This window comes from Mollisia scopiformis (genome assembly GCF_001500285.1).
Source record: "Mollisia scopiformis unplaced genomic scaffold LY89scaffold_40, whole genome shotgun sequence".
Lineage (NCBI taxonomy): Eukaryota > Fungi > Ascomycota > Leotiomycetes > Helotiales > Mollisiaceae > Mollisia > Mollisia scopiformis.
This window is the reverse complement of record NW_017263620.1, coordinates 50-62,353: the sequence shown is the minus strand read 5'-3', so window position 1 is coordinate 62,353 and position 62,304 is coordinate 50. Positions and strand designations below refer to the sequence as shown.

At 47.7% G+C, this 62,304-nt stretch overlaps 28 protein-coding genes across 28 annotated transcripts in view; 15 read left to right on the top strand and 13 right to left on the bottom strand.

Moving 5' to 3' along the window:
* The window catches only part of LY89DRAFT_702701 (putative plasma membrane ATPase), a gene marked incomplete at both ends in the record, with an annotated part of 3,704 nt that extends 3,158 nt beyond the window's left edge, over positions 1-546 (top strand). Inside the window, one exon of the mRNA XM_018217268.1 lies at positions 1-546. This exon is cut by the window's left edge and continues 1,179 nt beyond it. Within this exon, the coding sequence (XP_018061137.1) occupies positions 1-546 (546 nt within the window).
* A 2,637-nt stretch (positions 547-3,183) lies between these two features.
* Positions 3,184-5,586, top strand: LY89DRAFT_396785 (uncharacterized protein). The gene is made up of 3 exons (XM_018207239.1): positions 3,184-3,955; positions 4,005-4,237; positions 4,293-5,586. The coding sequence occupies exons 1-3, from the start codon at positions 3,627-3,629 to the stop codon at positions 5,414-5,416; spliced, it is 1,686 nt and encodes a 561-aa protein (XP_018061136.1). The 5' UTR covers positions 3,184-3,626; the 3' UTR covers positions 5,417-5,586.
* Positions 5,587-7,331: 1,745 nt separating this feature from the next.
* On the top strand, positions 7,332-9,067 carry LY89DRAFT_768665 (uncharacterized protein; the record flags this gene model as incomplete). Its single annotated transcript, XM_018221796.1, has 3 exons — positions 7,332-7,795; positions 7,849-8,786; positions 9,025-9,067. The coding sequence occupies exons 1-3, from the start codon at positions 7,382-7,384 to the stop codon at positions 9,065-9,067; spliced, it is 1,395 nt and encodes a 464-aa protein (XP_018061135.1). The 5' UTR covers positions 7,332-7,381.
* Positions 9,068-9,538: 471 nt separating this feature from the next.
* Positions 9,539-11,030, bottom strand: LY89DRAFT_712355 (uncharacterized protein). Its single transcript, XM_018217973.1, has 4 exons — positions 10,492-11,030; positions 10,331-10,438; positions 9,801-10,145; positions 9,539-9,743 (listed from the first exon to the last, which is right to left on the bottom strand). The coding sequence occupies exons 1-4, from the start codon at positions 10,883-10,885 to the stop codon at positions 9,574-9,576; spliced, it is 1,017 nt and encodes a 338-aa protein (XP_018061134.1). The 5' UTR covers positions 10,886-11,030; the 3' UTR covers positions 9,539-9,573.
* Positions 11,031-12,455: 1,425 nt separating this feature from the next.
* On the top strand, positions 12,456-13,581 carry LY89DRAFT_396681 (uncharacterized protein). The gene is made up of 2 exons (XM_018207237.1): positions 12,456-12,566; positions 12,629-13,581. Exon 2 carries the CDS (start codon positions 12,655-12,657, stop codon positions 13,279-13,281), a length of 627 nt encoding a protein of 208 aa, XP_018061133.1. The 5' UTR covers positions 12,456-12,566; positions 12,629-12,654; the 3' UTR covers positions 13,282-13,581.
* Positions 13,582-15,278: 1,697 nt separating this feature from the next.
* On the top strand, positions 15,279-16,558 carry LY89DRAFT_396698 (uncharacterized protein). The gene is made up of 3 exons (XM_018207238.1): positions 15,279-15,663; positions 16,053-16,270; positions 16,369-16,558. Exons 1-3 carry the CDS (start codon positions 15,523-15,525, stop codon positions 16,469-16,471), a joined length of 462 nt encoding a protein of 153 aa, XP_018061132.1. The 5' UTR covers positions 15,279-15,522; the 3' UTR covers positions 16,472-16,558.
* A 48-nt stretch (positions 16,559-16,606) lies between these two features.
* Positions 16,607-18,446, bottom strand: LY89DRAFT_726194 (cytochrome P450; the record flags this gene model as incomplete). The annotated part of the gene is made up of 5 exons (XM_018219037.1): positions 16,607-17,136; positions 17,208-17,309; positions 17,379-18,027; positions 18,076-18,276; positions 18,327-18,446. 5 exons carry the CDS (start codon positions 18,444-18,446, stop codon positions 16,622-16,624), a joined length of 1,587 nt encoding a protein of 528 aa, XP_018061131.1. The 3' UTR covers positions 16,607-16,621.
* Positions 18,447-19,323: 877 nt separating this feature from the next.
* Positions 19,324-19,758, bottom strand: LY89DRAFT_558624 (uncharacterized protein; the record flags this gene model as incomplete). The annotated part of the gene is made up of 1 exon (XM_018208421.1): positions 19,324-19,758. A coding segment is annotated over one exon (435 nt), but the record flags the coding sequence as incomplete, so codon positions are not given.
* On the bottom strand, positions 19,465-20,546 carry LY89DRAFT_396661 (uncharacterized protein). Its single transcript, XM_018207236.1, has one exon. The coding sequence runs from the start codon at positions 20,434-20,436 to the stop codon at positions 19,759-19,761; it is 678 nt and encodes a 225-aa protein (XP_018061129.1). The 5' UTR covers positions 20,437-20,546; the 3' UTR covers positions 19,465-19,758.
* A 136-nt stretch (positions 20,547-20,682) lies between these two features.
* Positions 20,683-22,495, top strand: LY89DRAFT_726192 (uncharacterized protein; the record flags this gene model as incomplete). The annotated part of the gene is made up of 3 exons (XM_018219036.1): positions 20,683-20,746; positions 20,798-20,801; positions 20,883-22,495. The coding sequence occupies 3 exons, from the start codon at positions 20,683-20,685 to the stop codon at positions 22,492-22,494; spliced, it is 1,680 nt and encodes a 559-aa protein (XP_018061128.1).
* A 460-nt stretch (positions 22,496-22,955) lies between these two features.
* Positions 22,956-25,152, bottom strand: LY89DRAFT_661327 (uncharacterized protein; the record flags this gene model as incomplete). Its single annotated transcript, XM_018212598.1, has 5 exons — positions 22,956-23,594; positions 23,657-23,933; positions 23,986-24,188; positions 24,237-24,528; positions 24,574-25,152. The coding sequence occupies 5 exons, from the start codon at positions 25,150-25,152 to the stop codon at positions 23,257-23,259; spliced, it is 1,689 nt and encodes a 562-aa protein (XP_018061127.1). The 3' UTR covers positions 22,956-23,256.
* Positions 25,153-29,020: 3,868 nt separating this feature from the next.
* On the bottom strand, positions 29,021-29,584 carry LY89DRAFT_743412 (uncharacterized protein; the record flags this gene model as incomplete). Its single annotated transcript, XM_018220951.1, has 1 exon — positions 29,021-29,584. One exon carries the CDS (start codon positions 29,582-29,584, stop codon positions 29,021-29,023), a length of 564 nt encoding a protein of 187 aa, XP_018061126.1.
* A 90-nt stretch (positions 29,585-29,674) lies between these two features.
* Positions 29,675-30,393, bottom strand: LY89DRAFT_396585 (uncharacterized protein). Its single transcript, XM_018207235.1, has 2 exons — positions 30,121-30,393; positions 29,675-29,919 (listed from the first exon to the last, which is right to left on the bottom strand). The coding sequence occupies exons 1-2, from the start codon at positions 30,242-30,244 to the stop codon at positions 29,765-29,767; spliced, it is 279 nt and encodes a 92-aa protein (XP_018061125.1). The 5' UTR covers positions 30,245-30,393; the 3' UTR covers positions 29,675-29,764.
* A 149-nt stretch (positions 30,394-30,542) lies between these two features.
* On the bottom strand, positions 30,543-31,007 carry LY89DRAFT_743411 (uncharacterized protein; the record flags this gene model as incomplete). The annotated part of the gene is made up of 1 exon (XM_018220950.1): positions 30,543-31,007. The coding sequence occupies one exon, from the start codon at positions 31,005-31,007 to the stop codon at positions 30,543-30,545; it is 465 nt and encodes a 154-aa protein (XP_018061124.1).
* A 291-nt stretch (positions 31,008-31,298) lies between these two features.
* On the bottom strand, positions 31,299-32,448 carry LY89DRAFT_602492 (mitochondrial carrier protein LEU5; the record flags this gene model as incomplete). Its single annotated transcript, XM_018210246.1, has 2 exons — positions 31,299-32,246; positions 32,299-32,448. 2 exons carry the CDS (start codon positions 32,446-32,448, stop codon positions 31,299-31,301), a joined length of 1,098 nt encoding a protein of 365 aa, XP_018061123.1.
* Positions 32,449-32,933: 485 nt separating this feature from the next.
* On the top strand, positions 32,934-34,067 carry LY89DRAFT_661321 (MT-A70-domain-containing protein; the record flags this gene model as incomplete). The annotated part of the gene is made up of 2 exons (XM_018212597.1): positions 32,934-33,308; positions 33,381-34,067. The coding sequence occupies 2 exons, from the start codon at positions 32,934-32,936 to the stop codon at positions 34,065-34,067; spliced, it is 1,062 nt and encodes a 353-aa protein (XP_018061122.1).
* LY89DRAFT_790162 (uncharacterized protein) lies at positions 34,055-34,965 on the bottom strand. The gene is made up of 3 exons (XM_018223340.1): positions 34,861-34,965; positions 34,503-34,796; positions 34,055-34,390 (listed from the first exon to the last, which is right to left on the bottom strand). Exons 1-3 carry the CDS (start codon positions 34,917-34,919, stop codon positions 34,153-34,155), a joined length of 591 nt encoding a protein of 196 aa, XP_018061121.1. The 5' UTR covers positions 34,920-34,965; the 3' UTR covers positions 34,055-34,152.
* Positions 34,966-35,203: 238 nt separating this feature from the next.
* Positions 35,204-36,492, top strand: LY89DRAFT_661315 (alpha/beta-hydrolase). Its single transcript, XM_018212596.1, has 5 exons — positions 35,204-35,319; positions 35,404-35,453; positions 35,528-35,850; positions 35,902-35,972; positions 36,023-36,492. Exons 1-5 carry the CDS (start codon positions 35,270-35,272, stop codon positions 36,285-36,287), a joined length of 759 nt encoding a protein of 252 aa, XP_018061120.1. The 5' UTR covers positions 35,204-35,269; the 3' UTR covers positions 36,288-36,492.
* A 114-nt stretch (positions 36,493-36,606) lies between these two features.
* On the bottom strand, positions 36,607-37,458 carry LY89DRAFT_712348 (NAD(P)-binding protein; the record flags this gene model as incomplete). The annotated part of the gene is made up of 2 exons (XM_018217972.1): positions 36,607-37,287; positions 37,342-37,458. The coding sequence occupies 2 exons, from the start codon at positions 37,456-37,458 to the stop codon at positions 36,607-36,609; spliced, it is 798 nt and encodes a 265-aa protein (XP_018061119.1).
* A 286-nt stretch (positions 37,459-37,744) lies between these two features.
* On the top strand, positions 37,745-41,584 carry LY89DRAFT_632124 (uncharacterized protein). Its single transcript, XM_018211297.1, has 4 exons — positions 37,745-37,971; positions 38,027-38,573; positions 38,622-41,205; positions 41,260-41,584. Exons 1-4 carry the CDS (start codon positions 37,961-37,963, stop codon positions 41,406-41,408), a joined length of 3,291 nt encoding a protein of 1,096 aa, XP_018061118.1. The 5' UTR covers positions 37,745-37,960; the 3' UTR covers positions 41,409-41,584.
* Positions 41,585-41,946: 362 nt separating this feature from the next.
* On the top strand, positions 41,947-44,397 carry LY89DRAFT_602519 (copper amine oxidase; the record flags this gene model as incomplete). Its single annotated transcript, XM_018210247.1, has 6 exons — positions 41,947-42,119; positions 42,170-42,323; positions 42,375-42,557; positions 42,603-42,756; positions 42,804-44,100; positions 44,151-44,397. The coding sequence occupies 6 exons, from the start codon at positions 41,947-41,949 to the stop codon at positions 44,395-44,397; spliced, it is 2,208 nt and encodes a 735-aa protein (XP_018061117.1).
* Positions 44,398-45,548: 1,151 nt separating this feature from the next.
* Positions 45,549-47,099, top strand: LY89DRAFT_790157 (uncharacterized protein; the record flags this gene model as incomplete). The annotated part of the gene is made up of 5 exons (XM_018223339.1): positions 45,549-45,835; positions 45,940-46,131; positions 46,181-46,408; positions 46,471-46,507; positions 46,557-47,099. The coding sequence occupies exons 1-5, from the start codon at positions 45,588-45,590 to the stop codon at positions 47,097-47,099; spliced, it is 1,248 nt and encodes a 415-aa protein (XP_018061116.1). The 5' UTR covers positions 45,549-45,587.
* A 562-nt stretch (positions 47,100-47,661) lies between these two features.
* On the top strand, positions 47,662-48,761 carry LY89DRAFT_768632 (uncharacterized protein; the record flags this gene model as incomplete). Its single annotated transcript, XM_018221795.1, has 4 exons — positions 47,662-48,059; positions 48,113-48,226; positions 48,286-48,616; positions 48,690-48,761. 4 exons carry the CDS (start codon positions 47,662-47,664, stop codon positions 48,759-48,761), a joined length of 915 nt encoding a protein of 304 aa, XP_018061115.1.
* Positions 48,762-49,197: 436 nt separating this feature from the next.
* LY89DRAFT_678348 (uncharacterized protein) lies at positions 49,198-51,887 on the top strand (the record flags this gene model as incomplete). Its single annotated transcript, XM_018213737.1, has 4 exons — positions 49,198-49,319; positions 49,384-49,911; positions 49,966-50,989; positions 51,021-51,887. The coding sequence occupies 4 exons, from the start codon at positions 49,198-49,200 to the stop codon at positions 51,885-51,887; spliced, it is 2,541 nt and encodes an 846-aa protein (XP_018061114.1).
* A 175-nt stretch (positions 51,888-52,062) lies between these two features.
* LY89DRAFT_678347 (uncharacterized protein) lies at positions 52,063-54,460 on the bottom strand (the record flags this gene model as incomplete). The annotated part of the gene is made up of 3 exons (XM_018213736.1): positions 52,063-53,626; positions 53,759-54,224; positions 54,280-54,460. 3 exons carry the CDS (start codon positions 54,458-54,460, stop codon positions 52,063-52,065), a joined length of 2,211 nt encoding a protein of 736 aa, XP_018061113.1.
* Positions 54,461-55,170: 710 nt separating this feature from the next.
* Positions 55,171-57,215, bottom strand: LY89DRAFT_790154 (acid protease). Its single transcript, XM_018223338.1, has 3 exons — positions 56,599-57,215; positions 56,137-56,549; positions 55,171-56,070 (listed from the first exon to the last, which is right to left on the bottom strand). Exons 1-3 carry the CDS (start codon positions 56,802-56,804, stop codon positions 55,535-55,537), a joined length of 1,155 nt encoding a protein of 384 aa, XP_018061112.1. The 5' UTR covers positions 56,805-57,215; the 3' UTR covers positions 55,171-55,534.
* A 135-nt stretch (positions 57,216-57,350) lies between these two features.
* LY89DRAFT_661309 (uncharacterized protein) lies at positions 57,351-58,287 on the top strand. The gene is made up of 2 exons (XM_018212595.1): positions 57,351-57,808; positions 57,856-58,287. The coding sequence occupies exons 1-2, from the start codon at positions 57,598-57,600 to the stop codon at positions 58,185-58,187; spliced, it is 543 nt and encodes a 180-aa protein (XP_018061111.1). The 5' UTR covers positions 57,351-57,597; the 3' UTR covers positions 58,188-58,287.
* A 1,529-nt stretch (positions 58,288-59,816) lies between these two features.
* On the top strand, positions 59,817-61,534 carry LY89DRAFT_743396 (uncharacterized protein; the record flags this gene model as incomplete). The annotated part of the gene is made up of 2 exons (XM_018220949.1): positions 59,817-60,633; positions 60,684-61,534. The coding sequence occupies 2 exons, from the start codon at positions 59,817-59,819 to the stop codon at positions 61,532-61,534; spliced, it is 1,668 nt and encodes a 555-aa protein (XP_018061110.1).
* Positions 61,535-62,304: the final 770 nt, after the last annotated feature.

The window sequence follows — 62,304 nt, the reverse complement described above, 5'->3', positions numbered from 1 at the left end:
GGTACCTGGGTTCTCCGTGGTGCTCTCTTCATCCCCAACGGTGGTATCGTCGAGAACTTCGGTAACATCCAAGGTATACTCTTCTTGGAAGTCTCCCTCACTGAGAACTGGCTCATCTTCGTCACTCGTGGTGGAAACACCTGGCCATCTTGGCAACTCGTCGGCGCCATTCTCGGTGTCGATGTGATCTCAACCCTGTTCTGTGTCTTTGGCTGGTTGACCATGAAGGAGAATGACCCATCCGACCCAGCTACCAAGAACGTTCTTCTCAACACCCACGGTGGAGATACCTCCATCGTTACCGTTGTTATCGTCTGGGGCTACTCGATTGGTGTTACCATCCTCATCGCCATGGTCTACTTCCTCCTCAACCAAATCTCATGGCTCGACAACCTCGGACGTGCCAAGCGCTCTCGTGCTGACACTCAAATGGAGAACATCCTCGCCCATCTTTCCAAGGTCGCCATTGCTCACGAGCAAGACGAGCACGGAGGCAACAGATGGCACCTCACCACCAAGGCCACCGAGGCCGAGGAGGATGATTAGATGTTTTGCTTCATCCGCGTTGTTCTTATACCCCGCACCCTATGTGATATTGAGGAGTACAAACTCGTAATGATGGACATCATCATCATCACACACTATCTGCATGCATTTGCGACATGAAATGCGACTTCTTTTTTCATTCACTTCGAAAAAATTGTCTTGCTAGTAGTGGTTGCTGGATGGTGGTGATGTTCGATCGTTGGGGGTTTGCACTTCTTGAAAGTGGAAGAGGATGTGTTTAGTGTAATTAATTAGATTATTTGTTTGTGTGGGGAAAAGGTGTCTGGGTTTAGATGATACCAACATCAAATACATTTCGTATGTTAATGAACTTAAAGTCTTTGATGAATGTGATTGTGAAGTGCTCGAGTTAATCCTTTTGTTCTTCAAGATTGCCCTTTCATACACCCTCATCTCTGGCTTTCATTACTTCTCCGTAATAATGGCCTGTCTCGTCGTTCTCCTCACTTCTAATCGAGTATTCTCTCTCATCTCGTGCATTCGTCCCTGAATCTCAATCTCAAATCCATCTCGATCTCAATTCAAATTTCTCTCGCAGACCGCCCCAATCCAGCCCCCAACTCCAAAATCCTTAATCCTCAGCCTTACCCCACGCCCTCCACCCACAGCCACGACTCACCACTCACGAGTTACGATGTCGGATGCAGTCACTGTCACACAAACCAGCTACGCCTTTTTTTTTTTATCCTTTTTTTTTTCTGATTCGGAGGGTTTCTGAGTTTTCACGACGATCTCACTCCTCAATTGGGAACCGTCTGGAAAACAATTATTTCATGATTTAAAGTCTTAGAAGATAGGTAGTACTTGGAAATCACATGTCAGGATATAAATATCAATATCAAACATTAAAGTTTAAATTCGAAAGTTTGATTTGATGAGAAGGAGAAGAAGAAAAGTGAATCAGCACAGACCTCAAAACCAGAGCTATACTACCCTATCCTATGCACACCGTTGGAACAAACGAAAACCTCACTCACTCACTCGTCGGAAGAACGCTACTGACAGCACGCTGCAAAGCTTGTTTCCCCCTCCCGGTCCCTTTCCTCTTCCATCGCGTCGCTGCTGACCTTTCTTTCCCTTCTAACCCTGTCGTCGGGGAGCGAAGCGCTTACTGTACACTGCGCCTTGAGAGATTGTGAGGCGGCGTATTTGTGTGATGGGAAAATTTAGAGGGTAGGGAAAAAGCCTTCCACGTCATACGGATGTTGGGATGATGACGAGGAGGATGAAGCGAGGCCATGTCCCCGATACGGTTTGTTGCATTACGGGAGGGCAGATGCGCGTGCGTGTGTCAATATTCGCTTTTGCAGAACAGGTAGAACGAAGCAATTCTTGTGTACGTAAGATTGGTGAGTGGGTTAAAGTGCCGAGAGGATGGATAGATAGATAAATGAATGAATGCATGGGAGCCGAAGATGCCGGTCGGTATAGGACAGTACGGTTGAGGATTGAAATGGACTGTACTGTATTGTATGGAGGTGTGGTGCAAGCTAAAGCTGAAAGCAAGCTGTCATGGTAAGGAGCGGGAGGAGAGGAGAGGTTAAAATCTTATGGCGTGGAGCTTGTTTAAGGAAAGCTTGTTTGGGAGCTTGGGTAGGAAAGTCAATTCGGAAGCTTGGTAAGGTGGTGAAGAATTGTTAGATTGGGTATTGCTGATAGGTGAGTCGGCCGATGATAGCGATTGCGGGCGTGGTCGGGAAAGGCGGATGGTACGGGAGAGGCGGAAGAATTGAGGGTAGAGAGAAGGAGGGAGACGTCATGAGGCTCAAACGTATTTTGAGTTGGAGGATAATGTGTTGAGGATTAGGGAGGAAGGGAGTTTTTGCTTACGGCAAAGAATCGAAGGGTTGACCGCTTTGGGCAGAATAGAGAGCTCGGTTGTGGTTTCCCCCTTTTTGGAGGCTTTCATTCTTTCCTGCGTTCTTTCGGTCTTACTTGGTTCTATGTGTATGCGAGACGTCGAGACGAGGCAGGTAGTGTGGAGAGGGGAATGGAAGGTAGGTACGATCTGAATGTGATGGGTGGTTTCGTTTCGTGTAGCGGGAGGGTTGCTTCCCCTTTCGATCGACGGTGGATGAAAGGGGGGATTCTGTTTTGCGATTTCTTTTCTTGTTATTATTATTGTTTCAAGTAATTCGATCAAGTAGCAATAGCAACGTTGTGTGCGGTTCATGTTTTGAGATTCATCTAAGGTGCTGCTGCTCTTTTTGGGGGAGAGGAATGGGGTAGTCCAGACTTGCTTGACTGTCCTTGTGAAGCGCTGGCCAAGTGGTCGGAAATGCGTTTGGGGCCATTCTGCGTTTTCAGTTCATCGTACTTGTCCCTTGAGGGATTGAATCTCGAACCGGGGGTCTTCTGCATCACGTGGATCGAATGTGAAATGCTGTTAGATGACCGAGGGGAAGACAAACGATAATTAACCTTGCTCTGTTTATGATTCCAGCATCTTTCTGGATTTCTCGGTGAAATATTCAATATTGGCTTCACTCTTTTTGCCCGTGTCCAAATAGGAACAATACTTTGACAATTTCAGATTGGCTCATGGAGGGTGTCGTTTTGGCAGAAATGAATGAAAATTCTACCTGCCCTTTTGGATAGCTTATTCATGGCATCTCCTTTGAACCCAAGGCTGTTTAGGTTGTGCTTTGATCATCAAGTACCTAGGTAGGTTTCCTTTAGGCTTGTCTGTCACGTGCTTCGTACTGTTGTGTCTTTTTTGTTTGTGGAAGTAGAGTGCAGAGATTGTCCAGATGTGGCATCTAAGTCGATCTTTTTGGCATATTTTTTCTTAATCTAATCTTTGAGTGTCCTTTGTTCATCGCATGTTTTACTCGAGGAACATTTTGTAGCGTCTTGAAAGCCTAGAATCATGCGGCAACAATTCGCCTTGCATGTTTGTGGCATATCTGCATGGGACTTTCGTCAATCCAATTACGCACTTGGGTGGCTGAGATCATTACTGCATGGCACTTTTGCTCGTCCAGTGAAATCCTGCTTGGGATGGCTGCACTGCACTTTTGTCGATCCAATCAAACGCCGACCAGACAACGAGATCTGTGATGGTTGTCAACCTCAGCTTTCAGCATATATCGAACCCACTGCCTCACCGAAAAGTCGCAACCATTTCTTCCTGGAAGCTTCAGCAAGTATCGAAGTACTCTCCATTGGTGAACTCATCCAACATGGAAACTGGGCAGTCCCAAAACAATGTCACCGCAGCCTTCTCTTTTATCCCCGTTACGCAGCCTCACCACCCACAACCTCAAGGGTTCTCCAAGAAAGACTGGGAAGACTTGAAACCTGTCATTCAAACTCAATATCTTGAACATCGCCAGACAATAGGACAACTTTCTCAGTACTTGAAAGAGAACCACGGATACAAGCCAACGTGAGTAACACTAGGGTTTAACCTGTTAAGCTGTACTAACACCAAACAGAAAAAGGCAGCTCCTATCTCGAATCTCGGCGTGGGGGTTTGAAAAGAACGTGAAGAAGACTGAACGAAGACAGCTTATTCAAAAACACCGCGATGAGCTCGAAAACTCAGAGTTTGCACCAAGAAATCTGAGAGGCCGGACAATCAAGAAGGAAAAGTTGATTCGTTGGGTGAGACAAGAAGAGGGAGAAGTTGGAGGATCAATGATCGATGATAGCGACGAAGTCATTCTAGGCAAGCCCATTTCGCTTGTTGCTTCTTATCCATTTTGCTGACGTATTCTTTGAAGCAACGATGGAGGCTCCAAAAGAACCAACAACAGAGAATACTTCAGTTGCCGACAACCAGAGTGCCCCTGACAATCTGATTGATGATCTCGAAGTTGTGTCAAGTGCCCACAGTGAGCACTATCCATTCGGCCAAGGGTGTATCGACGTCATTGGATCACCGAGACTTACCGGATTGTTTGGGCTGTTGACGATTGAAGAATTTGGCGGCATTCCCGACCTGGACTTGAGTTCCAATAATTTTGAAGGTGTCAACATGTCGGATGTGGACTTGATGGACCTTTGTAATGGATCCGATAGCGATGTTGGCGAAGTTCTACCTGAAAACGACTCCCGTCTAGTCAACTTTACATCTCCCGCGAAGACATCGAGACTCGACAAACTTCTAGAAACTTGGACGCAATCGGGTCTGCAGTTCGAATTATACCCGTTTCCCGAGTCCTCAAATCGATCCTTCGATACTCGATACTTCACTTCAAACACCTCTGCCCTCCCAAAGATGTCCGAGTCGGAGTGTCTGACTAAATTCCGAAAATTGAGGCATCTGGCTGTTGTCGAAGTCAGCAATCTTGCTGGTCGAATGATGACCATCGCTAAGGGACTGTACATGTCAAGAGATTTTGCCTCTGCGGAACGCTGGTACCGGCGCATAGTCACAGCAAAACAAAAGATAAGATGGCACAAGCCAGAGGAAACTTTGCAAGCTTGCCTAGCAGTTCTAAGCTGTCTACGTCACCAAGGCCGATACAGCGAAAGTCAACAGCTTCATAATGACTTGCATGCAAAAATCGAGGTAATCTTGGGTAATGATCATCGTATATCCATTCGGTCGCAGGAATTAAAAGCGGAAATCCTATATTACTTGGGACATTCGGCAGAATCAGAAGCTATTGATCGGCAGATTCTCCAGATTCAACTGAGCAGCTTTGGGGTTAGACACGCTGAGACACTCACCAGTCTAGGAAACTTAGGATCGGACTTGGTAAGGCACAAGAGATGCCCGGAAGCTCAACGTCTACTTGAGGCTGTCATATCTTTCCGATATCAAGCAATGAAAGCTCCAGGGGCCATTGCAAACAATGAACTAGGCTTCCTTTATTCCATGACTTGTCTTGCTTCAATTTGAAACTCTGACAAAAATTATGATGAAGGTTTGAAGGTTCTCGACTGTGTACAAAAACTTCTGGGGAAAGTAACAAGGGTTAAATGCTACGAGGTATACAAGTATCACTATCAACGAGCTCGCACCTATGAATACCAAGAACGCTTCGATGAAAGCGAAAGTATCTTCAAAGGCCTATTGAGATATCATGAAAACTTGCTGAGGTCAACCCTGAGAAGGAGTGTGATTCGGAGGCTTGCAAAAATTTCGTTCCGAAAATATCGCATTCAAGAGGAAAGTTTTTGGCTCGAGAAACTATATGATTCTGAAAAGAAGTATTTTGGATTACTGCATAGATATACCATGCATACTTGTCAGGATCTTGGATATTGCTATGTGGAGCTGGGACGATGTCGTAAAGCGAAACACTTCTTTGAAAGCGTCACCCAAGAAATATCTTTGATTACGAAAGACCTCGACGCTCGGAACAAATGTGTTCAAGACGTCAAATCATGGATGTTGGATCTGGAAGAACGGAGGGAGGAAGACTATGAGTTGGCGAGTCCTGAAGACGAGGACTTTGACGATGAGACGGATTCGGCTGCAGATATCGACTGGACGGAATGCGACAATATTCCTGATCCACTTGCTGAACCTTGAGGAACCAAAAGGAACTTTGAGCTACTGGTCATTCGAAGTATGATGAGAGATTCGAGAGTCTTTAGGGACTTCCAAGATATGGTGATGAGGTTGTGTGTCTGAGGTTGTGTTTCTGCTGTATGGATATGATCTAGAGATCATTGTCTTCCATGGAACTTGGAATTCGCGACGCGCTGTCGCAGCATATGTTAGAGCTCGCGTTTTCTTCATTGTCTTCAGTCCAACATCACGTATTTCTGATTCGAGGTATGTAATCGCAGTTGCGGCGTCTGTATCCGGTCGGAGATGTTTATGCAAGTACTCGTGCTTTTAGATCGAGCTACATGCTGCGAGGTAGACCCTCTTGAGCCAATCTCGAAACCTTTGCTGTTTCCCCTTGGAATGGTCTCGATTTCGCTACTAGACTTACCTTCTTTCAGACCTCATCAACAAGCAGTTGTTCGTGCTTATCGTTGCCCTTCTCTCCATTGAAACCGTGATCTCGCTTGCTTAATGATAAACACGATATACAATTATTTTGTTGTTTGTTGACATGCCTGTGTCTGTCACATGTATTTTGCAACGCAGATGACTAATGAGATGCCACTCCGCTTGAGATTCATAGACTGATTGAAGGCTGTGAAGTTCCACCTTTCACTTGTTGAGAATTGCTTTCCGCGTTGCAGCTTTTGGTGTGGGTCTATTTGACTTCTGGTCACGTGAAGCATGTCCTCTCCCGAAACATCTGCAGGTCTCGGGCTGTAGTAGCAGAGAAGGACTGTAGCGGTGAGACTTATAGGTTGTACAATTGTGTTGTTTGCTACCTGCGATCAATTTGGGTTCATCGTGTCTCAGGATTCTTGATCATTGAAACTTTATGTTGGCGTCCAGAAAACAACAAACGGCACCACTTCAAGCTGTTTCCAAGTTCCTTAGAATGGGGAGAAGCATGGGGAAGCTCAAAAGCACTGATCAAGATACAACATCCATTCTCGAACTCCTAACAGGTCGATTACTGAGACCGCAAGCCTTGAACGGCTCTCGTTTGACTCTGCGCTTAACCGACTGCTAGCTGGACCATGCACTTCTACGTGCTGTGCATACATACCCTTCTCGTCAGACGTTCACCTTGATAAGATTCAAAGCTATACAGAGTTGCCATCTATAACCATCTTGGTCTCCCTGGTTTATGATCGCAAGTTCTGGTGATGTGCTTGAAACAAACAAAGACACCACCACCTATCCAGGATTATCATTTCCCCAGTCGCCTGTATATATAGGCCTTCAGTCAACATAGACAACCATTTCTTTCATCGTCAGTCAGATCAACTTCTATTACACCGAAATACGATGGCGGCACTCTGGAACCCAGAAGAAGTCCTTGACGTCCACCCTCGCGGCGAGCGCATGACCTGCTCCGGGCTCAGTAAAGGCACCAAGAAAAACCAATTCAAACCTTGTCAAAATACCATATCAAAATCGGACAGAGCCTTAGCGACACAAATCGAGGACACACTCTCGATGCTCGATGTTGTGGCTCTTGGTGTCGAGGAGAATATTGTTAGTCGCCAACTGGATCTCTTGGTGCGTTGTACGTTGTGTGCAGGTGTGCACCGAAGACAAGAAGCGCAAATCGTCGCTACTACAGACAAGTTCAAGGAGTCTGTTCTGGACTTCGTGGCCGTGAACCATCGACAGGGAGTTTTTGCGCTACAAGAAGAACGACCTCGAGTTGTTGTTGCGCAACGGCAACGAGTCAACCAGGTGAGGTGCCTATATCAGACTGAAGACAGGCTTGATCACTGACAAAGTACTAGCAAGGAGCTCCTCGTGCTCAACCAGTCCCACTTCATGCCCTAGCCCGTCCTTTGCGGCCCGTCAATCAACGTGCCGAAGCTCGACCTCCTCCGCGGCAGCGCGAAGTACATGTTGTACCACCCTCACCCGCTCCTGTAAACAGACATCAGCTCGAACGCGAACGGCAAGCCCGTCTAGTAGACCAAGAAAGGCAACGTCGTCTAGCTGAGCAGCAGAGACAAGCTCAAGCTCAAACCCGTCTGGATGAACAAGCAAGACAAGTTCGCGAGCAGGCTCGATTTCGACGGATCGACGCAGAGCGGGTTGCTGAAGAGGCCAGAGTAGCCCAGGCAAGACGGGTCCGCGACGAAACTGAACGCAGACGCGTTGAGGCAGAGCGAGTTGCTCAAGAAGAGCGGGCTGCACGAGGACGCTTCGCAGAACAAGCAAGACGAGTCCGCGATGAAACTGAACGCAGACGCATAGAGGCAGAACGAGTTGCCGAAGAGGCTCGAGCAGCCCAGATCCGTGTCGACGAGCAAACAAGACGAGTCCGCGAGCAAGCTAATCGCATGCGCATCGCACAAGAGAGAGCTGCCGAAGAAGCCCGAGCAGCCCAAACTCATATTGTAGAGCAGGCAAGGCGGAACCGCGACGAACTTGTACGCAGACGCCAGGAGCAACTTGCCGAAGAAGCAAGAGTAAACAGAGCCCCCGAAATGAGAGAGCCTGACCGATTCCCTGCCGTTGCCAGATTATCCCACGCACCTCAACCAGCACGAGAAGTCCGTCGCCAACCCCTAGATGAAGACTGCTATATCTGCCACGAGTCCATCGATACTCCGGAAGATGCTACTTGGTGTAGAGGCCAGTGTGGGAAGAATGTTCATCGGGAGTGTTTTGAGGGGTGGAGTAGGGTGCAGAGAGCTGATGGGAGAAGGATTACTTGTGGGTATTGGTAAGTTGATGAAGATTCATGTGTGTGGGAATGTGGGTATGGTGGCTAACTGGTTGCGGGATTCTTTTAGTCGCGCTCCTTGGGTTGGGGATGTCCGCCGTTGAGGTGATGGTTTTGTCTGTGGTGCTGCTTGGGGGATGGATATTGATGCGCAGTTTGTGGGGTAGTGAGTATTAGGGAGGAATTAGAGAGGTATATATTCTCTCCGGCTACGTCTTTGTCTTGCTTATACATCTAGGTTATTGTTGGGATATGGCTGTGGACGTTCAAGGGTGGCTTGAGTTTCACAACTTGGGCTTGGATTAAACATTAATCAAGAGTTGGTAGCATGCGTTCGGAGTTCTGTAAAGGTTTTCAGCATCTTGGTTGACGTTTGTTTTGAGATCTGAGGATATGGTTTATGGATTGGTGGGGGCATTTGTGCAGGCGTTCACACTGTTGCCCGGCTCACTATGGTAACGATGTCTTTTATCAATATCAAGTATGCTCTTCTCCACTGTAACTTGTCACTCTCCTGTCATTTGATCGAATGTCCTATTCTTGGCAAAAACCCTTCTCGAGTAGTCTATAGTTTCAACCGTCCGTACATTAACATAGGATCGAGTACACCGCTGCATCGATATAGCACCATGAGATGAAATCACTGACTAAACTTGGACTGAACATCTTCAATTCGTATGCATAAGTTTAAATAACTCTGATCCGCAAGTAAAATCCATAATTCGTTGCACCTCCAAAACGACCGAAGATTCATCCAGTAAAAACCCTATTCCCCTCCAAACATTCTTCAAGCAGCATTATTTCCATTCATCTCTTTATCTTTCTTGAAGTGTTTCGCATGGAAGTCTTTCGCGATGCCGCTGATGCCTCCATTTCCAGAGTCGGGGATATGTTGATTATGGGAGTTGTATCCAGTTCCCGCGCCCGTGGCTGTAATCTCGCGCTCGATGGGTCCACCTTATATCATTAGCTTCGACCCCACCAGACCAGATATAAACGCCAAAGAGCACTCACCTTGTTCATAAACAGCAGTATCCATAGGCAAAGTATCGAAATGAATCTCAACCTCCTCACCCCCAGCCAAGAAGAGATACCAATACACGACACCAGTGAACAAACCTCCACCAACGATGTTACCAAGGAGAGAGGGGATCATGCTCTTCCAGATATAGTAGCCGACAGTGAGGGGCTTGGGGGCGCCGAGGAAGATGCCGAGGGGAATGAAGTACATGTTTGCGATTACGTGGTCGGTGCCGAGACCCACGAAACACATGACGGGGAACCAGATTGCGACTATCTTGGAGATAATTTCGCGGGAGGAGAGTGCGAGGAAGACTGCCATGCAGACGAGCCAGTTACCTGGTGGAGAGTAAGTCGGTTGAGTTTGAGTAATGTTTGGACGAATGAAGGAAGCAGTTGAAATGGAAATGAGACAATGACATTCACGGAATGTAGGGCAGAGATTGCATGCAGTGTATAGTAGGAAGTGATGTCGATTTTAAGGAGAGTTATTGTATGGCATGCAGGTTGGGAGGGAAGCTTACACAGAATGCCCTTCAAGAAGATCTGATGCCATTCGGGAGTGACGACCTTTGCCTTTGCGAAAGCTAATGCTTCATCTTTGTATGCTCCAGACTCGAAAGTTCCTCCATCTGTTCAATAATCAGTACGGAATTTTCAAGGATTGGGACGAGGATAAACATACAGCCAGTGAGGACAGCCATGAAAAACAAAGCTCCTGCTAGGTTACCGAAAAAGCTCACAACCCAGGTCTTCACGAGATCCAAGACACTGCATCTGCGATGGAGTAAGGCGACAACCGAGTACATGCAATAACTAGTGAAGAGATCCGCTCCAGTCAAGACAACCATGATCAAACCAACAGGGAATACCATGGCAGAGATAGTTCGGATTAGACCTGGAGCATTTGTCTGAAACCAAGGAGAAGAATTGGTAGATAATGATAGAGCACATCCAAATGAGATCAGAGCTCCTCCCATGAAAGAATTGATGAACATCTTGTCAATCCGCATCCGAGCCTTCTTGGCTCCAATGCGAGAGACAAGCTCTGTCGTCTGAGCTGGGGTAAAGGCGTCCATGATGGCTGCAAAAACCAATCGAATTGACTCAAAAACAGTTCTCCAAGAGTTGATGTCTCGACAAAGATGGAGAAAGTAAAGCCAAGAGAAAACAAGAGATTATAAACGCCAGCCAAGACCCCAAGCTACATACTTATGGAGCTTCGATAACGCACCCATGCTGCACAGCAGTAAGCTGATGTGTATTCCATCGGCATCCTTGTTAAACCGTTCATTCGGTAAGACTGTGCCAAGGACTTCGCTTGGCATCCCACGGCCCTCTCCCCAGGCCGCCATGTGCGGAGAAACCTTGTTAACTCGTCGAATCTGGGGAGGCTTCAATCTCTTTGGGAAGTATCACCGAGGTTTGCTCTCATAGTTCGCTATTCATTCGGTGAAAGCTCGGAAAGTAGCTACGAGATGAACTTAAGTATTAGAAAACATGGGGTTGGAAGTAGAAGATACATCTGTGCGGGACGCGGGGGAAGAACTTAGGAACGTGCTTATCAGGGAAGGACGAGAAGATATTCTGTACAAGCGAGAAGTAATTCGATTGGTCGTTGGAGGCGAGCGAGATGTTTACACGTTGGAGGCTGACATGCATGCATGGGAATCATCTTCCAAATCATTGGTGATATGCCAGGCTGCTGATATCCAAAATTGGATCTGCAAAATCGAGGCCCAGATGCCAAGAAAGGTTATCTGAGGGGGCTGCCCGAATGGATCGTCGGTTTGCGAGGTTGTAGAAATCGACTACTGTATACGTGTCCCAAATTGGCAACTCGGTACTTCTTCAGCAAAAGACGATGTTTGGAGCTATGAAGGGACTTGCAAAATAGGTCTGTCTGGTTGTTTGATCAGACCGTTGAACGCCACAAATCATGTGCGGGGACCCCATGTGTGGGAATGCAATGTGATTCGTGGGCTGGCTTTCTTCCTCGTAGTTCAATTAGATCCTGGGACTTAATGGACGTTGACAGATGCGGCATCTGCGGAAGGCTTCGTCTCTGAAGCTTTTCTTGCAGCACTTTGCAGCACTTGGCAGTCTTGGAGATGTTGGTAGTAATTCAATTGGTGCAGTTTCAGCCACAGCAAGCCGTGCAGTCAGACTGGATCCCAGTAGATGTTATGTCTCGGCCGACGCGGTCAATAAGCTGCAAATGTGTGTCAGATAGAAAGTATGAATATCAAATATATCTGGGGACAAACAAGAGTAAAGGTTTGTAGTTGCGCATAACTTTATGCGAGTTATAAATAGCCGCTTCCATTTTGAGACACTTAAAGCTCCATCTCCAACAAAAGCAAACATCATCATAACCAATCTCAACTTCCACATGCTGTCCACTGCCAAATTCTCGATGAACTGCTACAGTCGCATCCAGAAAGCGAAAGAGTCGCGGGGGTGTTGGGGCAGCAGAACTTTCCGGAATTTCGACTGCGGTAAAGGTAGCTAAGCAGAACATCATGTCGCTATCCTTGAGCAAACTGAGAGAGATCTCATTCTGCTCACCAAGGCCTTCTTCAAAGCTTCGCAGGTGATTACAAGAGCGACAATTCATCGCCCAATGCCATCCAACAACGTCTCTCTCGGAATTGTGGCAGGTATGCTCTTCAGGACCAGGGCATCAATTCAGACACTATGATTGTCAGTCGCTAACACGGCATCGGGGCAACTGTTTGGGAATTCGAACTCATTCCTATTGCAAGTCGAATCTCTTTGAAGGCCCTGAGTGTTCCTCCTACGAATGCTAATGTATATCGCAGACCAATCGTGAACCTCCTCTTCAGCAATGAACACGAACTCCATCGAAAGCTCCCGACATCTGCCACGCAGGCAAAGCAGATATCACAGGCGGGCGGCTGCATACTGTACTAGGAATGGATTAGCTATTGCAGAACACGTCCACAGCTTTCAAGGCAATGGCTGCTCACAGAAAGATGGTAGCTTGGGTTTTTGCGACATCGACTGGGTTCGACATCAAACCTCTGCAAGAATGACATGTTTATGCCTCTTTTGCGCATCCTCCAGCCAGATCCACACACTGTATGAGAGACTTCAACTCATTGTTAGGGATATTGAACAAAGTTATGGATATCGATTAGTGGAGAGCAGACCCGAAACTTGCTGTCCAAAACACAAAACAACACTTTCGCTTTCAAAGCACGACATCATCTTCAACCTTTGTCAACTGAAGAGAGCAAACATTTCCAACGAAGAAGCAGACTGCATTATATCGTTGCAACAATTCAATGATGGATCCAAAACTTCGACAGCTACGACAGCTACGAAAGCTACGAAAGCTACGAAAGCTACGACAGCTGCAGACGCCATCTGGGTGGAAATTGTCTGGCGACATATATCCATGGCTCACCTGAGGTGCAGCTCAAACGCCCAGAAAGACACATACTTCAAGTAACATCAAGCAACAAGTAACATCTTGGTGACTGCTCACAGGCACTTCTATTATACTCCATAGAGTGCATAATATTTTTCAGGACACATTCACGGGCTTGGCAAACACTCCCTTGAACGAACTGGGCAGCTCAGGAGCAGCTCTGCAATGAATGGAGATACTTCTCGCCTGCTTCACGGCCTCGTTGAACACGCATAATTTTCCATCCTCAGTGGCCGACTGTGTTCTCGCCTATCTCAGGGAGGGCCTCTGTGGTTTGGTGAACGCTTGTCAGAGGCAGAGGCAGAGCAAAATACAACAATTGTTATTCGTCAGAAGCTTGGCCAGCGCTCAATGATAGACCGTCTGAAGGTCAAGAGCTTGACATTCCAGTCATACAGCTCACTTGCTTGGTACTTGGCATGAGCTCGAAGATAGCAGCAAAGTAGTGACTGGCAAGGGCTTAGCACCTGGCGAGATATCTCCGCTGGCAAAGAAAGAACAAATGGAACGAGCACAAGGGACCAAGTCGAAGCCGCCGGGCACTTTCTTCCCCTCCGCTACTCGCGGTCATAGAGGAAGGATCCCAGTCCCGGCGGGCGCCCCCCCTCTTCATGCCACACCTTATGATCGAGGAGGATCAAAATGTCCGGTCTCTTGTTCCCCTTGGTGGGCAAATGGGTAGATATTGCTCGTCGCCTGAACAGGTCGGTAATCAGACCAGTCTGGAAGGTGGACTTGCGGTAGAGCATGTGGCATTTGCTGCTGGCCGACCATGAGTTGCTGCTCCATCAGCGAGAGATTTTGAGACTGCAGCGCCTGACTAGCCATTTGTGTTGGAAAAAGGCTGTAAACATTTTCTTGGAGTGCGAGCATTTGCTGCTAATAAACTATGAGTTGCTGCTTATACAGCGAGGGATTTTGAGACTACAGCGCCTGACTAGCTATTTCTGTTAAAAGAAAGCTATAAATATATTCTCGGAGTGCGGGGCTCGCTCCGAGAATATATTTACAACCTTTTTCCAACAAAAATAGCTAATTAGGCGCTATAGTCTCAAAATCTCTCGCTAATGGAGCAGCAACTCATGGTCGGCTAGCAGCAAATGCTCGCACTCCAAAAAGATGTTTATAGCCTTTTTCCAACACACCTCGTACGACTCAAGGGTTAGATGGCAACATAAGTCAAAGATTGGTCTCAACGTCCGAGGCTCTAGCAGAGCTCTCAGCTGATCCCTTTTGGAACGTTCTTGGCCTCTGATAAGTCTAACTCAAGTGGAACACGATTACTTCTTGATCAACCATCGTGCAAATATGCACTTGATTTTGAGCTTGACTTCGAAGCTCCATTTCGTCTGATCGAAAAGCCCTCTACTTCACGCCTTTCGGCCTTCCTTTGTGTATGATTACGCCACCTCCACGTCCAACCATCGGCACTTGCAGCGCATTGTCTGAGGATATCAATGCTGTTGCTTCTCTTTGCATTCTGCCATTTCAACTCTTCTCTACTCGCTATCCACATAAACACATCGATGTACCAGCTTTTGGACTTACCATTTCACATCTCCGAAGTGGATATCACCTGCCGAAGTCAGATGCTATAGAGATGCTGCTCCAATCTTGGATAATGATGCCTAAGCCCTGCAGAATCTCACTCGAGAAGGCCAGTCAATTCTCAGAACTCGTCTATCTGTCGCTTATTTCATGCCGTGCAACCTTAAAGTTGCCCCCTGAACGATCTTCACTTGAAGCGAATGAATCAGGGTGCGGGAATCAATGATCTATTAGGGCTGCGTTGAGTTACCGAGTCGGTGAGGCCAGCACATGCAAGAATTGTCCGTCTCCTATTTGACAATGCAAGTGGATTACAAGGCTATCGTTGTTCCAAAGCCGTGTTGAAGCACGGGAGATCATTGGGTACCGAGAGACTATATTGCGGCGAAGTCTGGAACATTTATCCAAAGTATTTGGAAATATAGTATCGGTCCCGGTGCTCCACGAGCTTCGAGTAAGGAAAGTTCGGAAATCGTTGAGGCGTTGTGTAAAGTTGATGGTAGTTTGCCTACGATCTCGCTTTTGGTCGCGATCTCGCTTTTAGCTACGATCTAGCTTGTTTACTCACTCGATACTTGGCCCCGCGACAACATTCAGATCGAACAAGAACAACAACTACCACTACCACCACCATCTTCACCAAAAGCTTCAGCAGCTCCAAGACCACTCACAACTACACAAACTCTCTCGATACCATTGTACGAGCTACCAACAATGCCTTCCCAACAGAGATTCCTTCTGCTCGCGCAGCTCTTCCTCCGTGCCGTCTCCGTCCTCCTTTCCCTCGCAGCAATTTCGCTCGGGGTTGCCTTCGTTGCCCTGGGCCAACCGGCTCAGGTTGTTGTCTTTGCTCTGGTAAGCTCCATTGTTCACTGTACTGTTGATATCCCTTTTCGCGCTGTCGAAGCCCCTCTCCCCAGAGGCTATTTGCTCCTCCACGGATTATGATCCTTTCCACCCTACAGAGTCCTCCCAGATGCTGTCATATTCCCAGAGAATATCTACTTTAGCAAAGCTATATCTTTCTGGATCTGTTATACCTCACTTTGCAGCAGGAGAATGGCTGTTTAGAGGACGTGCAAGAAAAGATCTGTTATCAGAATCATATATCTCACAACCATATCAACTGCACAATACAACCTTGTCCAACCTTATTTCTTTCCTCCCAACTCCCAAATCCCCAATTCAAACCTCCACCAGCCCTCTCCCAAAGACGTACAAGCTAACTAACAACCTCTAAACAGTCCTCCGCCACCTTCCTCATCTCCTCCATGGAGCTTCGCGTGCTCCTCCTCCACTTCGCTGGCCTCCCGACCCCTCGCTTCCCGCCCGCAATGTTCGTCGCCTGCGACGTCATTGCCGTTCTGTCCGCCGTCGGTGCTGGTGGGGCTCTCATTGCCCAGGGTGTTGGTCCTTTGGAGGGAGTTCGGTACGGGGAGATTTGGGTTGTTGTTTTGCTGGTGTGAGTTTTCCTCCTATTTTCGTTCCGAAAAAGGCTAGCGCGGAATGGGTATTTTAGGATTGAGAAGGAAAGTCCAGAGCTAATAATGTCCAAAACAGCATAGTACATTTCTTCTGTCTGCTCTTCGACTCCTTCGAGTATTGCGCCTGGCGCGCCCGTCTCCGGGAGGAGCGGGACGACAATCACGATCCGTATTTCTGAGGGGGAGTTTACTGGGCTTTGCTTTTCCGTTCGGAGTTGGGAGATTATGTTTGAGATACCCCTTTGCTTTGCTGGCTCTTCTTGAGCAATGAAACTCCGTCCGATTCAAGGACATCGCAAACTGATTCAAATTTCCTACCGCTAATCTATCTATACCTTGTGACTACCCGCAAGAGAAACCCTAACAGGCATCCCATCCACCGGCTTCGCAGTAGCCTTCATCTCCTGAAACGCCCTATGTCCAAACATGCCCCTCTTCCCATCCAACATCTCCCCCGGCTTCTCTCGTCCTAGCTTCCTGTCCCATTCCTCGTAGCAAGCGGTGATGTCAAATTCCCGGATCGTGAGAGCCATGATGATCTTCATTTCCAGCATAGCGAGTTCTTGGCCGATGCAAGCGCGCGGTCCTTTTTCGAAGGCTCGGTAGGCGTCTTTTGGGATAGAGGATTGAGGGGATAAATGGAAGGATGGATGGGAGGGAGGGAGGAAGCGAGCGGGGAGAAAGGAGTCGGAGAGCGGAAAGAGGGAGGCGGAGCGGTGCATGGTGTGGTTGTTTATCCAGACCATGGTGTTGGCTGTTGGGTGCGTGGTGCCGTTGTAAGTTAGTGTCAGGCCGGGGGAGCCTTGGCGCGCGGTGGAGGCGGGGGTGTAGAGGCGGAGGGTTTCTTGGGTTTGTTAGTTTCGTACTTTTGAAGGATAAGTTCTAAGGGGGGGAAGAGAGAAAGTAAAGACTTACCTTTGATGACTGCTGTGGTGTAGGGAAGCTCGTTCAAGAGTTTAGAATCGGTTTTCAGTTTCTCAGCCGTAGATCCAATGTCCCCGAAAACCTCGTCGTGTTCTTGTCGTACTCATGCCAGCTCCTCGGGGTGCAAGCTAAGCAGGTAGTAGATGTAAGACATAGTGCTACTAGACGTATCGTGCCCGGCAAACAGGAACGTCTTCATCTGGTCAATAGCCACTTGCATAAACTCCTCGTCGACTTTCTCCCCACCATACTCATCGATCGCCAAATCGATGGCCGGTTTCCGCTTAAGCTCCACAGTCCCCTCCGCGCGCAGCTTCATCCTGTCTTGCAGCACTTTCTTCAGGTAATTGTTCATCTTGCGTGAACAGTACCAGTGCCAGAACATCCGGTTCGGATCCCAGTTCAAGATAGGGTTAACCAGCATCGCGTTCGGTGTATGCTCCACCGCTGCTCTGAAGGAGTTCACTAGTTCATTCTCGCTGATTTGGCTGTTGAGATCGTGGTCCATGATAACGTGACCCATGATATCGATCGTGAGTCTGGTTAACGGGTCCTCGATCTGCGTCAGTTCTCCTGTGCCAGCGAGGGAGCTGAGCGTGGAGTGGAAGATTAAACAATCGTCGACGATCATGGGGATTAGGGTCGTGAGATGGGCGGCGCTGAAGCCGGGGTTGAATGGGGCGCGGGTTCTCTTCCAGGCGGAGCCGTGGAGGAGGAGCATGCTTGTTTTGCCTGTGATGTGGGATATCATTTGGGGGTAGATGTGGTATTTTGGGAGGTTGAACTTTTGTACTGCTTGGGCGGCTACTTCCTTTTTTCTTCGTCAGTGAGGCTTTGAGGGGAAAGAAAGGAGAGGTACCGGATCGGTGACGCAGAGTTGACGCATGTCGGAGATGGGCCAGGTGTCGAGGTAGTAGATGCCGTCTAGGTTGTGCTTGCGGGAGAGGAGGGTCATGGTGCACATGGGGTGCGTGTTCATGGGGCTGTTCTTGTAGATGTCTCCTGTGGCGGGCATACTGCCGAGCCACATGCTGAAGGGAGGTGCTTTGAGGGAGCCATGCTGGAAGGTATCGCCGGTATATTGATGTAGAAGCGGGGTGATGTACTTACGACGCTGTGGTAAGAAGCTCTGTATCTGTATATCCTCACGATCCAGATCGAGACAAGGGTCCCGAGAAGGATGAAGATCAGGGATGTCGAAGGTCGATAGTGAGAGATCTCGAGCTCCATTCTGATTTAGGTGATTGAGAGCAAGGCAAAGCTACCTAGGTATGAAGTTGTGAGATGCTTTGAGAATGGAGAAAAGAGGTCCAGAAAATATAGCCTGAGGTTGTTGTTGGTTGCCTCAAACTGTTTCTCATTGGTAGTCGAAACGGGATTGGGAATGCTTCGCCGCAACCGGACTTTCCTGACATCTTCGTATATCATCCACAGCCCGCGCCATCTTTATTGCCTCGAAGTCTTCGCCATTCATGATTTCTCCAACCACCGTGCCATACTCCGAGCAACGAATGATACTTCAATATTAACCCGTCTTCTTCTTCTCTCCATCCCGTCATGATATAAGGCTGCGGAGAAAAGAAAGAATCCATTGTCCGAACACGATATGTTCAATTCGAGATTTCGTCCGATCTTTCAAGTTTCGAATCTGAATTGACATCGTGAAGATCTGAACTAGCCATTTCAGGTTTAATGATGTCAGCCTCTCTCTGAGTGAGAAATGCCAATGCTCACAGAAACATCATTGGATGAGAAAAAATGAGGTTCTAGACTTTTGTTATCCATTTTGCTGCGCCGCGCATCACCAAAGTTGGGGGTGAAGACCGGATGCATCCGTTTCGGGCAAGGTCAAAACAACAGTGGTTGACACTACTCTCTACGCACGGACCAAAAACACCAAAATCATGAAGACAACAAAAATAATAATACATTATAGTAACTCTACAATCTACCATTTGTTGCCCCTAATAGGCTTCCCACCGCACCTTCCAACCTCTGCGCATCTTCTGGGCATATCAGCAATACGCTCCCGTATTTGCTTTAAGGTAATTTTGTCCCATTCCTCCTGAATACCTATCTTCATATCCTCCTCAGAATCAAATAACCTACGCCTCAATCTTTGCTTTATAATGCTCCAAATAGCTTTAATGGGATTGAGATCAGGGCTTTGGGCAGGATGGACAAGGTTTTGGATATTGTGGGCACTCTTATACTCTTGTGCTAACTCCTTTTTGCGCATGCTATGAGAGGGATCGCTATCCTCTTGCAATAGCCATGGTTTATCATCGATATGGCGCATAGACTCGATGGCTTGACAGTAGATAGGTAGTAGACGGTCCACATAGTACTTCTGGGTCATAGAATTGCCTTGTACTTTGACCTCTCTTGCATGTGGCATCAAAGCTTCCCATTCTTTGATTCTATGCTTATACTCCTCTTCTGTCTCTGTTGTAGGGCGTCGCTTAGGTTTGGGAGGAGGTGGAGGATGCTCAATTTTGTCCTCCTCATCGTTATAGAACTCCAACTTCTCTGCTTTGCCGTACTAAGAGATCCAGCCTGCAACATGAAAGCGTACTCCTTTGAGAGGAGGTCTCTCTTTAATATTTTCAGGCGCATCACGCTTCCCACGCTCTCTAGTGATCATTCCTTGAGCTTGTGATGTAGGATCAACATGTGCTTTATCTGTAAAGACGATATGGTCCCAAAATCCATGTAGAGGTTCCTTTTTGTGATCGTGGCCGTACTTCTCCCTCTCCTCCTTATTCTTAGGAGAGATCTGCTTCTTAACAAAGGCGCATTTGTACCTGCCACCTCCCTTGGTATTCCGCTTCATCATCCGCTGCAATTGGCGCTTCCCAACAGGCAGATTATGGTACTGAATCTGCACCTCATAAGGTTGTTTTCTGACAGGGTTTCGAGAGGGGGACACCAAGAGCTTGCACATCGATTTAGTGACTTTAGACTTGTGGCCAAGGATGGCAGATCGTAGCCGAGTGCGTCGCAGTGCCAAAGAACCTATTTCCTTATATTTACGGTCCCAATTTCTTGCAGTACCCTCTGTAATGCCGCAATCGGCTGCTATAGCTCTCCTAGAGCGGACACCACGATCACGCCGCATTGCGTCAAAATATCGACACTTCCTTGTAGTCGTAGCTTCTTTATTGGCAAGGGGTTCGGGGGACGGAGTCTTGAAGGGATTGGATCGCGTTGGTGGTGCCATTCTGTTAAGTGATGTGTATTGTTGATATTATTGTTGATCGCGAAAATTTAATTTCGGTGTTTTTGGTCCGTGCGTAGAGAGTAGTGTCAACCACTGTTGCTTACTCGTTAAGTGCGGGGCCAGGGCCTCAAGCTTGTGTGCAGCGTCGCTGCTATCTCTACTGTACCGTCATTTTTCTAGATTTCAAGATGTGTTTAATGGGCCTCGGCTTATCAAAGGATATTTGTGCCCCTCGATGACAGCAATATGGCTGAACCTCCAAAGCGCGGGAGAGCTAGCAAACCAAAGACCAGATCAGGATGTCGAACATGTGAGTGCGGCTTGTAGCGTGGAGACTAATCGCTGACAATCATTTCTATAGGCAAGTGAGTGGTCTTTAATATATGGATCTGAAATCCGTGCCGCATGTCATGACGACAAATCAAGATTGACACCTTCTGGTACAGGCTTCGACGTGTGAAATGCGATGAAACGAGACCGTTTTGTCTTCGATGTACAAAATCTGGATGGGACTGTGAAGGATTCCAAGTCTTCCCAAAACGTACCGTTCCTTCACAACCTCTCCTACCAAAGAGTCCCGTGCATATAGCACCTAAAAGGGTAATTCCCAAAAGGTTGGAATCGACTGACATCCTGCTCATTGAGCCTTCTTCTCATCCTCGGTTTCACATCCAAGAGGAACGTCGATACTTCAATGTCTTCCAAACAAAGACCGCCCCCGAACTCACGGGATTCTTCGAATCCAAAATCTGGAATCGGCTTATCCTTCGATCTTGTCACGATGAACTCTACGCTTGGCACGCAGTCGTAGCCATAGGTGCATTGCACCGCACTCTCGAACTGTCCAACGATCCCAATCAAGATGCCAAAGCCATTAAAACTCACCACACCTTCGCTCTCAAACAATACGGCACCGCACTCCAATACATGCGTCAAGTCGCCCAACGAGAAATGAGCGAGTACCGCCTCCGCGACACCCTGATTTCCTGTCTCCTAACAACATGCTTCGAATCCTACATCGGCAACCAAGAAGACGCCCTCACACAGGCCCAAGCCGGAATTGATGTTCTGATCCATTGGTCGTTCAACTGTGCCACCGAAGATAGTTGTCACAAAGAAGACGACATGGTATCCGCTCGCCAAGTCAGCCGACGCTCAAAATTCATCGACGATGACCTCCTAGGCGCATTCACCCGTCTCGATTTCCAAGTCATGCAGTTCAGGGGAGATTCAGTCAAGAACCGACCCTTAAGTACATCATACCCCGCCATCCCCACTAAATTCGAGTCCGTGACCGAATCGCGATTCTTTTGGGACCTGATTGTGAGGAGAGTGCAGCAATGGCATATCGTGCAACATGCAGCTGCCACGGAACAAATCTCCACTCTTGATTTCGGGGAGAACAACACGAGTGAGAATTTCAAGGATCCAGAGTTCGCGGATAGGATTGAGCGGGAACTCGAAGCGTACGAAGAAGTCACCGCGTTATGGTACGACGCGTTCTTGCCCTTATTCGAAGAAAGTAGAAAGGCGCCAGGGAGCAAGATGTTCATCGGGGCGAATATGATGATGGTTCGGTACCTACCCTCCAGATTCGCGATCTCGAGGAAGGCGGAGACGAGCGATACCTACGCGGATACCTATTTGGATGATTATAGGACGGTGGTGAGGTTGGTGAGGGAGGTGTTGGAGGACTTTAGTGAGGTTCCGACCGGACAGGCGGTTTTTGGGATGGATGTTAATTTGGTGTTGAGTTTATTTTTGGTTGGGACGAGGTGTAGGGAGCCGGGGGTGCGGAGAGAGGCGATTGCGCTGTTACTGAAGCATCCGAGGAGGGAGGGGCTTTGGGATAGTTTGATGGCGGCAAGAGTGGCTGGGTGGTTGATGGAGAAGGAAGAGGAGGGGATGGTGGATGGGAGGGTGCCGGAAACGGCGAGGTTGCGGATTGTGAAGAATGATTTTGTGTTGAAGGAGAGGAAAGCTGTGCTTCGGTGTTCGAAGTTGGTGGAGGGGCATGAGGAAAGGGTTGTGTTACCGGATGTCACGCTTACTTGGTGATAGATCATGGACGAGACTCTGGAACAACAAAACGAACGAATTCTTGGGGATAGGCTGAGCATTTTTCACAGGCTGGAAGTATCAATTTCTCAAAAGCCGTCAGGAAGTGCGACAGCACCATAAATATTTCGCGTGGACATTTCCTCGAGAGCTTCGAGAATTTAGCGCGAATAGCGCAAAATGCGCGAAATGCGACTTCGCGCCGTTTTTCGAGGCAGAGTGAAATGACCAGTTCCACGGCGAAGAATCTGTGTACGACGTGTCATCTAGGAACACAGCATGAGACTCAGCGAGGGGTTTGTCTGAAGAAAGATGATCCTCTAGGGAATTATTGGCCACCATCCCACGATGGAAGACCCAGAGTCCTCACCAAACATCGATGTACGAAAAGAACCAACTCACCAGGGGGAAAAATCAATACAAACCATCTCAACAACACAAGAACAAAACAAATAATCAGTGAACAGACCGTTATTCGTGTTCTCGTCTCATACGTACTGTACTGTACACTATTGTACAAATCTCGCTCCTCAATGCTCTCTCTCCCCACCATCAAATCAAAAAGATCTCTCGAAACGCCTATCAATTAAAAGGGCAACCGTCACCCGCCCATCTACCGCTAAAATCCTCAATCCTCCCCTCCCTCCCCTTACAAGATATCGCCCCCTATACATGTCATCCAGTAACCACTCACTCACTCACTTACTCACTCACCCAAACCAAAAATTCCAGAAAACCTCCAACTCGAAACTCAAACCTTACTTACGCAGCAGCAGCATTACAAGCCGCCTCCTGCGCATTACAATCACTCACACTGGTCCCGGCCAAACTCCCCGAGTTCGCGGCATTGGAACACGCAGTATTCTGCACGGAGCACGATCTCTGCAGCGCCGCCGCTTTGTTGACGAACGTCGCGCCATCAACAGCGAAGGGACGGTCGCCAGAGGACTCCACGACAGCGGGGGCTGCGCCGCCCAGGGTGCCGGTGAAGGTTTGTACGTTGGCGGAGGCGGCGGCGCGGCGGGTGAATTTGAGTTTTGCGGCGGAGACGCCGAGCGCGGAGTTGAAGGCGTCGGCTGCTGCTTGGCCTGTGGCTGCGGCTTGGGGGTGTTAGTCTAATTTTGGAGATTGGGAGGAAGGGGGAAGGGGAAGGGGAACGTACCAGCAGCGGTTTGAGCAGCGGTGCAGGCGGAAATGGCATCAGCGCCCGCTTTGCAGCTGGAGGAAAGTTGACCGCAGATGAAAGAAGCGATGACGCCGATGTTCAATGCGGAGCCGTGGTTGAAGTCATCCTGGTTGACGGCCTGGAAGGAAGCTTGGGTACGGCCGTCGAGGCCAACGGCGAATTCGATGGCGGGGTCGGAGCAAGTGCCGAAGTCGAGGGCAGCGCGCTTTATCTTTGTGGATGCGGCGGCGTTGCATTGAGCTTCTTGGGCATTCTGTTGTACTTGTCAGTACTTATCTGGAGATTTGGGAAAGGGTAAGGCATACGCAGTCAGCAACTGAAGTTCCGGCGAGGGAACCGGAGTTGGCGGCGTTGGCGCAGTTGGTGTTTTGGATGGAGCATGAGCGTTGGAGAGCAGCGCCTTCGCCGACGAAGGTGTTGCCGTTGACGGTGAATGGGCGTTCTCCGGTGGAGGAGACGACTGCGGGGGCGGCTCCACCGAGAGTTCCGGTGAAGGTTTGGACGTTGGCTTGGATGTGTTAGTTTATATCTATATATTTGGATGTGAAGGACTTACTTCCGGCAGCAGTGGCGGCTGTGGCGCTTGCAGCAGAGTCAGCAGTGGCCGAAGAATCGGCGGCAGGGCAAGCTGAGGCTTCAGCAGCGGCTGAAGTAGCTACGCCGGCGGCGGATGCAGTGGAGTTGGAAGCGCTGGAAGCACTGGAAGAGCTGGAGACGGCGATGTTGGCAACGGCGGCAGTGATTTCGGCAGCAGTGGCATCATCGACGAGCAGGTTCTGGGAGAAGATACATCCTTCAACATCATCTGCAACGTCACAGGTGTTTCCTTTACCAGTGTTGTCGTCAAGCTAATATTGTCAGTAAGGTTCAAAAGTTGGGAACTGTATGCTTACGTTTCCTGGTGCAAAGGTACCAGAGAGAAGAGCTTCTTGGGGATCAGCTCCAATGGAAGCGAGTTGCTGGGCGAGAGCAAGAACAACAGCCTTGTTGCCAGCGGCGGCTCCGGAAGAAGCAGGATCTTGATGTTGTTGCACAGCCTCAATCTCCGGGTTGACAGCAGTCTCGTTGCAGATAACACTAGCGAGTCCAACGGATCCAGTGTTTCTCTCCAAAGCAGCATACATCAAAGCATCTGCTTGACCAGTGACATTTCCAGCAGCCTTGGCGTTGGTGAAAGCTTGATCGGCGGTAGCTTGGTGAAGACAGTCCAAGTTGGTGATGGTTCCTGCACCAGCAGCGGCAGCGGCGTTACCGAGAAGACCAAAAACGGGATCTTGGATGCCTGCTGGGTTGTTGATGTTCAAGTTGACACGGACACCATCGAGGAATCGGTTGTGGGAGTGCTCTTGAGGAACCTCACGGCCTCTGAGCATGGCGCGGGGAATGGAGAAGACATTCTTAGGCGCTGGCATAGGAGCTGCCGAGGTGAGGCCAAAAAAGGCAATGAGGAGGGTTGCGGTCTCGTACTTCATGATGGCGGTCGTAAGGGAGTGACTGTAGATGTGATATAAAGTATAGACAGTTATAAAAGAAGGGCCGGCCTAAGATTGTTGAATAGAGCAATAAGGAATGTGTAGAAGGACAAAGTTCACAGAACTGGGGACTGAAAGAATGTATAGTGAACCGAAAGAAAGACTGAAGATGCGATGAGGAAAGAGAGAAACAGCAATGCAAAAGTGGACGAAGGTCTCTTATAGCTTGAATGTTCCGCGAAACCATCATTTCCTCTGAAAATTGGATCAAACGGTAGCCCGGCATGGACTTCCACTTCTGTCGCCCCTTCGCATTCGACTTGAATTGATGCAAGGGAGATCATACTGGAGAACATGGCGTTCCTCTAGGACGAACTCCTCTCAGTCCATCCGGTGTGCAGCCGCCAGGCCTAACGACGGTCCAGGTCTGAGTCGCAAGTTGCGGTCGACATATGCTTGAGCGCGGCTAGAGCCCTCTCAGCGCGCTCGGAGGATCCACCGATTGGTTAAGCATAGATGATATGGGGGCCGTTGACGAGGTAACAATTTGAGATGATGCAATGCACCCCGGCCCGTTGACACTGGTGAGATTAGATGCGTGGTATCAGACGGTGTAGGGATGTCCAGATGAAGCTGGTGCACACCGTTAGACCGCCCGAGTGTCTGGGATGAGAGACGATCCGTGAATGATGATCGCAAAGATCGCTCTTCCTCGTCTCCTTTCGACCTCTCAATTGGTGGCATAACATCTCAAGGCTTGGCGATGCAAATTATCAGATGGCCGGGGATTTCATGGGACGGAGGTCGTCTCAAACCGTTTGAGGTTGGTAGGCGAGGATGTGCCACAGGCCTGCCCTGAGACGACCACGTGATCGCTTCAGGGGTAAGCGATCAGATTAGACAAGGGAGAGACGACAGGAAAGTCAGAACAAGCGCTGAAAAATCGCTATTTTGGCGGTCTGGCCGTCCAACCTCGAAGCTCGAATACGAAACCCCGCATCGTCTCTATTCTGCTCGTGGTCGTCATCCCATCTGATGTTTTCATGCTTCATCCGAGAAGCAGGGCATAACAGGCGACGCGGCCTCTTCATCTTAAGCCTCGGTGGGAGACCCGTCCGGGCTTCCCATCTGTTGCGACTTGCGAAAATAATTTCTTGCGGGTTTGAAGGCTCTATCTGCCAGAATCGTACGATACGCCTTTTGTTAGCGGCTGAAGAAGATTAAGTTAAAGAGTCCTCCCATCCCGCTGTCAGGACGGAGAATAATCTTACGTCCAAGCATCGAAGCAGTTCCTCACAACTCCTCGACGATCTCTTCCATCGAGAACGTGGCCTCGGATGTTTGATTTGCATGAGGCTGGTTGCAGGAAAGGATATTTATCAGATGAGGATAAGATGTCAGGATGTCCTTGGACATTCATGCCTTGAACAATGAGATGTGACTTAACAGAACGAATGCCGCTACCCCACAATCTGTGCGCATGACGACCCTTGTGAATCTATGAAATCAGAAGCTAGAAGTTTGGTAAAGTTCTTCGTGGGGAAAGGAACATTTGCGGCGAAGCATGAATGATGTAAGACCGATGTGAGAAACTTCCATCAATATTGGAAATGCGTTGGGAACTCCTGCATCGCTTATTGAACAAACAACGTGCCAAGACATGAAGCACTGTCTACCTCCTCGACGTTATCGTGGCTGTGTATACCATAAGATTCTGGCATTGTTGTAACGCCTTGCTTTGAGCAGACCATAAACGCTTCGATATTCGGTACCGAGTCGTTGGATGTACATGACTGGATCGATCTGTGTAACCGGTTCGCCTTCTCCTGCCCCCAACTTCTTGGATAAAATGGATGAATTGTGAGCCGTGCTCCGAAAACATGGAACGTATTTCAGTCGTGTCTGAGAATCGCGGTCTATATGCGGTACCAGATTTCATACTTCAAAGTTGTGATCCAAATCCCATCGTTGGGTTTGACTTGAGATTAAGCATCTCATGCCCCACCGCCCCAAGTAACCTTGATTGTAAGCTTGAAACTGGTATCCACGCAGTATAGATGTTCGAACTGGTGGCCATGGTCATAAAGCATTCGTTACCACGAGCTCTCCGATATAACGTTTGGTGTTTAGGTACTTAGGGATATCGCATAATCCATAGACCCCGTGTGCACAAGTTTAATGCAGTGCACGTATGCCATTGCAACTTGGCTGGAGAGTTCCGACATGTCATTCAAAGGTGCAACTGATGCTCAAATCGAGAATTATGAAAGTCTGAATGGGTGTGGTAGATCCGGAATGAAGTATCACCGCGAAAATTGAACTTCGAGTAACTGGATAGACTTGTGACAAAAGTTTAATTGCACGGATCATATTTCGCCCACACTGAATCGTTCATGTCACTTGGAAATATGAACGCATGAGATCGAAGATCATAAAGCTTGGCTGGGATTGGCGTCAGGGGTTTAATTGTGTTGGAGAGGTTTGAAAAGGCTTCTCCTCGTTGTTGGTTTTCGGATTTCGGCCCTCAGAGCCAGATCACGAGACCATCGCTCCTTGGGAATCATGAGCTCACGAGGACAGATCTGAAAAGTAGAAAGCCATACCGAGAGGAAGTTGAAAGATACGACAGGCAGTTGACTTTTGGGCGAAGCAAGCACTTTGTGGCAAGATTGGTAAGTTAGAAACTCTTCTGACATAGGTTGGACGGTGCGCATGACTGGTTAACATGGAATGTCAATTCTTCTGAAAGATCATAGAGTCCAAAGTGTGGTGCTGTAAACCAAGGTGTCGTAGGTGTATAGAAGATTCATTTCGTCGAGGGACTCATAGTCTCAGAGAAAGTTGAACAAAGACGACGAGACAATTGCAGGCATTCGAACCGATTCAGTTCAGAAGAGCCATGACGCAAGGCCAGATAATCTGTCCATCGAAGTGCGTTGAGACGAAGACGAGATTAAACGCTCATTCAAAGATAGATTCTTTGCTCATGTAAATCTTGAGTATTGAGAATCATGCCCAGTTTGCATAATTGCGTCCGAACAAAGCCTCTTGCGAGCGATACTTTTCATGCTCAGGTAAAGGCAAGAGAAGCAGAATTCCTGCCATTATAAAAGCGCCATACAGCGCAGCCCTCCATCAGGGCCATGTATACTGTTATTAGACAGTATCTACGTCCATTTTTCCGTTCAGAGGATCGAATTCCGTCTTTGGTTTCGAATGTTCAAGGAGGCGCTTGAAGGTTGAGAAACTACAGCGAGACTGCGACAATATTCGACCGTGGGTGCGGCTAACTGCTCTTCCAGCTTTCACATCAAGAGTCGATAGCCTCGAATATCCCATGACGAATGAAGTTGGGTGTCGAATAAATGGTTTCGGCGCGACCAGTATCCTTCTCAGCTTCTGAACCTTTCTCCAAGCTTCACATATTCTCCACATCGCGTGATATTTGTAGAGGATTTATTTTTGATCCCGAGATGGCGCTTTTTAAAAATGGCTAAACACTGAAAGAGTCAGCTTCTGTGTGCAAAACATGGCATGAACGTGTTGGCAAGTACCTGAATTTGATCGTTGCGGAACTCTGTTAGGGAACGTTCGGTCTGTTCATAGTGAAGTGCGCAGCGCGCTTGGATTGGAGAAAAATTAAGTGCAATCACGAGGATGTATCTAAGAATCAAAGTTCCGACGTGATGAATCTGAAAAGCTGAAAAAATAGAGGGGCACGGAAATTGGCACGAGTACCCCTAGTAGGAATGTGGCTTTTGAGGACTGCCCAGATAGAGCTAACTCAATTTCCTGTAGAGCTACCAGCAGCAGCCCAACCTTTGAACCAAAGCGAGGGGGTTGGGTTCACATATGGAGGAGGCCATCTCTAGGTCTTTGCTACATTCTTTTCCTCCCTTATTGGCCCTGTTACCATGACTATATCTCCATCTCTCAGGTTATTGAGATACCTCCCAATCTCATCGCCGTCGGATGGTTCTTTCTGAACTCGGATCTTCAAGTCTCCCGGTACGTCCTCGGGAGCCACGTCAATAGGGGCATATCTTCTCTTTGGCCCCTTCGGATTTGTGATCTCTACCTCCCAGCTTCCCCTTTTACTATGCCGTTCGTAAGGATTAGCAACCTTGCCTAGTCTCCCAGGCACCCTGAGCCACTCCATCGGTCTTAATGTGAGAACAACGGATACGGGCAACACTCCTCCTGATGGGGATGAGAATCCCTCTGCTGGCGGCTCGTCTTTGCGGATCAGGATAAAAGTAGTTGGCCCCTTGACTTGAAAAACAACACCAGGTTCCCGTTGAGATCCCATTCTCCAAGGCAAGACGTTCAGACAATCCGCTGTCGATGTGTCGAACATGAACTCGTTAAGTAGATACTTGACATCCAAGGGAAGAGGTCCAATCTCGACGAAGCAAACGAATCCAGTGAACATCCCAATTCCCGTGAACAACCTTTTCACTATTCTGAACCATGCCCAGCGGATCTTTTTTGCATTTGGCGTACTGAAATATGTTGGATATTGAAGCGGGCGACGGGAAACCGAGAAGCTGCGAAGCGAACCAAGTGGCTGTTGCAAATTCCTAAAGCGATGCTCGTACTTCAGAACTGACAATCACAAATTGGATGCCGGCGCACAAGATTTAGGTTGATGTCGAACAAGTAGTCTCGTAGCCGCTAGTGTCGGTCTCATAGTCTGGCCATTCACCCCTGCTCTTGCAGTTTTCCACATCGTGCGGTATGCGTAGGCGCTAAAGTGGAAGAGTAATGCTGCACAGAAGTCAATACGCACTCAAGATATTCACTGAGATGTAGGATGTACATGAAGCACTCTGCGATTCGACGGATCTCCGGTCTGAAATGCAGCAAAGGGGAGATGGGATCTTTAATGTTGGAATCACCGAATTGGCCCTCGCTGACGCCTTGCAGGAATGTGGCTTCTGAGGACTGACAAAAATATGCAGAACCCACCGCAAAGGAAAACATCAACCACCAAAAGCCCTTTCGATCGATAGAAACAAATCGAGAGGAGATTATGTGTAACACCATCGTTACTTCCTAATCGGCCCACGAAGCTTGACCACGTCCCCAGCATTCAGGCTCCCCTTGAATACTTCCAAAGATCCATCTCCTTCATTTCCTTCTCCCCATTCCTTCGGGACCTCGATCCTCAAATCTCCAACTGAATCTCGAGCCTTTGACTTGCAAGCAGGGAGGAATATCTTGAATCTGGTAACAGGATGCTCAAACTCGACTCTCCATGGCCCCCTAGCCCAATAACATTCGTACAGATCCCCTTTTCGTCGATATTTGGGTTCATTTGACTACTTTACGGGTCTCAATACCAGAACATCTGTCGATTGCGAACGCTCCTCCTTGTCAATTACCAAGAATTATTGGCCGCCGACATGAATAAAAACTGGCATGGGAGCTATTCCTAGCATCGTCTGGAGATGGGGAACGTTGCTGATTTCAGCCGCTTGCTGACCTATGCTGAGCTTGGCGATATGATACTCAACATACTCGCGAAAATAATAGCTTTCTATTAGTATCACATCGAGGCCGAGAAGGATGAGAGACTTCGACAAGGTGAGCTTGGCTGAAGTCGAATTATTGGACGACTGCGTGTTGTTTCGTGAGCGATGATGCGTGGCCGAGAAGTAACGTCGCTGTCGACCCGGAATTTGGAGAGTCTTGACACGAGTGGCACGGGTGCGAGGGAATTGGAATGGTGAAGAGGCATATCCTGGGCGTCCGATCGAGAGCATCGATTGATTCCAGAGTAGAGACTGGGTTGCGAACATGACTCTTCCATTGTTCAAGCTGATCTCTCTGGTCGCTGAGAGTGTGCTGAACATCGTGTGGAAGCTGACGAGAGATCACTTGGGGACTGAAAGAGATATTTGAGCCTTGGAAGCGTGCAGTACGCTCCGAGGCAATAAGCATTCCCTCCGTCGAAGTGGCTTGAGATTCTCGCCAATACATGCAGAGGAGCTTTCATGTCCAACATCACATGTGACATATCACATAAACTGAAACAGAAGATAAACGCACCATTGATCGAAATCGAACCAAACTCCATTCAATGTAGTGTATGTACCTCTGAACCCATGATACCAACAATGCCGATCCCAAGGCTTGTTCAAGCTCTAAATCCCCAACCACGTCTTCCCTCTCTCATAAACATAGAAGCTGACCGCTGCCATTGGTACAATCTTGACGTACCCAATGCTCAGTCCAACGAAGAATCCAGTGAAACCGCGCTCTCTGAAGATTAACTTTGCTGTTTCTTTAACATGTAATCTGTGTCCGTCACCCACGGCACCTCCAACTTGCATCCTTCGCCTAATTACTTCAAGCGGATATGCTGATGTCTGGGATACCAAGCCTGCAATTCCACCAGCTAATAATTCAGCCCATGATCGGAGAGGTGGTGGTTTATGTGGTGCAAAACCCTCGGGTTTGGGGAGAGTAGTATAGCGCGCAACAGCCGGATGCCGCAAAACGTCGCCAGCAGTATCGTGTGTAAGGAAAGACATCCCGGCGTATGGTATCATGCCCATAATCGTGGCGCTAAATCCTCTGTAGAAGTTTGATAACCCAATACTCCTTGTAACTGCTCCCACTGCATCAGCAGTCATGGTAACCACCGCCGGTGTATTCGCGCTTGGTCTGGGCGGTGGGGGTGATTCGTTGTATATTCTTTTGCAGATTGCTGAGAGTGAAGATCGGGAATCACGTTTGGTTTCGAATGCAAGGCGGACTCGTATGACTTCTAGAGGGTAAGTAAAGAATACACTTGTGACGCCTGCGAGGGATCCGGATAGTAATCTTCGGATTGGTGTCTCATGTGCTGCAGACGGGATGAAAACGGATCGGATTTGCTCGTAGGCAAGAAATTTAATTGCAGCATATGGGAAGATTCGAAGGAGAGTTGCTGAATGTCCTCGAAAGAGTCCTCTGGGTCCTTCATCTTTGTATATGTCCTTCATAGCAGTCGCCACACCAAACCAGCTTCCAGTGTACTTCATATACTGGGGATTCGAGGCCTGAAAGAGGATCTTGACTCGATCAAGGGGCGCGACAACTGTCTTGGCCTAGAGGATATATTAGCAATCACTTCAATATAGTATTTCGAGAAGCACATACCGCACAACCTGCCAACCCTCCTGCCAATCCAGTCCGCCAAACATACTCTAGGCTCTGTTTATGATATTTCTTCCCCTTCGGTGCTATCGTCTCATCATCTGTTGGGCACACAGCAGGCTCTTTCTTGCTTTTCCGCACTTCGGCGTCCATCTCTCGTGGTTTGTCCTTGAGTATCGTGGATGGAGGGACATTGTCGATTAGGACGGAGGGCATTCCTTGCCGCCCACTGGCTTCAATTTGCTATCTGTCTTGGATATCTCCGAGTGTCATCTGGGAGTCATCTCGTCGTAGTATAGAGTCGGCGTGAAGAGAGTAGGGCTCGTAGGGTAGGTTTTGTGAAAGTTGAGTGTAATATCCGCCGAGATGGGATTGCCGAGGGAACGTCATCTGGCGGTCTCGGCTCAACGATCTTTGTCCCGAAGATCTCTTTATCCGGGTTCAACCTTTCAGTATTTTCCTGGAATTGGGGCATTCCAGCCACTTCTCAAGTAGTATCATTATTTCAAGAGAATCCTTATTTTGCTGCATACCTCATTAGTTGCTTTATCACATTCATTCCTTCCGTAGCAGCGCATGAGCATTTTAAGTTTCGTCCAGTACTTGTAAATTTGTTCACTTCATTGCTGTCAATATGTATGGCTTCCTGTATTTTATATCAGAATTCTGATGCAAGCATATCAATTATCGATATTCCTTCCTCTATAAAATTTGCTCAGGTGTCTCCAACTTCAAGCCGAAGATTGCTTTCGTCGGAACCTCTGACAAAGCCATTTCCTTCAGTCGAGCCGAAGAGTCGCAAGGCAAAAGAAAACCTAGGAGAGACGTCTTTGGATACTCTGTTCCTGTCAAAGCACTTGCAGTTTGTTCTTGAGGAGTTGAAGGCAGAATACCACGGAGAATGGTGTCTGTCTCGAGCTGTACTGTCCCAATCCTCTGAGATCAGTCTCAAGAAGCGGAAGAACAGAGATTTTGAACACGAGAGTGATCAGAAGAATGCCGGAGGTCCTGCAGTCCACAATATCCATGGCGAGATTGTGCGTTTGGTCAAGAATCTCGAAAGTGGACTTTTATATCGCAACCAGAGCGAGACCTTTTGTTCGTTCAGTACAGATTCAGATGAGACAGGGAGAATGCCACCAAATTCAACTGTCCTCTGCGGAGAGGTCGTTGCAACAAGAGACACTTTCGCATCGTGCGCCCCGAATTTTGACTTGATCATTATGGATCCACCATGGCCAAACCGCTCTGCACGCAGGAAGAAATCTTACGGAATTTCATATGGAAGCTCTGAGATTCGTGAATTGCTATCCTCAATCCCAATAGGAAGCCATCTGTCTGAAGATGGCACTGTTGGGGTTTGGGTAACAAACAAAGATGCATTCAAAGATATGCTGCTCCAGCCAGGGGGTTTATTTGAAGAATGGGGGATTGTTCTGGCAGAAGAGTGGATTTGGTTGAAGACTACATTGACAGGCGAACCTATTTGTCCATTGGATTCAGCGTGGAGGAAACCATACGAAATTATGCTCATTGGAAAGAGAGGGATTGCTCATAACGAAACTGTCAAGAGGAGGGTTCTTATTGGAGTGCCAGACTTACATTCTCGGAAGCCGAACTTGAAGGCACTATTTGATCAGCGCAACCAGAAGAGGAAATATGAAGCCTTGGAGATCTTCGCTCGGAATATGACTGCTGGATGGTGGGGCTGGGGCAACGAGGCCCTCAAATTCCAAATGGACACGCATTGGATAAATGGAGAAGGCAATTGATATCCTTGGCGCCGCATGACACCATTCTATGTCCCTGATTGTACATAATTTACAGTTATTCTCCCAGATTCGTACATCATTATGCTCAGCGTTGTACTGGTGGCACTTGAACATCCTGCTCGACCTCAACAGCTTCGCCAACATCCTCCCATTCGTCACGTACTGGCGTTTGTTTCCAAGAATCCTCCCCTGATTGGAGGGCTTTAGCTTGTTCTGCTATGCTCCCTCTCTCTTTATTTGCCTGCATTCGTGCGTCCCATCTGTAGACTGACTCTTCTTCCTTTCGACCTTCCGCCGCTGCATCGAATGTAGATTTATCCCAACTAGACGGTTGTTGTTAGCAAATTGAAAATCTTGCGGAATTACACATGTTCTTCCCAAGAATGTAGGACATCATTGGCACCAGTAGATCTAAAGGAATGTAAGGGGGCTCACTCTTCGAAACTCTCCGGCACAGCAGGCCACACAAAAGGCTTTTCCATCTCAACCATCATTTTCTTGATAGCTCTCGGTCTGTACCATTTCCTTGGCTTCGGTCTCTTCGCTCCTGGTTTATCCTGTCGAACTTTTTGCTGCTGGATGTAACTCCTTACGCCACGCACACTAATGCCGTATGCGTTCCATAGATAATCTCGCAGGTCCAATTTGTTCAAATTCAGGGGTACGATAAAGGATGCGAAAGTCGCAGGCTGTGTTGGTGTTCGCAGAAGAGTGAGGGTAAAATTTGGTCTGGGATAGTTGTTAGCAATGCCTTTGGAGGCGCGCATTTGATGTTGGGAGGGATTAAACTTGCAGGAATATCTGTTTTCTTCCCAATTTTGGACCAACTTGACTTGCAACTCGGGTCGACATTGTTGATGTAGATACACGCTGCCAATTCTCCCGCCGTTGACTGAATATAAAAATATTGGGTCGAGATCATACTGGCCCAAAGAGGGCTAGTGGAGGCGGAGATTTCCGCATTCCTTGGACGAATCGCAAGCTTGCTTCGAATCGAGTCCAAATGCCGAGGATCTACAGGCAGCCTTGACCGCGAGGCTGTTACATCAATGTTTGTCAGCATACCTCGAAACTGCCCCGGCAACGACCCCGCTGGAGCCTGAGTGACGACTTCATGTAGGTTAAAGTTTGCTCGAGGAATTCAATTGACTTTCATTCTCCTCTCAATTTTCTCTTTGTCCAACTGTATCGCGATTTCCACAATGGCATCAAACCCTCCCTCCACTTGCTGCACAGTTGGCGTCAAGCATGAGTAGGTGAACTCCTTGTAGCTCAAGCTGAGCTTGAAAGCTGCCAATCAAGAATGAAAAGTTCGTTGAGACTAATTCTGCAACAGAGGCCAGCCAGTTGGCAAGTCTATCAAGATTGGTTCTACTGAAGCCTATGGTATGTTGAATCTTTGTGATGAATCCTCTTCCACCCCACTCTACACGTATAAGAATTCAACTAACTCAACATAGTCGCCGAGCCTACAGGCAAGACCGTTCACAAGGACACTGCCATCCTGTTCCTTCCTGATGTCATCGGTATCTGGCAAAACTCTCAATTGATGGCAGACCAATATGCCGCTAATGGATACTTCACCCTCATGCCTGATCTCTTCAACGGCGATCCTCTCACCCTCAATCGTCCTGATGGCTTCGACTTTATGGCTTGGTTGAACAAGGGAACTGGCGGAAACAACCCTCACACATATGAGGCTGTTGATCCCATCGTTGAGAAGTCCATCAAGTACTTACAGGAGCAAGGATACAAGAAGATTGGAGCTGTCGGATACTGCTTCGTGTGTCACAATAATTGAGTTTTTGCTGAGCTGTTAGCTAATTTGGTGTAGGGCGCCAAGTACGTTGCTCGCTTCATGGCAAAGGGAAAGGGTATTGAAGTTGGCTACATGGCTCATCCTTCGTAAGGCTCTCACCCTGATATCTTGTCAAGCAAAACTGATTCCACTACAGTTTCGTCGATGAAGACGAGCTTGCTGCTATCGCCGGACCACTTTCCATATCGGCCGCTGAGACCGATGAGATCTTCCCAGCCGAGAAGCGCCACAAGTCCGAGATCATCCTTGTCGAGACCAAGCAACCATACCAAATCAATTTGTTCTCGGGCGTTGTGCATGGTTTTAGTGTCCGTTGCGACGTGAGCAAGAAACATGAGAAATTTGCTAAGGAGAAGGCTTTCTTGCAGGCTGTACAATGGTTCGATGAGCATTTGATTTGACTGCGTACTCGAGTGAGAGGAGAGAAGCTATGATGATGAACTAAGAAATCGAAATCAAGACATTTTGCCCGGCACTCTTGTTTTTTGTGACAATCCAACGCTGGGACTCAAACACTGCTCATGCCCACAAGTGCTGAAACTTTGATGTGTCCCGCAGGGGATGTGAGTTGATCTCTGATCAACAGTAAAACATGTTCTGAAATTCTTGGCAGTCCAACCTAGAGTATCTCGACTGCTCTGGTATTTAAGAATGGTGGCACTTGATCTTGTCCCAGATATCATAAACGAAATTGGGTTATGGTCGGGTACTGTACTGATCTCAATACATAGCCCATCCTCCGCTTGCACTGATTGTCTGTCCTGTCACCCACTTACTGTCCTCACCCGCGAGCCAGCAAACAATCATAGCAATCTCTTCCACCGTCCCAACCCGATTCTCAATTGGTGTAGCTGCTTTCTGAGCATCGATGATATATTTGGGTATATTGTCGAGCATGTCTGATTGGACGGGTCCAGGATTGACAGCATTAACAGTTGTGCCGTTCTTACCCAACTCTGCTGCCCAGCACCTCGTTAATCCTTCAAGAGCTGCTTTACTTGAGCAGTATAGTCCAAGTTCCTTGAATCCTGCTCTGCCACCCACGGAGGATATATTAATGATCCGTCCACCAGCAGGAAGGTATGGTAGAACGGCTTGCGTTATTAGCAATGCTCCTCGAACATTAAGGTCGTAGACTTTGGCGAAATCCTCAGGTGTAATCTTCCCCAACGGCTTCACAAGCTCTACGCCTGCATTGTTGACAAGGATGTGAATGTTCTTTGGTCTGGCATTCGATTCAAGCCATGCTAGGGCTGAGTCTACTACTTTCGATGGATCATCGACTGTGCTGAGATCTCCACGTATACTCGTAGCAAGAGGCTTATGTTCGAGAGAAGTGATCTTCGAGATAACGTTATCTGCAAGACCAGCACTTCGTTCAGAGGTGTAGACGATTATAACCTGGTTTAAAGTTAGTGGCGGTCATTTGCAGTAACACAAATCTCACTCTCTTACACTTGCTCCTCGTATCGCCAACTCTTGAGCCATACCTGCTCCAAGACCTCGACTTCCACCTGTAACTATTGCTACTTTACCATCCAAAGGGAGGTGGCTGGCTTGCTGAAATGCCATGTTGGAAAATCACGAAGCTGTTTGTAAGTTGAATGGGGATAGGTAATAAAGAATAGTCAAAATGAATAGTAAGAGACGAGAAGCCGTATCAGTTTGCCGTGACCAAAGAAATTCCTACCTGGCTGTCTTATATACTTGCTATGATGATCTCAAGTGAAGAGTGGAACATGACAGCCGTTCTAAGCTACGTAGGTAGGTCGTTGGCAGAATCTTAAGGCGGTCGGTGACTTTATCGCCGATAACGATTGCAGGGATCCAGAAAGCTTCATCAATTTCACAACTCTCTTCTCTTTTCCCCGACACCTCTTTCTCTCAACGCCGATGCTACATCTGTAGCTCTGACAAAGAGCTCTGGGGTGTTGAAAGTATTGCGATCCTCGTAGGAGGTGTTGCCAATACGTTGCAGCGTTCTGAACCCTCGACTCAACTTCCTACCCCGCAATCCTGAGCCTCCAGTTTGAGGACATACAAGCACCATCCCAGACTCGATCTCAGCGCAAAGATGTCTTCAGGGTCAGTGCAATTTTGAACTTGCCCACTCGTACAAATGTAGCTAACATGTGTGCAGATCGCTGAAAGACCTATCGAAAGCTCTTACGGCCGTTTCGGCGAATCTTACTCTTCCTCTTCCACACGAGCTTGTCAGAGTGTTGGACGCGTATATCGATAAGCACTCCCCACAAGACGAGCAAGAGTCTCAGTCCCTACAAGAAGAATTGCTAGAAATATACGAAACTTCGTTTCTTGGCCGTCCTGCGAGTCTAGCTCCGTTCTTACGCGTTCTTCACAGTCTGAAGCCTGTCTTGCGAGGTTCTGGTAGATCGCTACAATGGTGGGACAAGCTTTCTACACCAGTGATGTTGAATCTCGGCAGAGAAAAGTTGTTGGCGATTGAAGCGAGCAATACTCTCCGCGACACTCTGGTCTATGACGAAGAAGAAGAAGCTTCTCGACTAGAAGATGCACAAGCTACCAGCGATGCTGTGGGAGAGAGTTTACTGGCAATGTGGTTGGAGAAGAGGAATCTTGCGGTTGATCAGCTTGACCCGCACGCATCCTTTGTGGTCAAGCAAATACAATTGATCTTGAATGCATATGGAAAGAAAAGACCTAAGGTTAGATTCTGTCACTATTTTCATGCGACTGGTACTAAAGAATATTAGGACTTCTTGCAATTGATCAACAAAATCTTTGTCAAGAAGAGTAGTAGAATTCCTGCCTTATCCCTTCTTTGCGACTTCTTCAGACACCAACCTCCCCACCTTCACCAACTTCTACAAACACCACTATTCGATAATCTATTGCAATGTTTGCAGATAGATACTTCTACTAGAGTCATCTCGCTAGCTATTACCGCCCTTGTTATGTTCTTGCCACACATACCAAGCTCAGCCGCAGACCACCTTCCTGCACTGTTCAACATATACAGTCGCTTACTCTTCTGGGACCGAGAACGACAAGCAGCAGACATATTGCCACGGACAGGGCTAGAGCTAGGGACAGAAGACGAAACTATCATGTCAGAAAAACAACCCTTGGGGAATGGAAAATCCTGGGATAAGCTCTCGTATTTGCTGGAGTCTGATGACGATTCAGTACCACAACTTGCAAATTATTTCACCTTCCTTTATGGCCTCTATCCCATTAATTTCATGAGCTATATTCGAAAGCCACAAAGATACCTCAGACATGCCAACTTCCCCGGGTCCGATGATCTGAATATTGAGCCTGCTGAAATTCGACAGAGATCTGAACCATATCGCCAAGTCCACCTGTTGCATCCCAACTTCTTCACGCTTACTCTGGAATCTGAAATTTCGGATAAGGAGCGATGGATGAAGACAGAAGCAGCTGATGTCGTTGGTGAATGCATGGCTCTTGCTCTATATGTTCATACCGAAGAAACAACTCGGGCTGTGGAAATATCTCGAACTAAGAATATTGAGCCAGATTCAGACATCCCAAGCCAGTCTCTCCTCGACGCTGAAGCAGCAACTCCTTACCAGTCACGGCACTCTAGTTGGCGAAATACACAATCTACTGCTGTAGCCTCACCTGAAGGCCATCGTTCATTAGGTCTGCACCGGAAGCTTTCACAAGCCAGCCAGTCCATGCCATCTATCACAGACTCTCCATCCCTTCATCCTGCAGACCTTCTTGATAGCCCTACACTTCCGCCGCAAATGCTCACTTCGCCACCCAACAATCGCCTATCAGATGTGTTGAGCTCTCAGAAATCTTTGCGGGGTAGCTTATATCAAGCCCTCACAAATGATTCTGTTGTCTCGCTTGCTCTCTCAAACAATCATCATGATCCGGCTGTCGATGCCTACCTGGAAAGTCTCTCTAGAGATCATGCTGCTCGATTGCCAAGAGATGATCCAACTCTCAAGATTGACTATCTTCAACGCGAGATTGAATTGTTGAAGAATGCCCTTAACTTCGAGCGTTACCTAAAGCAACAGCATGTATCATACATTGGCCAATTGCGCAACAAGCAGAATCGTGAGGTACGGACAGAGGCTGATTTTCAGAACCTTGTAAATTCAAGTCGAACCTACAAAGCTAAGCTCGAGGACGCGAAGCGACTGAATACTCAGATGCGGACAGAAACCGAGAGATCTAAGGAAAATAGCAGGAACTGGGAAGCACAGTTAACAACGAAGTTACGCGCGTTGCGTGAAGAGCAGAAGAACTGGATGACCGAGCGAAACGCACTGAGGCGTGCTCTCGACGAAGCCAATGAGCAGGTCACCAAGCTCAAGAATATCGTGGTTTCAACTGAGTCGAAAGAACTGCGTACGCGGCAAATGGTGGAGAGTGCTCAAAATAGTCTCGATGAACTAGAGCGCCTTCGTATCGAAGTGGAGGATCTTAAGCTCAAAGTCATCAAATATGAGGTTATGGAGCTTGCTGCTTTCAGAGCCCTTGAGAGTGAGCAAGCTACTCTGAATCAAATTGTCATTTTGGAGATGGAGATCAAATCTCGCGATATGGAGCTTGCAAAGTCTAAGAAAGCTTTCGAAGATGCATTAGAAGCTACTCGCTTGCAAGCCAGCCAAGGAATCGGTCATAATTCCCAGAACGGCAAAGGTCATGACGGGAAGCTTGCTAGGTTGACACGAGAAGTCCTAGACAAAGGCATGGCATCATTGCGCGACAGGAATGCGCAACTCGCTGAAGAAAATGCTACCCTCAAGAAGAAATTGCTTGATATGCACATCAAACTCGACGCCCTTCAGTCAATCCTCACAAACCCCGATGCAATGAACCTTCCCGATACTGCACTATTGTCCCGGTCTACAAGTCCGCCACCATTTCGAGAGCTATCCCCGACTTCTCTACCATCCTTTGATTCCATGGGCTCGCTGTCCAGTTATTTGAGCAATTGGAGTAGCTCGAGTGACTCGCCACTCATCCCACCGACAAATCCACAGTCACAACCCCCTCGTCGCTCCTATCCAAAGCCAACACCAAATGTGGATACTTCTTATCGAGAGAGAACCTCCACTGGCGCATATCATAGAGAATCATCCACCGAGAGGACTCCAACAGGGGTAGATGCACCAGTCCAATACTTCCAAGCTGCTCAACATTTCAGTTCGTCTCCACTCGCAGCGTCAAGTGCAAGTCAGGCGAATTCTGGTACCGCTAGTAGTCGCACTGGCAGTCGTGGGAGCAACGATAGCCGAACTAATAAGACACCAAGGATTGAAGTGCAGAGTGAGACTAGAGTTTATGGTCGAGGTAATCAACCCCTTCTTATAATATTACGGAAGTTTCGTTCTAACGATACAACAGGAGGTGTTCAAAACGTAGGCCGGAAAGATAAAGCAGAGATCGCAAAGCAGAAGAAAGAGGCCGCAGCACTTGCAAAAGACACTCAGCCAGCAGAGCCAAAGAAGGAGAAGAAAGGTCTGAGCCTCAAAGGCATTCGTGGCTTTGTATGAAGATTCGAGACATCTGAGGCATCTGTGGATTTGTATAACTATTGTAAAGAACAGAAAGGTTTTTGGGAATCGGAGATTGAGGTCAACAGGACTCATCCAATACGCAATACATTTGCGATATGGCAAGCGGCGATGATGCTAAAACAATTAATGAATCAAAGCATAATCATTAGTACCAATTCACATTGACACGATCACTGCACGGCTATCAGTCATGCTGCGAGTGCCAATGAACTCTCTTTGTGAACCTTGGTATGTTTGTCTTCCCATGCGCTGTCCTGGCTCGACCTGCCGCTTGAAGTTTAGCGAGAATATTGAGCGGCACGACTTCCCTATCTAGAGATAAGCAGTAGCGCAACTCGGGGTAATACAGCAGCCATACTGAACGCTTGATATCTTGATTCATATTGTATACTTCTTGTTTCTCAAATTTCTCTTCTATCTTGCCAGAATGGCAGCGCCTTCCTCTCGTCTCTGGTTCAAGATCTCTGCTTTCATTGCTTTCATTTTGTTTGTAATAGCGGCGTCATCACCATTTATGAAACACGTGAAAACGAACTTCATTCCATCTCATAACTCAAACAAATCATCATTCGAAGCCGCCAAACAAAATGTCTGGGCGGATTTGAGCGAGGCTGAAGCCAGCTCTGTTACAAGTTTCTTGCTTTCGAACTCGGTTCTGAATCTCACAGACTCGACGAAGGCGACGAGGTTGGTTGTTCCCCCACCTTTAGAGATGCTGTGTTGAATGAAGATATCAGTGATGACAATGCTATTCTACTTGTCGAATTGCTGCAACCGAACAAGTCAGATGTTCTTTCGTATCTCGATGGCTCGACAGGGGCTCCGACTCGATGGGCACGTGCTGTGATTCAGTATGGAGCCACGGAAGAGCCATATACTGCAAACTACATGGTACGCAGTCATCAACTCTGATCTGAAGTTTATACTGAAAGTGAGCAATAGGCTGGACCATTACCAATCGACAAATCTTCCGTCGTGACGCCTCTTGAGTTCTGCTACAGCTCCGGACGAAACTATGTACTTAATCCATACCCGGATCAACCCAAGCTCCGAAAGTGGGCAATGTCCTTCAGCGAGAGCATTGGGGACATTCTAGATGAACTTCTTGGTGATGTGAGTAATAAAGTCTTACCATATCAATGCATGGTAATCTGAGAATGGATGTTGCAGGACGAGCACCCATACGATGCCAACAGTGTGAGCGCAGCTGCTAGAGTCTCGTTTGTAGATAAAGGCTCCCTGATGATCTGGATCTCGCTCCTTCGTTCTGGTCTTATCTCAGATGCAACGTCTCTCTTACCACAAGGACTTTATGTTCAACTCAGTAAGTCGTTCTCAAACTTCTGCAAAGTACACTGTTGAATTTCACAGATGCATCGACTCGAGATACTGCGAATTGGAAAACGCTTCAATGGTATTACAACAATAAGTTATATGCTAATGAGGCCGAATTCAGGAAGGCTGTGGCGTCGCCGGGCTTCAAGAAAAGTGGTCTGAATCTTGACGGACATTGGGCAGATCTCGAAGACTTCGAGGCAGCGCCATTGGGTCGTGATATGCCATCTCCGACGATGGTGCAACCCCACGGAGCAAGATACAGAATAGACGAGAAAGAGAACTTCATATCTTGGATGGGTTTTGACTTCTATCTCTCGACCTCTTCAGATACTGGTGTATCAGTACATGATATCAGGTTCCATGGCGACACTGTGATTTATGAGCTTGGTATGCAGGAAGCTCTTGCTCATTATGCTGGAGACGACCCAACGCAAGGCGGTCAAGAGTTTCTTGACACCTTCCTTTACATGGGCTTGTACATGTATGAGCTTGTGCCAGGCTATGACTGCCCCGCATATGCAACGTTTCTGTCTACTCAGTACCATTTCGGCGACTCCACCAAGATCAATAAGAATAGTATTTGTGTTTTCGAATACACAGCAGACTTCCCGCTTCAACGCCACACAGCAGACAAACGAGTTACGATATCAAGAAACACTTATCTTGTTGTCAGATATGTCTCCACAGTCTGGAACTACGACTACACCTTCGACTATATATTCTACCTTGACGGCACAATCGAAGTGAAAGTCCGAGCAAGTGGATTCATATTCGGCGCTTTCTGGACCGGAACACAAGCCAACGAAGATGAATACGGGTTCCGAGTCCACGATGCCGTATCAACCAGCATGCACGACCACGTCATCAACTTCAAAGCTGATCTTGATATTGCTGGAACCGAAAATACGATGGTCCGTGTAGGGGTTGAGCCTTTGACAATGGATTATCCTTGGGACGACGAAAACACGACTCCAAGAAATACGATGCATCTCGTCAAAAAGGTAGTCGAAAAAGAGACAGGGTTAGACTGGCCTCGAAACTCGGGTGAGTTGTTCCTTGTTTTAAATCAGAATGAGACGAATGCTTGGGGTGAGAAGAGAGGATATCGTGTCCAGCCTGGCACCGGAATCGGTACTCCTGTGCATCTTACTATCTTGAACTCAACGACACTTGGGAAGGCTGCTGAGTGGGCAGCTCAAGATCTTTGGGTGTTGAAGAGGAAGGATACTGAGCCGAGGAGTTCAAGTGCTTTGAACGCGCTCGGTCCTTTGGATCCGATTGTGGATTTCAGCAAGTTTGTCGATGGTGAGGACATTGTGCAAGATGACTTGTAAGTCTCAATTGATCTTTCTGTTACTGGTCAATAACCCTCGACTCCAGAGTTGTATGGTTCAACCTTGGAACTCACCACATTCCGCACGCTGGAGATATACCGAATACGCTTATGCATACCTCTTCCTCTTCTGTAATGTTCACGCCCTTCAATTTCCATGATAGAGACATGAGTATATACACAAGACAAGGAGTAAAGATGGAACATGGCAAGAAACCAAGACATTTTGGTGGTACATATAACGAAGGAGTCACGCTGAAGAAGGTAAGAGAAAACTCCTATTGTTTGCCCTGATGCTCACGGTGCGCAGACCGATCTCGAGCCAGACCCGAATCTATACCAAGTCCCTGTCGATGCCGGTACGAATCACAGCTTTATTGATGGTCTTGGGTTTGATAAGCTTGGAGGCCCTGCTCCTTGGCAGTGAGATTGCTTCTGAGAAGGATGAGTAAATGAGAACATGAAATACAATACACTACATGTGAGGGAGAGGAAGATGTGTAGGCATATAGAGCATATATTCATACACAGATAAATGATCTTAAGAAGGACAGAGATTTGTTTAGAAGAAGAAATAAACCTGTCTCATACTCCTCTTGGTTCGTAGCCGAAAATTACTCCGTCAAGCCTAAAGCCTAATGTTTAGCGATGCATCGCTATATTCTAGCGGTATTTGTCTGTAAATTTAGCGATCACAGCCTGGAATAATTTCTCGCTTCGCTGGTGTCCGCTTAGGGTAGCGAGCCCCTGAACACTTTCAATTCCACGTGCAGGTGAGACATCCCATAGAAATACAATCTTAATTGTGAGATCCACACCAAGCCCTCAATGTTCTGCCCAAACCACAAAAACAATATGAGTAGGTGAGACTTGGCGTTGAGGAATGTGTTGACAATACCAACGACGAACCACTGAGTGATATCAAAGAGGTACTAGTCTGAAAGCGGCTGGCTGTGAAACAGGAAGGTAGCATCTCAGTCTATGACCTCAAGAGTCTGGTTTATTTTGTCATTCGGTCTTCAGCAATACAGGCAATTCTGGGTCGCTCCGCTGTTGTAACTTCCTGACAGTCTGTCATGTTTATCAGTTTCTTGCATGCTCTCAAGTGCTGATGACAATCTGATAACGATTGGCGTGGACTTCATCTCGGAATGACCGAGTTGCGAACATTCTCTCATATTTATGTTATTTGTCAGCAAAGGCAGGCATTTGCTTATTTCTCAGCCCTACGATATCCTTCCGCCCCAGAACCAATCCTGTCGGGCTACATAGTTTAAGCATATCGATGCACGCTGCCAATGCGGTTGCCAAGCAATGTTTGCACCTGTGGCGAGTACAAGGAGACTAATTTCTTACTCGCCGTCATGCAGGTGTCGTCTAAGCAGCTTATTCTTCAGCCGCACCGTCCTTGGCGCTTTCTGTCTATCCTCGGTATTTTCATACCGAGCCTGAGGTAGCTGAATGCCAGTGACTCGCAGTCAGGGATGAAGCGTCTAGTTCCAGATCAAATGTCCTTTCAGAAGATAAATCCATCTCATAGTCCTTGTTGGGAGAGAGCTTCACTCATGGCAGTGCGATCAATCTTCGTCAACTCTGACAGACACGCGGACGAGTCGGATTTTGGCTTGAAATGGTCGAGATGTTACGCCGTAGAACTCATAAGAGGTCGACGAATGGATGCCTTACATGCAAAGATCGTCATGTTCGTTGCGATGAGAGATGGCCGCACTGCGTATGTCCTGGCCCTGTCTCCCCCCCTTCTTCCGTCCCCGACGGAACCAGAAATAGTCACCTCACTATTTCATGTACTAACTCCTTGAAGCGCAACTGTGTTAGACTAGGAAAAGAATGCAAAGTTGTGGAAGCCACTGAATCACCCCTCCTGCACACCTTTAATTACTCCGCTCCACATTATCGGCACATCACCCAACGAGCCATATCCATAGTCCAGCAGTCACAAGTCATCTCCTTAGCGCGGCCAATGCCGAAGAGCTGCCTGGGTACAATACTTAGGCAATATTCTCCAAAGTATGTACGACCCTCCCTAGCAATTGTGGAGTCCAATAACCTTCTTTAGATACAATCAAATCGCTGCACATTATGATTGTGCGAAATACGCCTTGATTAGCTTTGCCGCTTATACACACTTTCAGGCCACGAAAAGTCCAGTTTCTGAGCAAATGTGTATGAGCCATGCAAATATTGCTCTCAAGGCATTACAGAAGGAGATCGACCACTTCGGACCTTCAAATGCAGATGCAATCATAGTCGCGTCCATAGCTTTGACTGGCTCAACAAATAATTGGTCTGTTCCCTACTGTTTTGTCTCATACGTCGTTTTCGTTCAAGTCCGCTGAAACTTTGTAGGGGGCAATGGGCAGTTTTCATTGATGGTTATTCCAAGGTGAGAGCACAATGTCATTCTAATGTCATTCAATCTTACCTTTTTTTAGACGCTGAAACAAATGAAGGATCTAAAGTACAAGACTATCTTTCCAGATTTGGTTGGACATCGCTTCCAGTTCCGCAAATTCTCCTCGTCCTCGGATCCAAATCCACATGAAATGCCAAAGGATCGAGACTTGATGAGGCAAGGAGTGAGCACAATCATGAACTCAATCAGCAATGCCAAATCCGTGATTGGATTGGCTAAGTGGCATAGCACCGGTTTTGGCTGTCTTGAAACTTTGGCGCGGTCCATCAATAGCGCGGTTTCGCTTGAGAACGAGGTTGAAGCATATCACCAACTAGCCTGGTTGCGTTCATGGATGTTCTGGATCGATCTGCGACAGTTTGATGACTCGAAAGAAGAACATATGTTGACTGCTCACTTCTATGGTCTTCTGCTGGCAGTTGTTCCCATATTTCCGGCTAGGTATCAGCAGTCTCTTGCTGAAGCATGCAGAAGGATGATTCAATTGTCTCAAGAGGCACTCGATGGAAGTACGGTCTCTGTTTATTGCACAAAAGTTAATGAGAGGTCGCCTAATTTATAACATTAATAATCAAACCTTTTACAACGTATGACTTGATCTCACTTGTAAAAGTGAGAGCATGCTAATCTGAATTCCTCAGCTGACAAGCTCAATTATCTCCCTTTCCCCATTGCTACCTCCGCCAGGTGAATATCTACTCGTCAGATATCAGAAGCCCCTTTCGATCGCTTATATAATACGACGCTTGCATGTACTGAAAATAATCCGGCGGTGATCCCTTTCATCACTTACATAATACGATGCTTGCATGTACTTGAAGGTAATCCGGCCGTGGTCACTCGTAGGGCTGACCAGCCACGTCAACCATAACCCAGGTCGCCAAGAGCAACTCGCAAGCCACGTCAGACTCCTGAGTGAGGAGAGCTCCGACTGGAGATGAATTGATATACGACGCCCTATCAAGTGAGAGCAATTGACGAAATGTGAAGGAGGACTGGGCGATCCTAAGCACTCCCAACAAACTTAAAGATATATAAGAGTACCCTCTTCCTGAATCTAGGCAACCAGTAGCCAATCTTCACCAGCATCAAAAAAGCTCACACGAATCTCTTTACTCCTCACCATGTTTCGACTTTCTTCTATTCTTCTGGCATTCATAACCATATTGCCTCTCTGTCTCGCCCAACGACCCGAGAATATATCAATCTGTGATTTCTACACTCCATCCATCCTGGGTGAGAACACAGCATCAAATCAGCTTCTTCTCATCACAATCTGGGTGAACACATTCGTTCTTGGCAACTACACCACTCCCAACATCGGCATTCCTGTCCATGGGTTTGCCACTCCAGAGATCTACAATGGTACCGAAATTGCTCTCCTCCCATATTTTACTGGCGCCTACAATTCCACCAACCTCGGTGGAAATGCTGGTGTTTCTAAACTGTTCCTCGATGACGGAGGACCCGTTCCAGTTCTAAAGAACATGTCTTCTAATGGGAATACCAGCTCTGCTCAATAGTATGTCTCACAACATACTCTATGATCGATGATATCACTAACAGCAATGGCAGCCAAGTGTTTAACCACATATATCAATACTTCGGCAGCATAATCGGTTGTTCTCTCCAAGGAAGTCCAGACTTCCCCTCTTACCAAGGAAGAACAAGCATGTACGAAGTACACAAGTATGCCCTCCACCTATTCCAATCATCCACCAAATTTCGCACTGACGTATCTTTCACAGATTCATGGACCTTGATATTCTCCAAATGACCTACTTCATAAACCTCGTCGACACAGCCGCTTCCTCCCTCGGGATCTCACTCGACGACGCCTCCACGATCGGCACATCTCTCAATAGAGCATTTAACACCCGCTGCGCCTCTCCCATCTCTATCTCCAATATCGACGCTCCGTCAGAACTACAGTCTATATGTATCGCTCCAGATTGTCCTTTAGATCCTGATAACAATTGTTCGGCGTATCCCCTTGATGGCCTGGCTTTGGCGCCCGTTAATATTACCGATAATGTGACTGTGACCACGGGCGGAAATGGATCGACAATTGGGGTTCCGGTGACTTCGGGAGCGATGTCGATGGCGGGCTTTAGCTCGGGAGCTAATTTTTGGACGATTTTGTTGTTGGAAGTTGCTATTGGACTTGCTTTGGGGATTACGGTGGATATGGATTTTGAACCTCATTTTGTTGGTTGAGAATTAGGTTGATTCGAATGAGCACTAGTAGTATCAGGATTGGCTTAGATTGGGGAGCGGTGTCATTCGTGGATAAAAGTTGAGAGGGGCAAATACATAAATGTGACGTTTCTTACTTCTTAAGTCATTTGGGAGCTGAACTCTACGAGCGGGAATGAATTTGAGTTTAATCCTCTAGCCCTTACCAAACATGCTTATTGGACAGCTGCCGCAACCCTGGCACAGAGCCAAGATCCAGTGGAGTAACAACCCTGAAAGACTTTTCATTTAAGGTTCCTCCCCGCCCCAATAAAGGATCTAGGCTCTGAACAAAGCCTTGCTGCGCCGTACGCCACACAGCCCCATTGAGGATCTTGAACAAGGCAGAAGCAAGCTTTAGGGCTTTTAATTAAGTCGACTTTCCGAATTCAAAATGTCTCACTCTTCGAGATGCTTCTGGCACCATGAACGGCGTATGGTCTTCTGTCAAAAATGCGCTTCCTTGGCCGAGGACGAGGAACAATGATCAGCAGTATCCACTGCTGAATGTAGTGGCATATGAGGATGTAGAGAGTTCCAGGAGGAGGTAAGAAGTACCCGAAGGAAACTCCAGCTCCACTGACATCGCAATCTAGTAATGTCTCATACAGTCAAGGTATCAGACGAAAGCCTCTGTCCCCAAGCTATGCTCCTCTCAGTACAGCGACTTCTAGAGAAGGGCTTCTCCCCACATCACCAGACCAAAGCACCTTTCAGAACCCCGCGCTTCGCAAGGGCAAGTCCAAAAGACCTCAATGGCGCCGAGCACTTCTAGCGGCCACGACTCTAGCAGCAGTTGTTCTAGCCATGAACGTAACATGGCTCATTGTAGTCATGACAAGATACAACGTCAAATTTGGCTTGGCAAATTTATATGAAGGAAGTTGCAACACAACAACAAAGATCAATTTATTTCTGCATATCCTTATCAACGTCCTGAGCACTGCCTTGATGGGAGCGAGCAATTATGCCATGCAGTGTTTGAATTCTCCTACTAGGGAGGAAGTTGATAAAGCGCATCAAAGGGGGAAATGGCTCTCCGTGGGACTTACTAATATGAAGAATTTGGCATATATTCCCAGGAGGAGGGTGGTGCTGTTTGTGGTGCTATTTTTGAGTACTTGGCCTTTACATTTCGTGTAAGTCCGTCAACAAAGGGGAATAAGCTTGAACTATTAGCTCACGACAAATAGATGGAACAGTATCATATTCTCAACACGCCAAACGAACATGTATTCCATGCTAATCATCACCCCCGACTTCCTCTCCTCTGACGCATTCGACAATAACACCCAAAATATCCAGCAGAGCGGGGGATATATAGATTTCTATGGCTTCGATTTCTCCAACTTCGACGGCACTCGGGAAAACATGACTTACAATGAGCGGTGGGAAACCAGCTTTGAAAATGGCAAGTATACAGGAGGAGGAGTAGGCGGCGAATTCAACAGCTCAACCTTCCTCCCTTTCGCATCTGATCTCTATCAAGCATCCAAAAACTCAACAATGAAACGACTTGAAGCCGCAGACTGCATGCGAGAATACAGCGCCACCTTCCTTTCGGGACAACGCAACCTCTTCATCGTCGTCAAAAGCCCCGTCTCTTTCCCACCCAATCAGACGCTGGATAACGGCTCTATGTTGGCAGTACTCGATAGCAGGAATTGGAACATGGATCTCACCACTGATGGAGGTCTGCACTGGAATCCTTCCGCGTGGATGTGCTCCAACATCCATGATCCGGCAGCCATCCTCCTCGTCGAGGGGCAAAAGAACGATCAAGGTATTTTCGAACAAAGTGGCAGTCTGGACCTCACCTGCGATACCAGCAAAGCATTGAGCAACATGAATCAATACAATAATTGGACGATAGCATCGCAGAATCAGAACCAGACTTACGAGGTCGATTACTGTCTTTCAGAGACGGTGCCGGAGATGTGTCAGGTGCAGTTCTCGATAGTTCTCATGATTATTGTAATTGTTTGCAATGTTTGTAAATTTGTTTGCATGGTTTGGACTCAGTGGGCGTTCACGGATCCGCCGTTGGTGGTGTTGGGCGATGCCATTGCTTCGTTTCTGAGTAATCGAGATGTTACTTCGGAAGGTATCTGTTTGACAGTAGGCCCCAATGCGGAGTTAGTTGAACCTGGGGGTGGGACTGAGATTCAGCGAGCGAAGAAACGGAATTGGACTGGAAAACCGAAGATGTGGAGTGATGTGAGTCGAGGGACTTGGATGACTCTTCTAGTCTTGTAGGTTTTGTCTCAAACCAAACCTCGAATCGAGAGATGGAGCTGACAAGTTCCGTAGGGTGCTTACTGCAATCGGCTTTGGGATTGGTATGCTGTACAAAGGATCGACGGACCTTGGTCTCGAAAGCTTCAGCTCCCTATCATTTGGATCCATCAGCCCATCTGCATTACTCTTCCTTTACGGAGATACAGAAGACCCAACCTCGCAATCCGGATGGCTTCTTCTTCGAATGGTCATGATCGCTAACTCACCTCAAATATACTTCTCCCTTCTATACTTCCTCTACAATCGCTCATACACCGCCATGCTGTCAATGGCAGAATGGACAAGATTTGCCCTCGATCGAAAGAGCTTGCGAGTTAGCAACCCAGTCGGCATCCAGAGATCCACATACTGGCTTCAACTCCCTTACCTTTACTCTATCCCACTCCTCGTCGGCAGTGGTCTGGTCCACTGGATCCTCTCAGAATGCCTCTTCTTAGTCCGAATCTCCTTCTTCGACCGAACAGGCCAACCCACGTTCCCAACCGGCGTGACTGAGATGTTCGAACCTAGCAGCAACACGCTTACCGTCCCAGGTTACTCGCCCAAAGCTATCCTCGCTGCAATCATCGTGACTGCTGTCATGTTCGCGGTGTTGGTCTGGAACGAGTTCAGAGCGTATAAATCTGCGATCCCATTAGTGGTTAATAGCAGTTTTGCTATTAGTGCTGCTTGTCATCCGCCGCATGAAGATGAGGATGCCGCGTTCAAGAAGGTGATGTGGGGCGCGATAAGTCACCCTGAAGGAGCGTTGCCGGGGCATTGTTGTATTACTAGTTTTGAGGTTGAGGAGCCGAGGGTAGGAGAGCATTATGAGTAGATGATATAATGACATGTACACTTCATAAGTTCTCTTCTTCCGGGAAGGACATTCTGGACTGAACGTTGTCAAACAGCTGGACGGACAATGAAAAGACATTGAAAATACCCCAGCAATGGACAAACAATCAACCACGCCACATTGTAAAATAACATTTATCATGATCCAATGGAAGTCAAACAGTCTCCGCAGCAGGAACCGGACTAGTACCTGGTCTGCTATCCGCCAACGCCGCAATCGAAATAGGCTGCACACTCACCACTCCCGCCGTCATAGGTAAATCAGAAGCTGCCCTACTCCCGCCACCAGATGGTTTCTGAATAGCACTAGCAACAAGAGAAGCAACAATAGGCCCAACACTCGCAATCACATCCGGAGCTGCATCAAGAACTTTCTGTCCAATGGTTTGCATAGCTTTTGTCATAGTGTCGAAGAAGCCTTCTGTGGTGGGGTTTCCTTGCTCGTCGTACAGAGGGAGAGAGGCGAGAGTTGTGGTGTCTATCTTTTGCACGGCTTGTAGTGCACATTCAGCTACGATCGCGCGTCTGAACAGTGGCAACGAGACGATGTTGTCCCGAGCCGTGGCTTCTAGAGCTGATTCAGGTGATGCTGACAGGGCGGATTTAACTGCGGACTGAGCGAGGGTGGTCGTGATGGGAGTTGCGTATTGGAGACCAGTTGAGATGACTGAGCTGAGGTTGTCGAAGAATGATTCTTGGCCTGGAACAATGATGGTTGGTTGCAGGAGTTGTGTTGCGAATGATGTGTTGATCGTGCTGCTGAAGGAGGATTCGACTGCAGCGACGCCTGGTAGAGGCACTTTGACTTGAGTAGCGCTTTGGGTTGGAGGGGTTGCAGTGATATCGTTTAGCGCAATTCGAAGAATCGGACCAGCTATAGCTGGGAATAGCTTCATGTTGAGATCCTCCAAGGGCTGGACGGTAGCATAAATATTCGCCATATCTGTGATAATCTGTTGACCTTGAGGCTCCCTAGAGTCAAGCCGGAAAGCAGCCTGAAGAGCCGTTTCGGCAAGAATTGCTCGCTGAGCACAACCGTTCAAAGAGTCAGCTGTGGGTGCTGAAGCAGGTTGGAAGGTTCTGGTCGAGCTGTTGAACGCGGATTCGCAAGCCTCGCAGATGGCACCGAGGGCAACCCCGCCAATAGCTGCAGCGCAAGGGCTAAGTGGTCCAACAGAGGGGAATAAAATCCGAAGTCCGGTGTCGATGACTGGTAGGGAGACTTTCACAATGTCTTTCAAAACATCTAGAAATCCTTCAGTTCCAGAAGTTGTAGTCGTCGACCCGCCTGTCGGAGCAATCGTTGAACTTGTTGAACCTGTCGAGCCCGTCGTTCCAGTCGTTCCTGGCACAACTGGGGCGACTGGAAGGACTGGGCTTACAGGGACCACTGGAGTGACTGGAGTAACTGGGGTAGTTGTTGAGCCTCCCGTGCCGTTCGTATCAGTCCCAGGAAGTGGAGATACGGTGACACCTCCACTAAACGTGACATTCACGATATTGGTGAGATTAAGTGTATCAGGACCGGCTGTGAGAGGCTTGATAACATTGATGTTTAAGATGTTGCCAATTGGAGCGTCCATTTCACTGAAGGCCCGGATAAAAGGTCCGAACATGTTACCGTATCTGCCATTGACGTCGCTAGCTGAGTTCACAGTGCCCTCGTTAAAAACATGAACTCCAATGACTGAATTATCAGACTGACGGATGACTGGAGATCTGGATTGACCTAATGAATGTTATCTTGCCGTGTCTAGGTCTGGTATAAGATAAAAGCGCTTACCTGGATATGTTGAAATGGCATATTAGAGCAGATTGTTGTTAGATCTGTCCAAATTCCAGGTCACAGACTGAATCATTTGGTACATCTCCGCCCCCGCTTCTCCAGCCGAGTTTTGCTGGTCGGCAGGATAGCCCACAACACCAATATTCACAGCGACGCCGGACAATGGAGTATCGATGTAAGAGAATGGTCTGAAATTCCCCGTGAAGGTCCCCGCAAGCTTCAAGAATGAGACGTCGGCACGCTCAGCCTGTCCAGCGCTCTGCAACCATCCAGTTGTTGTTATAAATGTTGCTCCGTATTGCAGCTGAACGTTCCTGCGCGACAGATTTGTTGGAGTGACATTCACAGCTCCGGTGTAGCCCATGTAGGCTTTCACGATGACCGCCTTGCCGTATTGCGTAGTTGGCCCGAAATCGTAAGCGACATGTCCGGCTGTGACAAGAAGATCGGGAGCAATTAGCCATCCCGTGGCCATGCCCCAGTTGCCATCATTAGGCTGCCTCTCATAGCATACGAAAAGCTTAATGATTGCTGAGAAACTCGGTCAGTGACGGTATAGTAGCCGTAACAAGCAGAAGAAATTCACCTCGATATTCTCCTCCATCTGCATAATCTGAGTAAGAAACGAGGGTGCGGCGGTCCACACCGATGGATTCAGGCCCCTTCACACCAAGAGCAAAGGCACTTTCCTGAAGAGGAATTGTGGACGATGGTGGATTGAGATTCCAGATGGCTGCATAATTGCTGGGAGTTGGAAGTACCGCCATGGCCACACGTGATTAAGGTTCCTCTATGGACTTGTCTAAATGAAAATCTATTGCCGGTGAAGATGGTGATCAGATCAGAGGAGAGCTGGAGTCGGCTGTGCATGCTTCTATTTATCCACAACAGACTGTCACTAGTAATGAAAGGGACGATCACAGGCGTGGAATCGTAATGGAGCTTGCATATCAGTACAGAAGCCACATCAGATTGTGGAAGTGTGCACAGAACTTTTGCACTTGTACTCGCAGTGAAATTAAAGTTGGAAGGATGTGCGCCAGCCACAAAAAGTCATCAGCTCGATCTCGTGGTGCCGATTTCGCTCAACAAAGGTTTAAGTGTGCTGGCTTGGGCATGTTGCAACTCTATTGACCAATTGATTGTTAACAGCGAAGACGATTTGGTTGTTGTGGCGCATTCAGCCGTTCTGTCATGCAGCCACATTAAAAGAAAATTGGCGCGATTAAGCTTCCACACATAAATTATTCTAAACAGGTTGCGGGTACAAATCCATTTCCTGTGTCATAATTTTGAGCAGGTCGAAATCGACAAGAACACTGTGTAACATACGCGGAAAAACGCATTGCAGCAAGAGTAGGCACGTAAAGTAGAAATCACGAACAAATCTAAAGCTATCTCTCAAGCCTTGTATTCAGCTCGCTCCACACAAGGCTATATTGATTCTGATGATCCACATCTGCTCGAGCCTTGAATGGTGATGTTTCGCCACAACGCGCAGGTGACATTATATGTCCCAAACAAGCGGATACCCGGCGAGTTTTGAAGGCCGTGGGTTTTGTTCGCACTGACGAACAAAAGACCCTTAGAGTGTGAGCGGAATCATGATTGGGCCGCGATCCATAATCAACGTCGATTTACTTCAGCCTTGTGGGGTTCGTTGATAACAGAACTGGGATACATCAAAACCACGGCCACTGTTGAGATAAAAACACATTGTCTCGAGAATAACAAAGACAAGGAAACGCAGTTCCAGATTCCAAAGACATCAAACGAGAAAAAGTTGATAGCAACAAGTATCTTGGCTTGCAAAATCAGATTGTCAATATTTTTAGATTGATTTAGAGTTGTTTATGAGCAAAGCCCATTCGCTTGCCACCATAGTCGAATACCACGAACTGGGTCGCAATGATTGAGGTTCCCCAAGACGGTCGATCCCCTACTCGTAGACTTGTTACGCACACGTAATCATGTAGAAGTCCCACGTGAATATGGTCCGCGGGGACGACCCCTCTGTATGAGTCACCAATGCCAAATGTGATGTTCGGCAACTTGCCTTGTACAAACAAGGTACAATCGAATGAATAGGTGTTGAGAGCAGCGTCCCATGTTGAGTTGGGGACTTGCGCAAAGTAATTATCGATCGCCCAACGAGGGAAGACAAGTCCATCTCCTCCCGTGTCAAAAAAGACTTCGAACGGGTTGTGCTGGTAAGGTCCTCCACCAATGCCAACACCGTCGATATTGATTGACCAGAGAGTAGGCTGGGTAACAGGTGTATACGCAATGCTGCCGTTGTATTTCTTGCTGTCTATGTAACCAAAATCGATGACGCCTCTGAAAATATTTCTTCGAAAGTCAATGCAAAAAACAGGCTCTGTCTGAAGTTAGTCCCCTAATCAAAGACTCAAATCTTCTAGTATCTTGACGATAAGGTACTTACGATGGACGAAATTCATGACCGTTTGTAGCCAGCCTGGCATCCTTTTAGGACTCGTTGGTTGGCCATTCGGGTCAGGATCGAGGCCTAAAGTCCCGTATGGCGGTGAAGTGATGTGAGGTATGACGGTAACATTGTCGATCTCGAAAGTAAAGTTTGTCAAGAATATTCCTCCAACTCTGACCTCATCCTGGACCACCCATCCCATGTTCGGTGCCGAGCCTGCGTATTGCTGGTACCAAGTGTACCCATCCACAAGTACGGCAGTGTTAGATCGGTCGGGGTCATATACCGGAGCTAGGCCTCGCTGTGCCGGGTTGATGAACGTCGACATGAGTGAGAGGTCAACAGTGCCACTGTCTAAAATCACAGTAATGAGCTGCGGAGGGTTGCCAACCGATATTGTGGCCCACCAGCTGTTGATATCAGTAATCATCAAGAAAGGGGCAAGAGGACACAACTCACTGACTGTCGGAACCAGATATTGCAGAAATTTCTGTCCCATTTCGAGGACTGGGTGGAGCTCTGATTGCGTCCACCGAAAATCCTGCTCGGTTGCCATAGATTTGAGGTACCTCTGCAACGTCTGTGAAATTGCTAAAACATGATGAAAGGGAGAAGACGCAAGCAAGACTCGCGAAATAGAAGGATAATTTTCGAACAGACATCATGAACCGTGCTTGGGAAACATCGTGAGTGCGCAAGCAAGAAAAGATATGTGTATTTACATCGGACTCGTGAGCCCAACGCCGACAGAACCAACACACAATTCGGGTTGAAATGAGAATCAGAGCGTCAAGAGTGTGCAAAGGGAATAGAAAACGTTAGAATCGGAAATGACTTCAGACCATTTGTCTTCAGGCTGTACAATTTTTCTCGGGACCTGGTATCCCATATTGCTCTATACCAAAATTAGGCGCGTCGCAATTCTGCCAGATGAGATTCATATTGGCCGTGATAAGATACAACCGAAGTGGTCCCTCCTTTCTACTCGGAAGTGAGGGGTAATTGCTTCCAGATCGCGGTTCTGAAGAATTAAAGCTGCTGAAGATGCTGTGAGATCGGATGAAATATCGAAAGGGATGTTTGAGGAAGATGTGAAGTGACGCGTACCGCGGATTCGGGAATCCATAGCCGAAAATGATAAATCCACTCCCATCCACGATCACGAGGTGCGATATGCGGCTCTCTCTCACGATATCATAATTCCATGTGAACATCGCTTCTATCATATTCAAATTCAGAACATCGAAGAGACTGTGGCAGTCATATTTGGCGTAGTTCATGTTCAAAACATCCTCAATTCCCCAGATTTTCGCTTGTGGATGTATCAATTCTAGTACTCACATCCCACTCTATTAGGTTTGAGTCATGGCCTCAAACATCAGTGACAGTGCTGTAGGTGACCTTTCATAATCATTGCCCAAGAATATACCAGACCTGAAACACTTTGGGATCCTCAAAATGTCTTCATCTCCCTCTACTTGGTATAAAGATCAATTCATGATCTCAACAAATCAAACTTTGCTTCAGCTCGATGTCATCAATAAAGCCTTCGACTCAGACATTGTGTACTGGACCAAAGGAACATCGCCAGAGGCATTAAAGAGCATGCTATCCAAATCTCTCTGTTTTGGAGTCTACGTTCTGCCTCAATCTTCCTCCGACATAGCAGGTCAGCTGATTCGTCCTCCTTCTCGACCGTTACTCACAAAGCATCAGGAAGAGCATCGCCAACTCAAATTGGCCTTGGCAGATGCGTTACAGACGAAGCTACAGTCTTCTATCTGACGGACGTATTCATTGTCCCAGAATATCAAAAGAAAGGTCTCGGGAAGTGGTTGATGGAGTGTATCAAAGAAACTATGAACTCGTGGCCTGAATTGAGAACAGCGTTTCTGATTACCAGTGGGGAGCATGCCAAGAAGTTCTATAAGGAAACGCTGGATTTAACTCCTTTCCATACGAGAAAGCAGGTCATTGATCATGGGCTGGAGGTGTTGCATAAGTGGGGGCCGGGAAGTTCTTTCAACAAGGAGAAAAGCGAGTCCTAGGACATCGAGTATTTGATTTTGCTGTACTGTACATATGAAGTCCCTCGAATGTTAGACCATTGTGTCTATTGTTGAGAACCGCAGATCATTTTCGATATTGAGGCAACACATTTGCGAGGACACCACCTTTCCCAGAGATTTTACTTTTTTTTTTTGATTAACTAACAACTTGGCACTGGTACTTATCCTGATGAGTCTCGAAAGTTTCATGCTGAGAATGTCACTCGGATGAGGTCAATCACATGACGCAAGCAAAGAGCTCCGACTTTTCCGAGTGACATTCTCTGTTGACGCCAATGAGACCTTGACTCCGTGTAGTATAACGTTAGTAACCCGCTGTTGAGATTGATGTGCGGTGTTATGTGAGTTGAGCGCTGAGCTTTTGATCCGGGGAGATACAGTAATGCCGATGGCGGAGGTGGCGTGGCATGGATGTTCTCGGACCTCGCTCTTTTTCTTGCACGTCATTGAAGTTCATCACCACCTTGACATACAATTCCTTCTCGTAAATAAACACACGGGTATCAATAATCATTTGGAATCAGCTGCACCATCACCACATCCAATGATTTTAAAACATTTCCCAGTAGCGAGATTCGAGAGCCTCATCCAGAAATCAGACTCACGTCTCGAAGCATCACACGCCAAATCAGGTACGTAAATGATTCCAAAGACAAGCCCTCCAATCAATAGCTCTATCGAGAACTACATCCAGAAGTCGAAATCCCATCTCGAAAGTCGAATCCTTCACCCCCCTAAGATTAGTCAGGTACGTGACTGATGCTCGATTCCAAAGAAAAACCTCACGCTATCGAGAACGGAACTATCTCCTGCGGAAGTCAGAATCCCATCTGGCGATCTTACCTTCTCGAGATCGCTCCCCTGGCCATTAGGATGCATTGCCGAATGACATTCCGCTGCATATTGATGAGCAATGAGAATGGCGCTGAAGCCTATTGGCACGGAGAAGATCAAGCGACTCTAAGGCCATAGCCGAGCAGCCTCTGGGGTAATCGCCACTTCGGAGGCTCAACGGCGAAGCTAAAGCGAGGCACCCTGTAGATGACGTTCCCCAAAATAAAACAGTGCTGAAGTCATCACTTGAAATTATTTGGGAGAATCCAGAAGATGAAGAGATTTCAACAATGCCATGATTTGACAGGAAGATGTGCCGAGTGGAACTTCGAAACGATCTTGCCATTGAAGAAGATTCTGCTCAGAAGCATACCAAACTTATGATTCTGCACTTGCAGCTCAAGCTCGGCCACTTCGACGGAAGCAATCTGCAGCTTCAAAGTTAGTTGAGAGCTGTCTGCAGCTATCTTCCCAGCTAGTATACCCATGTTTGACTCTCCCAAGCTTCGATTGGAGTTTTTGTTCCACAAGCCTCCGCGAAGTACCTCTTATTACCGTCCCACGAATCAACAAGTACCCATGCCAGCCACGGCAGTGCGGTACGGGATGCATTACTTCATTACTCCACAGCTTTGAGCTCGTTTTTGTAGGCGTCATGCTGGAAAAAGCTTTTGAGCTTGTGGCAATGGCATGTACCTCTCAAGCTATAAGAGCAGCTCTTGTTCCATGAGCTGTTAATCTTGCATCGCTCCTCGAACATCTACATCAGCAAAGATGTTTATCAAAGCAGGTGTTGCGGCTGGCTTGATTGCCTCCGTGTCGGCACTTCCACAGGTCAGTCAAATCTCAGACGGCCAGATTCAGAATCCAGCCACGACCCAGGTCCCGGTCTCCCAAATTTCGGATGGGCAGATTCAGAATCCAGTCTCGACTCCACAGCCAGTCTCGCAGATATCTGACGGACAAATACAGGCTGGTACTACAACTGCCGCCGACTTGGGAGAATATACTCCTCTTCCCTACAGCTACAACCAGTCACCGAGCATCAACAGCGCAGCTGTCTCCTCTGCAGCAGCTTATGCTAGTATTCCAGTGTCTGAGCTTCCAGGTGCTACCCTTCCAGTGGCTCCGGTCATCAGTTCACAAGTAACTGGTATCACCTCCCACGGCCCATACAATGGTCCTGCACCAACAACCACTGGTGCAGTCAGCAATTCGCCAGCTGGTTCAACTGTCCCGATGCTGCCACCAAACCCAACTGCCTTGGTCTACAACCCCAATGGCACTTTGAACAACCAAGAGCCCATTCCTTACCAGCCTGCAGGTGGCCTTGGTACGAATGGTACTGAGCCCGTCTACCGTGTTCAGTCCGACTTTGACTACGAGTCCATTCTTCTTGGTCTGTACCAGGAGTGGATTGAGCTCGATCTTTTCCACAACATCCTCGCCACTTTCTCAGAGGAGGAGTTCACTGCTGCGGGCTTGACTGCTAGTGATCGATTCTTGATTGAGTTCATGGCTGATCAAGAAGCTGGTCACGCTACCCTCTTATCCAACTTGCTCGGTGGGCCCGGTGGTGCAACACCTCAATGTACGTCCTCCCTCAATTCTGCACAACCTTCATTTGCTAACAAGATTCAGGCACATACAACTACCCATTCAAGACCGTCCACGAAGCCTTCGATTTCACCCAAAAGCTCACTCGCTGGGGTGAATCCGGAGTCTGGGGTTTCCAAGCACACCTAGACTCTCGCGAAGTCGCTCAACTTCTCGATCAATCTATCGCCACCGAAGCTCGCCAACAATTGATCTTCCGCCAATTCTCAGGCCTCTTCCCCATGCCTGTCTGGTTCGAGACAGGAATTCCACAATCATGGGCTTGGACACTTCTCGCTCCATATATCAGCGAATGTCCCGCCGATTCCAAGCGTCTTGCATGGCAGAACTTCCCGGGACTGTTTGTGCTTAACCAGCCTAACAGTGCCCGATGGAATGCTACGCAGACTGGGTTCAATGAGACAACTGGTTTCGGCCCTGCTGCTCCTAGCTCTGACCCTCCTGAGGGCGAGAGCTGCGTTGGATACAACGTCACTGGTTTTGATTGCTCTGCATCCATCAGTCAAAACCGATCTATTCCTCTCTCATACCCAGGTCGAGAAATCTACCTCGAGTGGGAGAACCCAGGCAAGGCTGTTGGACCAAACAACAGCTACATCACCGATACTAAGGCTGGTGCTCCTGAGTGGGTTATCTGGGTCACTCAGTTGAACGTCACTTATTCGCCGTTGATGAACATCTCTGTTGATAGTACGACTGGTATGAACACCGGTATGACGATTCAGCCAGATGTTAGCACCTATGAGGGTGACCCAGCTATCAATGGTACCATGTTCATTGCGTTGACGGATAGCAATTTGACGTATACTGCCTTCAATCTGAGCAATGTCAATCCGCATGTTGCTGCTGGTCCTTTCTTGTACCAGGCTGGATAATCGAGGTTTGCTTCATCGCAGAGAGAGGGGAAAGTTGGAGGAGGAAAGCAACGAATGAGGTTGTGACGAACCATATAATGTAATGACCTGTATATATATATATATTCTGAGTGTAACATTTGCCACAGCATATACTTAGACAATATCTTGCTCGCCTTCTGACAGTCCAGGATAAAGTGGGCACGTGAATCATCATCAGTCTTTCCTGCATCGCCGTTGATGATATGTTCTGCACCGACCTATTCATCAAATGAGCTATTGGCCAATAGAATGCCCATTTTAGCCAAATTTCCTGATGTCACACCAATCATGGTGCCATCATCGTCATGATCTAAGCATATTATGAAAGTGAGCGGCGACCTTATTCACGGAGAGAAGGTCAAGGCCCCAAAAAAAGTCACAGACAAATCTCTAATAAAATATGTAAAAAAACAATTTCCTTTATAAAGTCGAGAAGCGATTACATTATAAGCGGCAGGAAGCAGCAGAAGGAATTCAGCCGTTACATTACAGCAAATATGCAGTCCAAGATGGTGGATTTGATCGGATCAGTCTCATGGCTCCTCCAACGTTCCAACCGTGGATGGGTAGGCTCCCGATCCCTTCATGCGGACAATGGCAGCGTAGTCCACACAAACGTCTTCGCAAATAAGGTACAAAGGGTTTCAAGTCCGCAAAATCACCTAAATTGTAGAATCATAAAGCGATTTTGAGTTAGACAAGTTGTGACAGCACGGTTGGACTCATGTACGTAGACGAGGAATCGATTA

Bases quoted from the DNA above. Each gene is read 5' to 3' on its own strand.
- LY89DRAFT_661309 (XM_018212595.1), top strand. From the start codon at position 57,598: ATGTCTTCATCTCCCTCTACTTGGTATAAAGATCAATTCATGATCTCA. The intron at 57,809-57,855 runs GTCAGCTGATTC...ACAAAGCATCAG, and splicing joins ATCTTCCTCCGACATAGCAG to GAAGAGCATCGCCAACTCAA.
- LY89DRAFT_396585 (XM_018207235.1), bottom strand. From the start codon at position 30,244: ATGCTGGGGACGTGGTCAAGCTTCGTGGGCCGATTAGGAAGTAACGAT. The intron at 29,920-30,120 runs GTGGGTTCTGCA...ACTTCTGTGCAG, and splicing joins GGTTGATGTTTTCCTTTGCG to CATTACTCTTCCACTTTAGC.
- LY89DRAFT_790154 (XM_018223338.1), bottom strand. From the start codon at position 56,804: ATGATGTCTGTTCGAAAATTATCCTTCTATTTCGCGAGTCTTGCTTGC. The intron at 56,550-56,598 runs GTGAGTTGTGTC...TGATATCAACAG, and splicing joins ATATCTGGTTCCGACAGTCA to CTGGTGGGCCACAATATCGG. The intron at 56,071-56,136 runs GTAAGTACCTTA...AACTTCAGACAG, and splicing joins GGTCATGAATTTCGTCCATC to AGCCTGTTTTTTGCATTGAC.
- LY89DRAFT_790162 (XM_018223340.1), bottom strand. From the start codon at position 34,919: ATGTCGACCCGAGTTGCAAGTCAAGTTGGTCCAAAATTGGGAAGAAAA. The intron at 34,797-34,860 runs GCAAGTTTAATC...CAACTATCCCAG, and splicing joins GGAAGAAAACAGATATTCCT to ACCAAATTTTACCCTCACTC. The intron at 34,391-34,502 runs GTGAGCCCCCTT...ACAACCGTCTAG, and splicing joins GTGCCGGAGAGTTTCGAAGA to TTGGGATAAATCTACATTCG.
- LY89DRAFT_632124 (XM_018211297.1), top strand. The intron at 38,574-38,621 runs GTTAGATTCTGT...AAAGAATATTAG, and splicing joins ATGGAAAGAAAAGACCTAAG to GACTTCTTGCAATTGATCAA. The intron at 41,206-41,259 runs GTAATCAACCCC...ACGATACAACAG, and splicing joins GACTAGAGTTTATGGTCGAG to GAGGTGTTCAAAACGTAGGC.
- LY89DRAFT_661315 (XM_018212596.1), top strand. From the start codon at position 35,270: ATGGCATCAAACCCTCCCTCCACTTGCTGCACAGTTGGCGTCAAGCAT. The intron at 35,320-35,403 runs GTAGGTGAACTC...ATTCTGCAACAG, and splicing joins ACAGTTGGCGTCAAGCATGA to AGGCCAGCCAGTTGGCAAGT. The intron at 35,454-35,527 runs GTATGTTGAATC...AACTCAACATAG, and splicing joins TGGTTCTACTGAAGCCTATG to TCGCCGAGCCTACAGGCAAG.
- LY89DRAFT_396661 (XM_018207236.1), bottom strand. From the start codon at position 20,436: ATGGCACCACCAACGCGATCCAATCCCTTCAAGACTCCGTCCCCCGAA.
- LY89DRAFT_396698 (XM_018207238.1), top strand. From the start codon at position 15,523: ATGCCTTCCCAACAGAGATTCCTTCTGCTCGCGCAGCTCTTCCTCCGT. The intron at 15,664-16,052 runs GTAAGCTCCATT...ACCTCTAAACAG, and splicing joins AGGTTGTTGTCTTTGCTCTG to TCCTCCGCCACCTTCCTCAT. The intron at 16,271-16,368 runs GTGAGTTTTCCT...TGTCCAAAACAG, and splicing joins TGGGTTGTTGTTTTGCTGGT to CATAGTACATTTCTTCTGTC.
- LY89DRAFT_396681 (XM_018207237.1), top strand. From the start codon at position 12,655: ATGAACACGAACTCCATCGAAAGCTCCCGACATCTGCCACGCAGGCAA.
- LY89DRAFT_396785 (XM_018207239.1), top strand. From the start codon at position 3,627: ATGGTTGTCAACCTCAGCTTTCAGCATATATCGAACCCACTGCCTCAC. The intron at 3,956-4,004 runs GTGAGTAACACT...AACACCAAACAG, and splicing joins AACCACGGATACAAGCCAAC to AAAAAGGCAGCTCCTATCTC. The intron at 4,238-4,292 runs GCAAGCCCATTT...TATTCTTTGAAG, and splicing joins TAGCGACGAAGTCATTCTAG to CAACGATGGAGGCTCCAAAA.
- LY89DRAFT_712355 (XM_018217973.1), bottom strand. From the start codon at position 10,885: ATGGACGCCTTTACCCCAGCTCAGACGACAGAGCTTGTCTCTCGCATT. The intron at 10,439-10,491 runs GTATGTTTATCC...ATTATTGAACAG, and splicing joins CATGGCTGTCCTCACTGGCT to ATGGAGGAACTTTCGAGTCT. The intron at 9,744-9,800 runs GTGAGTGCTCTT...TAATGATATAAG, and splicing joins TACTGCTGTTTATGAACAAG to GTGGACCCATCGAGCGCGAG.